Source organism: Erythrolamprus reginae, chromosome 3, assembly GCF_031021105.1.
Source record: "Erythrolamprus reginae isolate rEryReg1 chromosome 3, rEryReg1.hap1, whole genome shotgun sequence".
Taxonomy (NCBI): Eukaryota; Metazoa; Chordata; class Lepidosauria; order Squamata; family Dipsadidae; genus Erythrolamprus; species Erythrolamprus reginae.
The window spans coordinates 181,617,205-181,689,293 of NC_091952.1; positions in this window are offsets into that span (position 1 = coordinate 181,617,205).

Sequence of the window (72,089 nt, forward strand, 5' to 3'; positions counted from 1 at the left end):
CAATAAAATCCAGTGTGCAAAGGAATCCCAAAACAGAGGCATTTAGCATGCTCATAAATACTCTGATTCTTAAAGGGAGGGGAGTGTTAAGAGATGAAGGAAAACAAATTGATGTGCAGTACAAAATAGGTGCAAATAGAATATTGATATATGATTGATTGCATAAAATGTATAAATATGTATGTTATTGATATATTGTAAGGTATTGTAGATGTATTGATATATGTGAAATGGTGGAGGAAAAAAAAACCATTACCAACACACAAACCCCAAAACAAAAAACCCTCTGATTCTTGATAATTGCAATTTCTTCTTCTAGAACAGAGGCCTGCAAACTTGGCCAGAACAGACCAGAACAACAGAGTTGGAAGGAAGAACCGTCTTCTGCCGCACAAATCCCAGCAACCGATAAGGTTCCACAGAGTTGGCCTTCTCCAGGTCCCGTCAACTAAACTATGTCATCAGGCGGGCCCCAAGGGAAGAGCCTTCTCTGTGGTGGCCCCGGCCCTCTGGAATTAACTCCCCCCAGAGATCAGAACGGCCCCCACCCTCTTTGCCTTTCGTATGCTATTGAAGACCCACCTATGCCGTCAGACATGGGGAAATTAAAATACCCCTGGGCTTATATTGTTTATGTATGGTATGATTGTGTTGCATGGTTTTAATAATGGGTTTTTAGATGTCTTTTAATATATTGGATTTGTCACATTGTTGTTTTTGCTGTGAGCCGCTCCAGGTCTCCGGAGAGGGGTGGCATACAAATCTAAATAATAATAATAATAATAATAATAATAATAATAATAATAATAATAATAACAACAATAACAACAACAACAACAACAACAACAACAACAACAACTACTGTGGGACTTCCGACTTCAGATTGACCGAATTCTGAAGCATAACACACCAGACATTGTGATTGTGGAGAAAAAGAAAGTATGGATCATCAACATCGCAATCCCAGGAGACAGCAGAATTGAGGAGAAGCAGCTAGAGAAATTAGTGAAATACGAAGATCTAAAAATCGAGCTGCAACGACTGGCATAAGCCAGTGAAAGTGGTCCCAGTGGTACTTGGCACGCTGGGCGCAGTGCCAAAGGATCTCAGCGGACATTTGAAAACCATCGGAATTGACAAAATCTCCATCTGTCAATTGCAAAAGGCCACTTTACTGGGATTGGCAAACATAATTCACCGCTACATCACGCAGTTCTAGGTGCTGGAGAAGCGCCTGACTGGTGATGAAATACGAAATCCAGCATAGTGATCTCGTTTGCTGTGTTGTACTGACATAATAATAATAATAATAATAATAATAATAATAATAATAATAATAATAATAATAATCTAATCCAACCTCACTACTAGCCCAAGCAGGAGACCCTACACCATTTCTGACAGATAGCAGCCCAGTCTCTTCTTAAAAGCTCCCAGTTGATGAAGCTCCCACAACTTCTGGGCCACTTTAAGACTTGTGGACTTCAACTCTAATCTAATAAATTAAACTCTAATCTAATAAATTAAATTAAATTAAACTCCTAGAATTCTCCAGCCAGTCCACAAATCTTAAAAATGGCCAAGTTTGGAGATTTCTGTTCTAGAGGAGCAGATTGGAAGGTTCAGATGAAAAAACAAAACAAAACAAAAGCCCACTCAACCTTTGGTTGGGGACGACATGTACAATGAGACAAATAAAGTTATATTTGGAAAGCGCTTCTGCAAATTTCTCCCAGTGGTTAAGACTGGATGCAAAGTCTCCACCTGTTAATCCTGACAGGTCAAAAGGCATCAGATTTGGGGGTGCGCAAACCCCCAAAACTTTAACCTTAGATTGTCTACAATTGACCTCTCCCCGTTTCTAAGAGGTCTGTAAGGGGTGTGCATAAGCGCACCACTGTGCCTACCATCCCTGTCCTACTGTCCTCTTTTATCATTACTTTATATTTATGTTTTTTATTTATTTATTTGTTTTGTCAAGTACATATTGGTGGTATACAAACATATAATAATATTAATATACATGATAGTAGTAAAAGAGAAACATTAGGACAGGGGACGGAAGGCACGCTGGTGCACTTATGCACGCCCCTTATTGACCTCTTAGGAATTGGGAGAGGTCAACAGCGGAGAGTCTAAGGGTAACGTTTTTTTTTTGGGGGGGGGGGGTTAGGTGATGATACTACAGAGTCTGGTAGTGAATTCCATGCATCAACTACTCGCAGTGATGGGCTCCTATGGGAATGGTCAAGAACGCAGTTCCAGTAGCAAAATTTGGAGCTCCACCCCAGAGCATCCAATTTGCACTGAAAGATATTGAAACAAAATGCATAAGTCATGCCCACAGTGTGGTAGTAAAAATTTTGGTAGCCCATCACTGACTACTCGGTTACTAAAGTAGTATTTCCTGCTGTCGAGTTTGGAGCGGTTTACTTTAAGTTTGTATCTGTTGTGTGCTCCTGTGTTGTTGTGGTTGAAACTGAAGTAGTCATTGACAGGAAGAAAGTTGTAGCAGATGATTTTATGGGCTATGCTTAGGTCGTGCTTAAGGCGACTTAGATAGATGTAGACCAGTGTTTCCCAACCTTGGCAACTTGAAGATATCTGGACTTCAACTCCCAGAATTCCCCAGCCAGCATTTGGTGGCTGGGGAATTCTGGGAGTTGAAGTCCAAATATCTTCAAGTTGCCAAGGTTGGGAAACACTGATGTAGACTAACCTATATACATGTTTGACAAATACGACAATGTGTCCTGGGCTTAGAATTGCTGGTCCCCCTCCACACACAATCTATAACCTGGTGTAAATGGCAGCTCCACTCCTCTAAGCTTCTCATGAACACTCCATTTAAGCATCTCTGGGTTTTTCTAAAAACAGCCGTGGAATCTGATTTCGACAAATGAGGAGCAAAGTAATGAGAAACAGCTTCCGAGAGGTTGCTGGGCAGTGTGAGAACTTGGCCCCGCTGTGCGGAGCTTTCCAGGGAGAAAAGTGCCGATACAAAAAAAACCCAACAACAACAACAAGCCCAACAAAACATCTTTTAAAGGATCCGGGATACACTGAACTGGCGAGGAACTTCAACCGCACAACAAAAGAAACACAACCCCCCACCCCCTTTCCCTCACTCCTTTGCTATTTGCTTGGATTTGCCTGCCAGAAAAGGCGCCGGGGGGACGGACGGACGGACGGACGGGACGACTCGTTACCTAGCAACGGGCCCCAGCGCCGGTCTTCTCTCGGCGGAGAGCCGCTTAACCCCTAGGGGGAGCCCTTCAGCTGTCGGCTTCCAGCAGGGAGCGGGGTTTAACTAGTTCTTTCTGGGTCTGTTGCAAGCTTTCGGCGGCCGCTGTTTTGGCGTATCTGTGCCGACAAGACTGGGAAAAGCGGCCGGCAAGAGGGAAAGGTAACGTTTCCCGCTTGGAGGACGACAGATTTGCAGCAAAATAAATAAATTAATAAATCATTGAGAAGTGGTTTTTTCCCCATTGCTTTTTATGTTGTTTTTTAAATTAATTTAATAGAATTTTTTTTTTTTTTTTAAAGAGAAGTGCAAAGAGGCTGGTTTAGAAGACGCGCCCTTCCCACTTCTTCAACGGAGCTGTGTATATGTAAACACGCGCGCACTAAATATAGTAATAACAACAGAGTTGGAAGGGACCTTGGAGGTCTTCTAGTCCAAACCTCTGCTTGGGCAGAAAACTCTGTATTACTTCAGACAGATGGTTATCTAACATCATCTTAAAATCTTCCAGTGTTGGAGAGCATTCAGAACTTCCGGAGGCGAGCTGTTCCATTGATCAATTGTTCTAACTGCCAGGAATTTTCTCCTTAGTTCTAAGTTTGTTTGTTTCTTGGGTACAGGTATGAAGGTCTTGGCATATTCGTGTTTCTTCCCGTGTAGGTTTCAGAGATTTCTGGCAATGTTTCGATGAGGTCCCACTCGTTCAGGCTGGTGCTTCTGTCCTTGTTCGTCCTAGAACAAGGACAGTGTTCGCCCTAGAACAAGGATAGAAGTACCAGCTGGAAGATAAAGAGTGGGATCTCATTGAAGCATAGCCAGAAATCCGAATATGCCAAGACCTATATATATATATTTATATGTATGTATGTATGTATGTATGTATGTATGTATGTATGTATGTATGTATTTTTGTTTATTTATTTATTTGACTTATATGCCGCTCTTCTGTGGACTCAGGCGGCTTACATTTCAATTAAAAATGCAATATATATAAAATACTTCTAAATCCATTAATACAAATCATTTATTTATTTATTTTAAAAAGCTAAACGTTTAAAAATCAAACATTCACGTACATGTTACCACATCCTACACATTCACTGGGCAGAGGCTGGGGTCTAATGACCCCAAGCCTGATGGCATAAATACGTTTTCAAATTCTTACGAAAGGCAAGGAGTTGCTTCTCTCCTTGATTAGTTTCCGCCCATTGCTTCTTGTTCTACCCTCAGGTGCTTTGGAGAGTAGCTTCACTCCCTCTTCTTTGTGGCAACCCCTGAGATCTTGGAACACTGCTATCATGTCTCCCTTGATCCTTATTTTCATTAAACTAGACATACCCAGTTCCTGCAACCGTTCTTCATATGTTTTAGCCTCCGGTTCCCTGATCATCTTTGTTGCTCTTCTCTGCACTCTTTCCAGAGTCTCAACATCCTTTTCACACCATGGTGACCAAAACTGAATGCAGTATTCCAAGTGTAGCCTTATTAAGGCATTATATAGGCATTAAATCTTTCTGGCGTTTTAAAAGATTTCGTGTTAGGGAATTCCCAAGATAAGTTATGCTAACACCTGTGATTTTTAATTGATGATCTTTCACAGCAGGCCTTATTTGCCTGTTCAATTAAAGTTGGTGTATGTGTGTCCTTGGTACATTTTCTTCCAGATGTTTCATTACCCAAACTAAGCAGCAGCATCAGAGTTGATGATGTTACCTAGTAAGATAATGAAACATCTGCAAGAAAACAGTCAAGGCTGGATTGTCATTTTTATTTATCAAGGACCTGAAATAGGTTGATGTTGTTGTTGATGGTATTAAAGGTATTATTGCAGGATGTCTGCTAAGTGCTATTGCTATGTAAGCTCTTTTAAGTAAAACTTGATTGTGACTGGTGATTTTGTCAAGGCATCTATTAATTATTGATATTATCTTTGCTTTCTTTTGCCATAGTTGTACTACTTTTATTTGCAAATGCACATGCATTTAATAACTGTATCAAGGAAGAGTAGAGATGGGAGGTTGCAAGTGTGGCAGTCATGTTGGTGCTTGACTTAATGGCCATCATAACTTCCCAGCATAATGGGCAGGTGATTGTGTGTCAAGGACAATCTGGAAACCACTGCCTCCATTTCTGTGGTGCAGATATACTCTGTCAATATTGCTATGAGAATAAAATGCCTAGTGAAAGTCATTATCTTTCTTGTTTTTCAGTCCAAACTATCAGCTGGTGTCCAGTTAATAATTCCAGCAGTGCATCACAGCCATATTCATTCTCACATTGGCATTGTGACCCATGCCTCCGATTTCATTGTTCTACTTATTGTTAATTTATTCAGAGTAGATAAATCTCAAAATTTCACACCTTATTAGAAATTTTATTTCTGCTCCAGGTATTCGCTAAAAATAAACAAGGCTACCCTTTAAGCAGGAATTGTAGTTCCAAACACATGAAATCAGACAGAAATAAAACTAAATGCTGGAAATCACCAGCACGTAAGGCCAGAAAACACTATTTTATTATTTTTATTACTTTTAGCTCTGCTCCTTTTTTATTATACACACACTAAGTATTAATTTAGTTGTAACGTGTTACTTTTAGTAAATAGTAAATTGTTGCCTTTATAGTAAATTAGTTAATACTATACAACAATACAGTATTTTCCTTGAAAGCTGATTATAACAGTGTCTGGTTCGGCAATGTTTTATTATTCATATGTTTTTATATGATTTAAGAGGAATAGTTTATTCCATAATGTAGGGAAATTAACTGATGTTTTATAGTATGGGTTGAATTTATGCTTTTGAACATTAGCCAAAATGGTGATAGGGACAGTGAAAAAAACACAATCAATAAAGAAGTCTGATCGAAATAGTATGACAATTATTATTAATGACAGACAATTTTGATAGAATAATAAGATTATTTCCAATAATGAGCATGCACTTATGTATATTTGTGTACATATTTCTGTATCTTTAATCGGAGAAGGGCGGCATACAAATCTAATAAATAATAATAATAATAATAATAATAATAATAATAATAATAATAACATCTATATCTCTATTCATAGAGAACTATCATCCTAGGATGAAAATCTAGTCTCTAATAGTTTAAGTTGTTAGGAAGTCATATGATCAAAACTCATTAGCATCTGAAACAGCTTCCAAATTCTGAAAGGCTTCTGTACAATTCTTAAGAATTAGATCATCCTTGTAACAAGATGGGTCCTTTTCTCCAAATATTTATTTGTATTCCCACGCTTACAGCTTCATTGAAACTTCTTTTTAAAGAGTAAGAATACAGTTGCCAAGATAACGGCTAGATTCTTCTTGCTGTACGCGCTTAAATTTCTAGGCAGGCACCAATGCAGACTCACACACTGGTCTTTCTCTCGCTGTGTAAAAAAAAACTAGTAACAATATTCTTTCTGAGAGAAATGTTTTGCTCTGGGGTGACTGAATAGAGCATTGCTATAGTCTTTCTGAAGCATATAAAATAGGAAGATGTAGCCTAACAGAGAGAAAGGGAAGTTCCCACATGCACAAAGCAATAGGACATTAATTGCATTTGCTGAAATGCTCCAAAGGTTGAATGTAGTTGAGCATAAGTTCCAAGTTATTTGAATTAATGCAGTTTCCCCCTCTGCAGAACCTAAAAGTTACCTTTTTAAAAAGAGCATCAAGTTGACACTTTATAAATAGAAGTCATGGACTAAAAAGTGCATATCTAATATAGGCGGCTTGAAAATCCTTCACTTCGAGGAGCAAGTGAAGAAGGTGAGTATGACAGTATAAAGAAAAGCCTTCAAAAACATCAAAGGCCATGCTCAAATGTATGGCATTGGCAAGGATGGAAAAAAACCCCTCCCAATTGCTATAATATGTCACAGTCTGTCAATTTATTAATAGATGCTTCTAAAATAGACTTGGGAGGGGGCACAACAACTTTGACGGTGCCAACATCAAATTCTACGCAAAAAAATGAAAGATTAACTACAGAATATTCACTGGTGTGAAATGGAAGCTGAAACAAGGCAGATCGCAAACATCTGGTGTTGCTTTGTAATAAAACAATTCATTAATGACACTTGGGAAAAGAGAAATGAAGTGATTCTCAGACAATATTTTGTCATGGAATAGCTAACTTTGTGGGAGAAGGCAGAGTTGTTTGGACCCTGTGTAGGATTTAGACCTCCATAGCCCACATGTTCATTTGTGAATCTGGCTTTAGATATTTGTAGGGAAATCAGTACTAGTTTGATCATTGTGGTTGAAATGAAACTTGCAACTGTTCTGGTTTCTAGTAGAACTTTAGCTGTTACAAATAACTCTTACTAAATGCAGTATTTCATAAACAAAGAAACTTCATCTTTATTTCCATTCCCTTCCATATTCAAAATACAGTTCATACTAGCACATCCCTCTTCCTCCCATTATCTTTCTTAATTGCATTCCTCATGCATTCCTCCCAGCCTTCTCCATTTAACAAGATTTATGTTCTCACACCATGATTCAAAAACAGCAGAAATGACTGTAAAATAACACAGAATGCATTTGCTTGCTTGGGAGCTGAATGAAATACCTTTCATTTTAGCCCTACAACATTGAAACTCCACCCTTCTTCCCCCCTGACCCCCTGACGTACCAAATACATCACTCCAGTATTTAACCCATTCCTCCTCTTAATATCTTCTTCCAAACACCTGTTCCTTACGTTTTTGGACACTTCTGAATTTAGGATTGACCCAGCGAATGTCTGATTCTTCCTCGCTAGATTCCGGACTCATAGCCATATCCTGTGGCTGGCCTCCCACCTGTTCTACTAGCTGTAACCCCATGCCCACCACTAATTCATAAACACTATCTGTATCAGAGTCCTCAATTTCTTCTTCATCCTCCAACTGACCAGGAGTATGTACAACAGCAACCAAATGAAATTAGTGAAGTTGCAAGTTCCAAATTTGTATTTTAGTCAACTGAAACATATTTTAAACCTGTTAATGTAACTGAAGTTCTCAGGACATGGTATTACACAGAATGCAGGTATATTTTTAGGATGTGGAAACTGCCAACATCTAAATGAAATTTTTAGCAAAATTATCTCCATTGGATTGTCAGTAAATATTTGTGTCTTTGATTTAATCTTGTGTTCTAATATACCATCAAATATTTAAAAAGCACATTATATATGGAATTAACAAACTTAAACTTGAACAACATTGCTTTATATGATTGTTACAGTTTGCAAACATTTTCCCTCTTCTTTCCTTAGGTGGCCTGAGTGTGTCGCTCACAAACAATTTGGCAATAAACTCTAGCAAAGAACTGCACACTAAATTAGTTTATCCTTAAGCATAATGTTCTTTTCCATTTTAACTGAGCATAAAATTTTATCTTTTAAGAATCTTTGGGAAGGGAGGCTTGATGCTTTTTCAGTAACTTAGTGTGACATATGGTCTGTCTTTCCAAGCATCAGTTTGATTTGCCACATATAGTATCTGCAAATTTGAGTTAGCATTGCTGAGAAAATAAGTAATGATTTATGCCCCCCCTTCACTCTAAAGAAGAGAATAAAAATTATGTTTCCTTAGAATTTTAAGCAACATAACCTATGTTTCTACATGCATTTTGTGGGTGATTATGTACTAAAGTTTCCAGTTATTCAAGTCATGCATGGAATTCTGGATGGGAAAGCTGTCCAAGTATCTTCATAATCAGGGAATATTTCCAATCAACATTCAACAAGCCTAGTAACCTACAGTTTTCCATACACAGATTCTTCAATCCCCTCCTCTTTTCCAGCATCATTATCAATAGCGGTTAGGTGATTTTATCCAGTTACTCAATAACTAGAAAATAGCAACTCTCTCTGAACTTGTTCATAATATCATACATCATAATGTACTCCCTGTCAGGGACGACTTCACATTTAACAACAACAACACAAGAGCACGTAATAGATACAAACTGAATGTAAATTGCTCCAAATTTGACTGCAGAAAATACGATTTCAGCAATAGAATGGTCACCGCCTGGAACTCATTACCTGACTCTGTTGTTGCTTCCCTCAACCCCAAAATCTTCAACCTTACATTATCTACAATTGACCTCTCCCCTTTTCTAAGAAGTCTGTAAGGGGCGTGCAAAAGTGCACTTAGGTGCCTAATGTCCCTGTCTTACTGTCTGATTATCCTTTCTATTACTACGTTCTACTTATGTTATGTTATGTTAATATGTACTTTAATACTATACTTGTTTGACAAATAAATAAATAAATAAATAAATAAATAAATAAATAAATAAATAAAAGAAATAAAGAAATAAAAAACTTTTAATAAGAGATCAGTGGGTGATAAAAGAAACTAAAGGCCAGTTCATCTCACATATTTTTCTGGGAGAAATTGTTGAAAACATTATGAAAAAGAAAATGACCATACATTAAAAAAAATGAGCCTTGTTGAAAAGGCACAAAACTTGACTCCCATAGAAGTATATTGTGTCTCACTAACCTTCCACCATACTTTTTTCTCAGCGAACAGATATGGATGGCCCACAGGTCTTATATACTTCACAAAATAGAATGACAAGTGTAATGGATTGGTAACAGAAAGGAGTATCATAGGGTTGATCAAAAATAGTCAAATGATGGTTACAACTATGTCAGTGAAGCGCCACCTCTTTTAGAGGAATGCATAAAATGGGTGGAGCTTTAGTTGCAAATTTGTGACTACCATTTTGTGTTTTTTGAGCCCTACAGCTATTCCCGGTAACTAAATACAAGACAACAACACCCCCCCCCCCCCCCGGTATGACTAGATGCACCATTTTCATACCCGCAAAGTCTTTCAGTGATCGATTCTGGGATGTATTTTTTCACTTGGATACAAAAGATCTGGATTTACAGCTGAGACTGAGAGAGTGACCTGAGCCATTTGATGTAATTTGTTTCCAACATTTTGTTGAGTTGGAAAGAATTAAAAAGGAGATGCCATGCTTCAGTTAATTAGGCAGGGAATTGAAAAACAGAATTGCCAATATTACAGCCTCAGTATATAAATCTATGGTGAGACCAATCATGGAATATTACGTACTGCAGTTGTTATTGTGTATAGTATCAAGGAGACAACCGTGAGGGTCAAGAACCATTATATAAGCCAATGATGGCAAACCTTTTTTTCCTCAGGTGCCGAAAGAGCATGCGTATTGCACTTTCACATGTGCAATACCATGTGAAAGTGCCCACACCCATATTTCAATGCCTGGAGAAAGAGAAAACAGCTTCCCCCACCTCCCAGAGGCCCTCTGGAGGATGGAAATTGCCAGTTTCCCAACTTCTGGTGGGCCCAGTAGGCTCAGGTTTTTCCCTCCCCAGGCTCCAAAGGCTTCCCTGGAGCCAGGGTGTGAGTGTCTAAAAATGCCCTCCCTCATCCCATCCAGAGGCTCTCTGGAAGCCACCTTCCCAGAGCCTCTGTGCAAGCCAAGAATCAGCTGGCTGGCACACACTTTCATGTTGAAACTAAGCTAGGGCAACGGCTCGTGTGCCAGCAGATATGGCTCCGCGTGCCACCTGTGGCACTCGAGCCATAGGTTCGCCATCACTGATATAAGCCAACAGGACTGGAACCCTGGGTATTGAAGGAGTAAAACAATTACATGATTCAAAACCTTCAAACTAGAAAAGACCCTGAACTTATCTAAGCCTCCCTAACACCTTGCTAAGCAGTTTCATATGCTGACTCATGGGTTAACTTGAAGCAACACTTGTAAATTTAAATGGGAACTACCCACAAAAACTATCTAGTGCCAGCCTCCACTTTATTATTCTGCTGATCTTATTATAAATAGGAAATCCAAGCCAAGTTGCGATTGGTGTTTGGCACCTTACTGCAGATTCAAGGACATTGTTGGGTCTCAATTTGTGTTAAGTCCTTATGACACCGCCAAAATACCCAAGCCAACAAGTTCTGAGACCAATAGGTTCTGAGACCAGCTGAGCAAACCAATAGTTACAGTTGTGAGGACCTTAGATTATGCAAAATGAAAAAAACCCACATCAAAATAAGCCAGCAATAAAAAATGTATAAAGGACTGACAACAAATTGATTTGTGAATTTTGGTGTGAGTGAAGAGGATGTGAATATGGGTTTCATAAACTGAATAAGGGATAACATGCTTCGTTATTATTCTTTATTATAAATAATTCAATTTTAGTTTAATACTATTAAGAAAGTGGACTTCAAAGGTATTTGGTTGATTACTTTGGGAAGATAATGTGGGATAGGTCTAGGCTGTTATGTTTTCTGTCTGTGGTTTGTTCTATGATGAGTTCTTCAGACATACCAGCTATTACCGAAACTACAATAATCATATGCTAAATAATAATCAATTGTGGATTGCAAATTTCGAATCATGGTATCTGGAAGAGTTCTTGTGGCCCAAATGTTGATATCTCAAACACAAATATAGCTTGCCCTTAAAACTATACTTGGTATTTTTTTAACCACCTTCTGCTTTAAGCAATAATGTATTGAGATATAAAGGGTAGAAGTATATTTCCCTTTACTTTTTCAGTCAGTTCTTTGTTCACAGACTATTAAATGAAATGCTAAAGCAAATTTTGTTTTAACTACCACTTTTAAAAACGTCAGCAAGCTTTCACAGGAGAGAAATTTCAGGAAAAAATGAAGTGTATTTTTTAAAAACGATTTTGAAAAATGCGATAAGTGAATCCTCTTCTGTCAGGTTATATTATTCAGTCACCTACATGATGGGCCTGAAATGAAAGATGGAGCTGGTGGGGTTTTTTTTAAAGACTTCACCAGGCAACACAGAGAATCACTGTTTATTTTCCCAACATTTTTTCTCTCACCACAATGCATCATTATATTGTCCAGATACTTTTATAGCACCTCTGAAATGAACTTACAAATGAATATTCTCTCTTGAATACAGAGAAACCTGTTTCCGAACATCCTGGATAAAAATGTGTTGCAATTTATAAAAAACAAAAATGTGTTTTCTGCTAAAGCATTATTTTCAGTACGTGGCTTTTCTACTTGGTCATCTATTTAATGAACAAAATGCTGTCAGACTTTCTATTATAGACTATGCCTGCTATTGCTTATTGGTCTTTCCCATCAAAACAAGTGACTGGCTTACTATTGAATACAGTGTGGAGTGATTGTATATCTTTTCGTGAAATCAACTTAATTACATAATGTTTTCTACAACGGAATTGTAATTTTTCTTGTCCAAAAATTAAAATCATTTTTTTCACTTGGCATGGTCATAAGGAGGACACATTCCCTTCACCTTTGTTATTAATTTTTAACAAGATTTTATTATTCTTGCCTCCATTTAAAATTTTAATTCTAAAATTTTACTTTTAAATACTGTTTTTATATTTTGATGTTTTATTGTATATCACCCAGAGTCCCTCTTTGAGGGAGATGGTTGATTCAGAAATATGGAATATAAATAAGTAAGCAAGTACATAAGTTTAGGACCTTTTTGAATGATAAGATATCAAAATTTATTTCTGTTTCTTAGCATGGCCTTCATATAATGCCAATAACTGCAATTGCTGAAAGGAAAAATAATAATATCAAAGAATAGACAATTCCTCTGGTTTTTTTGGTTGTAAACGGCTCAGTTGTTTTAAAATAAGTGGCTATACAAATCTAATTAATAATAATAATAATAATAATAATAATAATAATAATAATAATAATAATAATTGTATAAATGTTTTAAACAAACAAACAAACTGCTCAGTTGTTTTAAAATAAGTGGCTATGCAAATCTAATAAATTATTATTATTATTATTATTATCATTATTATTATTTATTTGACTTTTATGCCGCCCTTCTCCTTAGACTTAGGGCAGCTTACAACATGTTAGCAATAGCACTTTTTAGCAGAGCCAGCATATTGCCCCCATAATCCTGGTCCATATTATTATTATTATTATTATTATTATTATTATTATTATATAAATTTTTTAAACAAACAAACAGCAAACAAACAAACAACTGAACTTCTTGAATTTTCTAGGCTTTTTGCACACTTTGCAGTCATGTCTTGGAATGTCCAATTTGTGCACTTTAATCCCTACCACAAACTCTCAGAAAATTCTTTATATACTGAGTTATTTGGCAGTTCGAATCTCACCAGGCTTAAGGTTGACTCAGCTTTCCATTCTTCCAAAGTCAGTATGAGTACCCGGATTGTTGAAGGCAATGTACTGACTCTGTAAACTGCTTAGAGAGGGCTGTAAAGCACTTTGAAATGGTATATAAGTCTAAGTGCTGTTGCTATTATTACCACTATGCAGCTAGGATTTGGTCATTGTGGCTCCCATGACTTAGACAAGGTTTGAAACATATCATGCAAAAAAGCTGCCCTTTCCAGTGTTCCCTCTAATTTTTTTGGGGGGTGAGCGGAAAAGTATAGTGTCTGAGCGGCAGTCCCTTCGGGACTGGGCAGCACAGAAATAATAAATAAATAATTAAACAAACAAACAAACAAACAAATAAAAAACCCACCCTGTTTTGCCTTAGAGAATTTCAAAATAAAATACTGCACTGTGTGTCTATAACAGTGAGCTCATAATAGGGCAACTCTATCAATATCAAAATGACACTTAAATAGTTGAGCTAGTTTCAAATTAGATTTTGATTTTCTTTCTCTCTTCCTTACTCCCATTCTTTTTCTTTCTCTTTTCCTTCCTCTCTTTTTTCTATCTGTTTCTCTCTCTTCCTCTCTTCCTCTCTCTCTCCTTCCCTCTCACTCTTTCCCTCTCGGCTTCTGGGCAGGTTTGGAAAACTCTGAGTTGATGATGATTTTTAAGTGAGCGATTGCTCACTGCTCAGCTTAGAGGGAACTATGGCCCTTTCTACTATTTCTTACTCACTGGAGAAGAAGACATCTCTTGATACTCAAACTAATCCAGAGTAATGAACACACGCAGAGTGAACCATAGCAATTTTAAACGTTTCCCAGCAAGAGACTTCTTACCATAATGCCTTCATTTCCCTTTGTGATATGTTTAGGAAATACAGTAGTAATAATAGTAATAATAATAATAATAATAATAATAATAATAATAATAATAATAATAATAATAATAATAGAACTGGTGGGATCATAAGCCCGAAAAAGTGGTCGAAAATGAGCAAGCAAAACTACTGTGGGACTTCCGACATCAGACTGACCGAATTCTGAAGTACAACACACCAGACATTGTGATCGTGGAGAAAAAGAAAATATGGATCATCGACATCGCAATCCCAGGAGACAGCAGAATTGAGGAGAAGCAGCTAGAGAAATTAGTGAAATACGAAGATCTAAAAATCGAGCTGCAATGGCATAAGCCAGTGAAAGTGGTCCCAGTGGTACTTGGCACGCTGGGCGCAGTGCCAAAGGATCTCAGCGGACATTTGAAAACCATTGGAATTGACAAAATCTCCATCTGTCAATTGCAAAAGGCCACTTTACTGGGATTGGCAAACATAATTCGCCGCTACATCACACAGTCCTAAGTGCTTGGGAAGCGCCCGACTGGTGATGAAATACGAAATCCAGCATAGTGATCTCGTTTTCTGTGTTGTATTGACATAATAATAATAATAATAATAATAATAATAATAATAATAATAATAATAATAATAATAATAATAATAATACAACAACAACAGAGGACCCAACATTACTTCAGACAAATGGTTATCCAACATCCTCTTAAAAACTTTCAGAAGTAGACCTCTACAGGTGGGAATTACTGGCAGGTAGATCATAAAAGGTAGCGATTGGGGCTGAAGAATAAAGTAAAATATTCTGTCTAATGTACTGTTCTATCTGTATTCTACTTCATATCTATAGACAACTCTAATAGGAAAAGCTCAAGAAGCACAAATATACCATCAAACTTTATAAGCCACTCAACTCTTCTGGAATAGCATCTTCTTGAAGCAAATTAAATTGGGATTATCAAAGATCAGCCAACAAATCTATGGAGCAAACGAAGCAGAAAAGTGGGGTGTTTAGGTCAGCAAAATAGCTGAAGCTATGACTTAGAGGCTTAGTTTATAACTTTGGTGATAGCAAGAACATATTCGCCATTGGTGCCAGCTTTCTCTCATAGGCTTGGATGATACAGTATATTAGTCCATCTTTGACCGCCACAGAATCACCACTTGAACAATGCATTAAGAGGTACTGGTAGATCATTTAGTTTGTTCTTTTTCCTAGTTTTGAACCAACATTCTTCTTCCATCATAAAAACATTTTTTGGCATGATATGATCCAGCATTCTGAATGAAAAAGACACAAATGCTTTTCATCACAAAGATTATCCAGTACACATGTTGTTGTATCAAATAAATCGATGCCATTGATGTATACGGTTGTTGCATGTCATTTCTTCTTGTCTTGTACATTTTAATACATGATAGTGCTTTGCAGAGGTACAATTTTTTTAAAAAAAGGAAAATATGACTCAGAGGTTATGTGGGTGCATATTGTGGGCTGCACCTGGAATCTTTTAAAGCATATATATGTTTCCTTTTCCCGGGCTTGGACAAATCTACAGATGATGCACAATTCAGGAAAAGGTTGTACAGGTAGTCCTCCACTTATGACTATAATTAAGCCCAACATGTCTGTTTTGTGAAGTGAAACATTTGTTAAGTGAGTTTCGCCCCCATTTTATGGCCTCTTCTGCCAAGGTTGTTAAGTGAATAACTTCAATAGATAAGTTAGTAATTAGCTGTGAAATTGGCTTTTCCTCGTTGACTTTGCTTGTCAAAATGTTGCAAAGTGTGATCACATGACCAGTAATGGACAGCCGAATTTTTTACTGTGGGTGTGGCTTATTTTATAGGTGTGGCTTGATGGTCTTGTAATTGGGTAGGAGTCGCTTGCCAGCCATGTGACCAGGGGGGAGTGGCTTGAACGATAATCATCGTTTAAGTGAACTGTTAAGTCCTCGACTTACAACCTCACCAGTGTCGCTCTTTGGGGTAACAATTTGCTTCTCATTTCCCGCGCTCTCCTTCCTGGGTCGCCCCGTGCCTCAGGCTGGGTAGCTAGGCGAATGGGTGCTGATCAGCTGTTGAGAAAAGAGGGGGGAGGAAATGGGCCCCCTGCAACTCCTGCCTGTGCTGGTCTCCCTGCCGCTTTCCGAGGAGGAGGATGGGAGGGTGGGATGGTCAGCTGGAGCTGGGCACACAGCTTCATTTATGTTGTGAGCTGCCCCGAGTCCTCAGAGAGGGGCGGCATACAAGTCCAATAAATAAATAAATAAATAAATTTCCACTGCTGGAACTGCCTGCTGCTTACCCCCGCCCATGACCTTGAGACACTGCAATGGCCTTTTGTGCGAACCAAGTGCCAAGCATCTGAATTTTGATCATACGATCACGAGGATGCTACAAAGGTTGTAATCAGGCGGGGGTTGCTACTCTGGCTGGTACTGGTGCGCTGTGCATGCAGCTCCACATCTCTGCAGTGCGTGTGCATTATTTGTATTTGTATTTATTAGATTTGTATGCCGCCCCTCTCCGAAGACTCGGGACGGCTAACAACAATATAAAAAGACAGTGTAAACAAATCTAATATTAAAATAATCTTAAAAACCCCAATTTAAATAACCACTCATACATACAAGCATACCATGTATAAATTCTATAAGCCTAGGGGGAAGGGAAATTTCAATTCCCCCATGCCTGACGACAGAGGTGGGTTTTAAGGAGCTTGCGAAAGGCAGGAAGGTGGGGGTAACTCTGATATCTGGGGGGAGCTGGTTCCAGAGGGCCGGGGCCACCACAGAGAAGGCTCTTCTCCTGGGTCCTGCCAAACAACATTGCTTAGTTGACAGGACCTGGAGAAGGCCAACTCTGTGGGACCTAACCGGTCGCTGGGATTCGTGTGGCAGAAGGCGGTCCCGGCAATATTCTGGTCCGATGCCATGAAGGGCTTTATAGGTCATAACCAACACTTTGAATTGTGACCGGAAATTGGTCAGCAACCAATGCAGACTGCGGAGTGTTGGTATAACATGGGCATACCTTGGGAAGTATTAGATAAAAAGTTCATAAGATGAAGCAATTTTCCCCCTAGGAATCAATGTCAAAGCAAAGAATGCATGCAACCCCATCCCAAAGTCACTCCTTTTGTCTTTTGCCACTGGGAATCACCGCCTCCAGACTTCTGTTGCCAACTGAAGTGCTGGGAATCACTTGGTGCTCCCCTCACTGAAAAACCCCACCCCGGACTTCTGTTGCCAACTGAAGTGCTGGGATTTCCCTGAGGCTTCCCTCACTGGGATTCCCTTCATTTTTGCCAGCGTTGCTTTGAATCCCAGCGAGGGGAGGCTCAGGGGAATCCCAACGCTTCGGCTGGCAACGGAAGTCCAGAGGTGGGCCATCCCAGTGGCGGCGACTCAGGTTCATAAGGTAAAAATAGTTCGAAAGAAGAGGCAAAAAAATCTTAAGTACCAGGTTCCTGTCATGAAAAATTCGTATGAAGAGGGGTTCATAAGATGAGGTATCACTGTACTTGATTTAAAGCTGTTTCCAACAGTTACTACCGTACGTGCCGGCCTGTATTCTTTCTGAGTGACATTTTTGTCTTTCAGCTGTTCGTACAACCCTAATGAACAATGTACTTTTATTACATTTTTGTTTCTGCGTTTATTCCCCGATGCAGTTTTTAGCCTGGTTTTTGTAATGTTGTGAATTTATCACTTTTGTTACAAATTCTTATGCTTTAAGCTGTTCTCTTGCAATGCCCTGGATATTTAAGCAGCAACATTTTAAAGGATTTTATTTTTTCTGTTTAGTTTATTCCATATGCTATTGATTATGCTTGGTTCTGTGCTCTCCTGTGTCGATTTTCCTTCAAATCATTTCTCTTTTTCCTCTTTTGGTCTCATAGGTAATGCATGTCGCTTTAGTTAGTACTACTAAGCACACCTACATTTCTTTCTTTGGTTCAGAAAATGAGCAGGATGTCCAGCGGTTTGGTAAATAATCATGAAAACTCATGGCTGGGCTAGCCAGAATCAGTCCTTGAGCTTTTAGGCATTGTGGAAATACAGGTAGACCTCAACTTATGACCGCAATTGAGCCCAAAATGTATGTTAAGTGAGACATTTGTCAAGTGAGTTTTGCCCCATTTTATGACATTTCTTGTTAAATCCTTGCTTGAATGAAGGACTGTATTCATATGGTTAATAACAGTTCTTTATTAACGAGGAGTAACGGTTACAAAACTAAACAAAAGACAACATGGCCGTGCCTGGCAGCTATATATATGCCGGGCTGCCAACCAATCACATTATAGTATTTTCCCGCCCAAGGAATATGGGGCGGGTACAAGGCTTAACTGTCCTCTGGACACAACATTTCTTACCACAGTTGTTAAGTGAATCTGGCTTCCCCATTGACTTTGCTAGTCAGAAGGTCACAAAAGGTGATCACATGGCCCCAGGACACTGCAACCATCACAAACAACTATGACCAATAGTTGCCAGTCATCCAAATTTTGATCGCGTGACCCTGGGGTTGCTGCAATGCGAAAAATGGTAATAAGACGCTTTTTTCAGGGCCATTGTAACTTTGAATGGATCACTCAATGAACTGTTGTAAGTGGAGGATTACCTGCAATGAATGATACCTTATTGCACAATTCACAACTCTTAATAAGTAGCTGAGTGCTGACTGAGAAATAAAGAACAGCCTTTCAAACTAGAACTTATGCTGTTCTGTCCCAGTTACAAACATAGCAAACACATAGGATGGACGAACTTAATTTAATCAATAAGCCACTGGCTTAGTAGTGGGGATACACACACTCACACACGCACACACACAGAAATCTAAAAGCAATCTTTTTTTTAACAAAAAACCCTCAGCTGCTAATTAATTTTCATTAGCAGTTGGGATAAGTTCAGCAAAGTCTTAAATCAGAGCAATGCAATTATTTCTTGTTATTTCACAAAGTTTCACAAGGCTTGGCAAAATGCCTAGAAGTCTTTCTCAATAAACAAGCTGAAGCAGGAAAGTAGAGTAGAGAGTTTTTTAGACAGACAAGATACATGATTCTAAAATGTTGTTTCCTGCAACCTTTCAGCCGCTTCTGCTGTCCTTTAGTAGACTAGGGGAGTGGCCAATTAGCCCCAAGTCTTACTCCCGAGGAGACCTCCTCTGGAGTAACCACTCCTGCCTCTTGGCAACTCTGCGTGCTCTTGCGCTAAGAAGAGAAGCATCTTCTTCCCCATCACTGCCAAGAGGTGCTTGAGGTTGCGAAGGGCCAGGCTGAACCTCTGCCTCTGGCGCCAAGCCCTTGCCAGTCCCCTCACTGTCTGATTCAGATGCCAGCTGCACAGGCTGCTGGCACATCACCAAGTTGGTCTCCTCTGGAACAGGATCTGCTATCAGCTGCACAGGCCACTGGTGGGCCAAGTTTTTCTAGTGATAGAAAATCTTGGATTTGGTGGTGCAGTTGAACTGTATTTATTCTCATATGCTCTGAAAGAATGCCAGTTTTTAACTTACTTATTCTATTGATATAATGACCCACAGAATCATTTGCAACCCAAATGCAGTTTTCCCACTAATGCAGTGCCTCTTCTAGGGGGCAGCTCTGTTCCTTAGAAGCTTAGGGAACCTTCCAAGGCTAGTATGGGGCAGGGAGAAAAATAGGGAGAAAGAAAATGTCCTATGCAAGAAAAGTGCTTAAAAATACAAAGGAAGAAGGATCAGAAAGGGAAATGGAAAAGGAAAACAACAACAACCTCAGGCAACCTCAAAATAGAATATCTTACGAGACTAGATTTTCAATCCTTGGCCTAGAAAGCCTAGAACTAAGACATCTTAACCAAGATCTAAGTATTGCCCACAAGATCATATGCTGCAATGTCCTGCCTGTCGGTGACTACTTCAGCTTCAACCACAACAACGCAAGAGCACACAACAGATTTAAACTTAATATTAACCGCTCCAAACTTGACTGTAAAAAATATGACTTCAGTAACCGAGTTGTCGAAGCGTGGAACTCATTACCGGACTCCATAGTGTCATCCCCAAACCCCAACACTTTACCCTTAGATTATCCACGGTTGACCTATCCAGATTCCTAAGAGGTCAGTAAGGGGCGAGTACAAGTGCACTAGAGCGCCTTCCGTCCCCTGTCCTATATCTCCTATACTTTTCTTCTATTCCTATATCTCTTCTTGTATTCTTTCATTGATATGTTCTATTACTATATCTTCTTTTCTATTCTTTCATAGATATATTTTACTATGAGTATCTCCTCTATAACCTTCATCATGTATTTTACTATCCACTAAAACTCTCATTGTATATTGGACAAAATAAATGAATTAATGAATGAATGAATGAATAAATAAATAAATAAATAAATGAATAATAAATAAATGAATGAATAAATGAATAAATAAATGAATGAATAAATAAATAAATAAATAAATAAATAAATAAAAATGTGGGACTTCATCCCTTGCTCTACGAATTGCTCTACAAAATATAGGGATAAAATTATAATACTAAGGTCACTTGGGAACGGCCAGACCACGTTCAAGGAAGCACCAGCAAAAAACGCCTCTATGCTTTGAGCTTCTGAAATCACACAGGGTTTTTCAAAGCTGAAGAAAGAAGAGGTTCCTCTGCCACTTCATACTTGTTAGAAAATAATTGCAATTCCCATCTGCTCCAAAACACACAATTGTCCAGGGAAGGACGCACAGTGTCTGCCTTTTGTTCTGACAGTCATTCATCTGACATGGATCACCCTGCAAGAAAGCATCGCGCTTGTTCCCGAAAGAATCAACCAAAAGTAATTCTTCTTCTTCTTTTTGATTCCTAAGGGAGAATTTGCCAAGTTTTTACCTCTCCCTCAAAACTGGGAGCATCTTATCAGGTGAGGAGAGCGGCACGAAAGCCCAGCCAGTTTCCTGCCATTTCCCCTGGGTTTCTCTCTCTGGCGCAGTGTATGGGAGGCAGCCGCACGCCAGGTGTATGGGAGGCGCGTGCTCCTCCTCACTGCCTCAGAGTCCTTTAAAAAAAAAAAGGCTTAAAGTTTTGGATTTTTTTGATTCCTCTCACCTCACCTTCTTCCTTCGGCAGCGACTATCCTCCTCCTCCTCCTCCCACCCAAATTTTGAGCTTTTATTTCTTTCCAATAGGTTTGCACGCATTATTTGCTTTTACATTGATTACTATGGGAAAAATTGCTTCTGCTTACAAACTTTTCTACTTAAGAACCTGGTCACGGAACGAATTAAGTAGAGGTACCACTGTATTTTGAAAAATCAAAATGCTTTTAGAAAACTAGGCTTGGATGGCTTACATTCCACTAGACATCCATTTTGCATAATTAGACGGATGGGATTCCCCCCTCCCTCCACCCCTCCATTCCCCCTCCAGCTGTATGTTGGCTCCAGACCATATCCTGGGCCTGGCAGTGAGGAACAAGAGAAGGATTCAGCATTCAGAATCGAAGCACTGTTTTACCCAGGTTTCAGCTGTGTTGTCCTCAAGTGCAAGGGGTTCTGGAAATGTTAACTGTAAGTAAATCTCCTTCTAAATGGCCTGGAGGAGAGAGGGAGGGAGAGCATTTGTGTGTGCCCTCTTTCTTCTCTGGCTTTTGCTCCAGGAACTGGCGAGCATCTTGTGCTCTTGTGTTTTTGTCTCCAACCTTCCCACGCATGCCTCTCATTGTCAGGTGCTGGTTACTCAGAGGAAGAAGACGGTCACTTGAGCTCATTACCGCAAGAAGATCCCCGACTTCGCTCTCGCATCCCTGTGGAATTCTGGGCAACAAAAGGTATCAGTTGAAAGTTCTTTTAGTGCAAAATTTGGACGAGATTAAAAAGAGGGCGAGAGTTCGCATGAGAACGAACCTCTGCCAAGCCTGCAAAACATCTTGGCCCAAAAGGCAGAGGCTAGCGGTGTGGAGGGGAAAGCCGTTGGTTTGAAAGGCGAGTAACCATGGCAAGCCAGGAACTCCATCCTAGAATCTGGCTAACAAGGATGGCGTTTCACAGAGCTTGCAATTGTTTATTCAAGGCATGACGATACCGTTGTCTCCCATGAGTATTCTCACAGCTCTGATCCAAAATCCTGAGTGCGGTTTCTTGAGACCAGCCAACATTTCTTCACAGTCAATTTGGAGATGGACAAAAGAGAAAGAAAGTACAAAGTTTATTCTTGGCAGTTCTTGGTCTTGGGAGAAAGTTTCACAGAAGGTGGGGCTGTGGGGAAAAATTCATGCCAGAGTACCCCCTCTTTTTCTGTATGGATGGGGCTCATTTTCTTCTTAGAGAAAAGGAAGCAATGGCTGTGTGTGTGTGTGTGTGTCATGATAGCAGCTTTCAGGAACCCTTGTGACTGTTGAAAGAGAAGATGCTGCTGTTCCTGCAACTAATTTCTCATCTTTGACTTTGAGAAATATCCTACCCCATCATTTAGCCATCATATCAACTGGCTTTTGCAAGAGAAAAGGACTGTTGGGAGAATTTTGTGCATGAAGAAGGTAACCCACCAACTAGCCACAGTTAACCACTATACCTAATTGAAGTCTTCAATGAAAAACACTGTAGCAGGCTTTCTTGTACACAAGAACATAAGAAGAACCATGCTGAATCAGGCCAAAGCCCATCGAGTCCAGCATTCTGTGTCACACAGTGGCCCACCAATTGTCCTTGGAGATCTTGAGCAGAAAGAGAAGGCAAGACCTCCTTTTCCCCTGACCCCCAACAAATGGTACTCAAGGGAATCCTGTCTGTCTCAACCAACATAGTGACGGCACTTGGACATCCATTTCGATAACCACCAATATACTTGGTATCCATGAGTCTGTCTAATCCTGCCTTGAAGCTATCAAGGCTGACAGCTGTCATGACCTTCTAGAAGTGAATTCCATAAACCAACAATCCTCTGGGTGAAGAAATATTTCCCTTCATTTGTCTTCACTTTCTTACCTATGAGCTTTAGGGAGTGCCCCCTCGTCCTAGCATTGTGTGATAAGAGAAAAGAATTTTTCTCTCTGCACCTTTTCTATCCCATGCATGATTTTATACACTTCGATCAAGTCACCCCTTAAACGCCGTCTTTCAAAGCTGAAGAGACCATTTCCTTGATCATACTTGTTGCCCTTTTTTGTACCTTTTTCCAGTTCCATTATATCCTTCTTGAGGTGCGGTGACCAGAACTGTACACAGTACTCCAAGTGTGGTCTCACCATTGATTTGTACAGAGGCAATACAACACTTGCTGACTTATTTTTGACTCCCTTCCTAATCATGCCAAGCATGAAATGTGCTTTTTTTTTTTTTACTGCTGCTGTGCACTGGGTTGACATCCTCATTGAGCTGTCCACCAAAACCCCAAGATCCCTTTCTTGGGTTGTCTCAGAAAGGTTGTAAAAATATATTTTACTTTTCTATTATCAAAATGCTTCTCTAAATAAACTATCACCTTTACATTTAACCACTATAACAAACTACCTACAATACTATTATATAACTACCATTACATCAACCACTAAGCACTAAGCACTAACTACAAATCACCCAGCACAAAACCACTCTCTAACAAACCACTCTCTAACAAACCATACTACACAAACCACACCTGTACAAGGGTGTTACTCCTATTATATAGGTTACAGCCAATCAGGTTGCCGCACATTTAGCAAACCCATGATTACATGCTGATTATGGCTTAGATCAGCCTTTCCTTTGGTTACAAACCATTCACTTGCATTGTAATATTACCTCCAGAAATAAACTTATTTCTGACAGGGACGTGATTTTGTTCTTTACCCCAGGCTGCAAAATATCCTGCAATAGTCGGTCTGTACATGGATATGTTCCTGGTGCCAATCAGTCCAAGTCTTCTTCCATGGGAGCAGGAAGTGGAGAGCGAAAGTTGGAGAGTTGTCTCTTTTTTGGAAAGGGTATTTCTGCAACAGTCGCTTTTTTAGAAAACAAAACCAACCAGTGTCTTGCAGCCACTTATTGTTGTGGGAATTTGGAGGTCAGGCATGGCATGAAAACAAGGACAAATCTCATGCAAAATAGTAACTCACCAAAGCCGATCTTCAATAACAGAAGCACTAACTCACCCGAATAGACTTCATTGGGGGAATATTGCATGGTATAAAGATATTCTAACAGATAAGGTGAATTGAAATCTACTCAAGAATTGGAGAAACAAGGAATAAAGATGGACTGGTATATGAGAATGCAATTGCAGTCAAGATATGACAGAGATACCAAAATGGAGGGTTTCAGTTTAGAAAAGACAGAATTAGGTGAAATACTCACCAGAATGGATGAAAGACTAATGAAAAAATTGTATAATTACTTATTTTATATTGCTTTAAAGCAAGAATGTTGTGGTTAGCTCTGGCCCAGCTCCTGCCCCAAGGACTGTGGATGTGGGGGAGACATCCACATGCTGCAGGCCTGTTTTGCCCCCAGTGGAATCTGCTGATGAAGGCTCCTCTGACCAAGAAGACATGAGTGACAGGGAGGAGAGTGTGGCAGACAGCTCAGAAGGAGATAAATTATCTAGCTCCTCCTTGGATTCGGAACAAGAGTTAATGATACAGCCACGCATGCGGAGAGCGATGCATAGGCAACAACAACTGAGAGATTATTATCAAAGAAAATGAGGCCACCTGTGGTTGGGTGGGGCTGTGGTAATTAGTGAGGCTGCTATAAATAGAAGCCTGTGGGTTTGGCCATTGTGCAGGATTATCTGATCGTTGTGTTTCGTGACTGCTTTACTGACTTTGACTTTTTGTGTGCTGATTTTTCCCTGCTTTGAAACTAAACCAGGGCAAAGTGTGTTTCACTTTGTGAAAGAAGAAGGACTGTGAATTATCTCACAGCTGCAAGCTAAGTATCACAGAACTGATAAGGGACTTGTACAAATTACCAGTTTGTTTGGAGATGAGTGCTCTTTGATATACCAAAAGAGGGCTTGGTTTAAGTGAATTTTCATTATAAAGAACATTGAATTTTCAAACGTGTGTGTATCTGAAATTTATACCTGTGAATTTTTTGGAGGAGTCTACCAGAGAGCCCGACAGAACAAAGAACAAGTAAAAGAAACAGTGATTAAATGGGCAAGAAATTTTGGACATACTATAGAACTAGAGAAATGACAGCTTTGGGAAAGAAACTATAAATTGACAACAGCAACAGCATATAAAGAAAATATGTATCAAATATTCTATAGATGGCACATGTCACTGGAAAGGATAGCTAAAATGTTTAAAGATAAATCTGTGAAATATTGGAAATGTCAGCAAATATTGGATTCATTTTACTATATGTGGTGGACATGTGCCAAAGCCAAAGAGTATTGGAGTTTAATACAATTATGGATAGAACAAAATATTGAAACAACGTATTGAGTTGAAACCAGAGATATTCGTGTTGGATATATATACTACCAGAGAAATTTAATAAAGAAAATACATATTTAATTGTTCATACAATCACTGCAGCTAGAATCGGTATTAGGTATTAATACCACTCTATAACATCATCTGGAGTACTGCATTCAGTTCTGGTCACCACACTTCAAAAGAGACATAGAAACTCTGGAGAAGGTGCAGAAAAGAGCAACCAAAATGATTAGGGGACTAGAAACCAAGACCTATGAAGAGGGATTGCTGGACCAACTGGGCATGGATAGCCTAGAGAAAAGAAGGGCCAGGGGGAACATGATAGCGGTGTACAGGTACTTGAGGGGTTGTCACAGAGAGAAGGGGGTCACACTGTTTTCCAGGGCACCAGAGGGCCAGACAAGGAACAACGGTTGGAAGCTGACCAAGGAGAGATTCAACCTAGAAATAAGGAAGAACTTCCTGATGGTGAGAGCGATCAACCAGTGGAACGGCCTGCCAGCGGAGGTTGTGAACTCCCCAACTTTGGACATTTTCAAGAGGAGATTTGGCTGGGGTGCTGCAGGATTTCCTGCTTAAGCAGGGGGTTGGACTTGATGACCTGCAAGGTCCCTTTCAACTCTAATAAATAAATAAATAAAAAATAAAAAAGAGTATGAAGAGTGTTGGTCCAAGTATGCTGCCTTGGAGTAGTAGACTTACAATCCTGCTCTCCAAAAAGACCTTGTCTTTGTGTCTGAATGGTCAAACATCTGGCAACTCCGAATCTCAACCAAAAAATGCTCTTTCCTATACATTGGCAAAAAGAATCAGAACAACAAATACAAGCTGAATAAACAAGACCTTGCAGACCACCCTCACTCTGTCAAAGACCTTGGAATACTCATATCAAATGACCTAAGTGCCAAAGCCCACTGCAACAACATTGCCAAAAAGGCTTCAAGAGTTGTTAATCTAATCCTACGTAGCTTCTGCTCCAGTAATGTCACACTACTAACTAGACTAGAGCATACAAAACTTTTGCCAGACCAATACTTGGATATAGCTCATCTGTCTGGAACCCACACCGCATTTCGGACATAAACACTTGAGAAATAGTCCAGAGATACTTTACTAGAAAAGCCCTCCGCTCCTCCACTCGCAACATAATTAGATTTACGCGATTAGATTTACAATCCTAGGTTTAGAAAGCTTAGAACTATGTCGCCTTATTCATGACCTAAGCCTAGCCCCATAAAGTCAACTGCTACAGTGTCCTTCCTATCAATACCTACTTTAGCTTCAACCACAACAACACACGAGTACACAACAGATATAAATTTAAATAAGCTGCTCTAACCTCGACTGCAGGAAATACAACTTTAGTAACCAAGTAGTTGATGCATGGAACCCACTTCCTGACTCTGTAGTATCATCACCTAACCCCCAAAACTTTACCCTTAGCCTATTCACTGTTGACCTCTCTCAATTCCTAAAGGTCAGTAAGGAGCGTGCATAAGTGCACCAGAGTGCCTTCCATCCCCTGTCCTAAAGTTTCTCTCTTGCTAGTATCATGTATATAAACATTGTTATATTTTTGTTTACCACCATACATACTTGACAACCCCCCCAAAAATAATAAAATGAAATGGCCATGCTAGCTTTTCATTTTCTAAAGATTATTCTCTAAACAAAAGCACAAAGATGCTTCAAAATGAAGGATTCTGGGTAGGAAAACTTAAACTTAAACTTCATATAAGTTGGACAGACCACTAGAACAGTGTTGCGTAGGTTTTTAAAAAAGTTTTATTATCGTAAAACTTTAAAGATTAAGGGGATCTATGTAAAAATCATATTCTAGAATTTTTTTTCTTCTTTCCTTCTAATCTTTGCTGAACAAGTCAAGATGTGAAAGCCAAAAGATCTGTATGCAACATGCTAAAAAGAATTCAATTCACTACTGATCTTTCTTTTAGTGAAAGATCCCTAGTGGCTTGACAACATCAAATGGGAATTTTTGACTCTTCATCTGTTTTTTATTTTATTCATGCCTTGTTCTCATGGTAGCTTTGCATCTTGAATTGTCCTCTGTGTTTTAGTGAAGTCTTTCTTAGCTCTAGTTATTGCACAAGTCTTTGGGAGAGGCAACACAGTAAGACCACAGTTGATTACATGGTGTATTTGTAAGCATATTTTTAATGTATGGAAATGAGAAAATTAGCTGTAGTGAAATGAGATAAATGTTATTTTAAATGTATCATAGTAAAATCATCATTCATCTGGAAATTAAAATTTGTTAAAAAAAAAGAGCAAAATGAGCATAGGAAATATATACTATTTATGAAAAAATTGTGTAGGAGTTTCTTAACTGTTTGCTGAGTTTTCCCCTGACGCATAGCAATTGTTGGAATGCTCAACTCTTGACTTTTTTTAAAGAAACGATGGCATAAGTGATATATGACTAAGTCACAAAATCCATAACAAGAAATAGACCTATTCCGATGATACACGTGTACAAAATAGAATGCAACCATCAACTAAGGTAGTTCTACTTTCAGAAAATGTGTTGTGGTTAGCTCTGGTCCAGCTCCTGCCCCAAGGACTGTGGATGTGGGGGAGACATCCACATGCTGCAGGCCTGTTTTGCTCCCGGTGGAATCTGATGATGAAGGCTCCTCTGACCAAGAAGACATGAGTGACAGGGAGGAGGAGAGTGGGGCAGACAGCTTAGAAGGAAATCAATTATCTAGCTCCTCCTTGGATTCGGAACAAGAGTTAATATACAGCCACGCATGCGGAGAGCGATGCATAGGCAGCAACAACTGAGAGATTATTATCAAAGAAAATGGGGCCACCTGTGGTTGGGTGGGGCTGTGGTAATTAGTGAGGCTGCTATAAATAGCAGCCTGTGGGTTTGGCCATTGTGGAGGATTATCTGATCGTTGTGTTTCGTGCCTGCTTTGCTGACTTTGACCCCTGTGTGCTGATTTTTCCCCGCTTTGAAACTAAACCCCAGAGCAAAGTGTGATTCACTTTGTGAAAGAAGGACTGTGAATTGCCTCACAGCTGCAAGCTAAGTATCACAGAACTGATAAGGGACTTGTACAAATTACCAGTTTGTTTGGAGACGAGTGCTCTTTGCCCTACAAAAAGAGTGCTTCGTTTATTTGCATTTTCGGTATAAAGAACATTGTTTGGAATTTTCAAACGTGTGTGTGTCTGAAATTGTATCTCTGCATTTTCGGGAGGATTCTACCAGAGAGCTTGACAGAACAAAATGGAGGAAATAAAAGTGAGTTTTACAAAACAATAATATAGAATGAGTGTCTTGCATTCTTCTTGGGGCATTTTATTAATAAATTCCAAAGTACCAATCTCATAATAAAAATATATTTCAAATTAGATGCAGAGTTGTCTAAAATGTGTATGCATGTACAGTGGGCCTTGTTCACTGATGGCCCCTTTATTATTCTTTTTAAAAATATTGAATCACAGAGTCCAACAAGTGCTCATTTTTCAATCAATTTCCCACACTTTTATATGTTAATGAACTAAAGAAGATTGTACTACAGTGCTCTACATTTTTGTAATAGAAACACTCAGTAAGTTATGCTTCCTTTTCACCAATGTTGAAATGTTGGCTTGGATGGAAATAAATGAGCAGAGGGAAAATCTGAGAGGTCTTCTCTTTCAAGGAATGGGATTTTTGACTTCTTCAATTTTGTTTCTTGAGTAGAAATCTATTCAGTTTTGGGCAGTTCCTCTTTTCCCAATGACATCTCCATCCCAGGGTTGTCTGACCATGGCAACTTTAAGAGCTATGGCAAGGGTGTCAAACTTGCAGTGTCATATCATCACTAGTGATGGGCAAACTGAACTTGCACAATTTGGGTCAGTACAGAATTTTGCGGTGTTCGGTATGCTGAACACGAACCTGACATTTTTTGAAACTTTGGGCAAACTTCGGGGTTGTGTTCAGCATTCGGAGCTTTGACGTCACCAGCAGGTTGCTAAGGACGCCAAGGTGATCACTTCCTGGATTCCATGATCACTTTGGCGTCCTTAGCAACCTGACGGTGACATCAAAGCTCTTCATGGGAGGGATTCCCCAGCTCCTTCAAAGGGAGATCTTCACGTAAAAATAAGCATTGTTATTTTTACGAAAAAAAGACACTGCAGTGGCGCTGCAAGCAAAGGGTGGTCCTTTCACGTAAAAATAAACATTTTTATGTGAAAGGACCGCCCTTTGCTTGCAGTGTCGCTGCGCGTCCTTTATCATAAAAATAACAATGTTTATTTTTATGTGAAAGGACCGCCCTTTGCTTGCAGCGCCGCTGTGGTGTCCTTTTTCGTATAAATAACAGTGTTTATTTTTACGTGAAGACCTCCCTTTGAAGGAGCTGGGGAATCCCTCCCATGAAGAGATTCCGAGGGCGGAGTTTTGACATCACTGGCAGGTTGCTAAAGACGCCAAGATGATCACTTCCTGGATTCCATGGAATCCAGGAAGTGATCACTTTGGTGTCCTTAGCAACCTGCCGGTGACGTCAAAGTTCCGCCCCTGGAATCTCTTCGTGGGAGGGATTCCCTGTTCGGGTTCGAGCTCGGGTTCGGTTCGGGTTTGGCCGAATTTTGCGTAAAGTTTGTCTGAACTTGCCGAACCCGAACACTGTTGGATTCGCCCATCACTAATCATCACGTGATATATTGTGACTTCCCCCTCTTCGCTAAACTGAGGATGGGCGTGGCCAGTGCGTAACACATCTGGCCTATGGGCCGCGAATTTGACAGGCCTGACGTATGAACTTCAATTCCCAGAATTCCCCAGCCAGCTATGCTAACTGGGGAATTCTGGGAATTGAAGTCCACTGGCTTTAAAGTTGTCAAGGTCAGACAACTCTGTTCTACTCTATCCCATGTTATTTGGAAAAGCCATTTGGTGACATACATGGTTTATAATAGAAGAGCTAGGAATACCTTCCATAAATACCCTTTATTTTCCCTTACTTTAAGTTTGAACCAGTAACTTACTAGAATGCACAAATGTCACTAACATTACATTACATTAACAACTAATTGAATAAAAATCATATAATAAACTATCAGAACAATCCATTGACTTCATCAGAGTGCTTCAATAAACTCTCAAGCCCTGCTTAGAAGGAGCAAAATACAGAAACTATTGGTTGTTGGTATCTTTGAAGGAATGTAACCTCTCAACTATAAGCAAAGAGAGGAAAATTGACTGGTTTAGCTAAACATGGTGCTTAAAAGGGCTTTGGGTGGAGAATTTTTCAAAGTTTGAATTCATACAACCTGGTCTACTACAGCTCAATCTGCTAAAGGTAATCAATAAGAGTGGCAGGATGGGAGGATCGAAGAGAGAACAGTGGACTCAGAGTCTATTGTATTATGCATTGATATTTATTTTCCTGGGTTAAAACCCTAACAACTTCACATCTTTACTTGAATCTTGATGTCACAGCATGATAAATGAACAGAAGAAGCTCTGCAGGAATAGAATAATTTAGCAGAGTCTCTGCAGAATGTCTGAACAAATGTTGATTTCAAAGACAAACTAGTAAATATTTTGGGGAGCTGGCAAAAATTGTGAATATATTCATAAGTCTGGAAATGGAATGAAAGATTATTTTTGGAGAAATTCATTTTATAAGATCATTAGATGACATCCATATCAAAACCCTTGTGAATAAATATTAGAACCATGTAAAAAAAGATGTCGAGACTCTAGAAAGAATGCAGAGAAGAGCAAAAAAGATGATTAGGAGACCGGAGGCTAAACCAGTGGTGAAATCCTACTAGTACGCCACAGTTTGGGCGTAGCGGTAGTGGCCAGTGCTGGTGGTTCAGAGAACCAGTAGTGGTGATAGAGTGAGGCTCCTCCCACCCATCTGGACACTGCCATTTTGTTTTTAGCCATCTGCATATGTGCAAATTGCACACAATGGTGGCATGTGTGCTTCCAAACTGGTAGGGGAGGTAAGTAGATTTCAAAGCTGGGCTAAACATATGAAGAACAGTTATTGGAAGTGGGCATGTCTAGTGTGATAAAAAGAAGGACTAGCAGAAACATGATAGCAGTATTCCAAAATCTCAGGGGTTGTCCCAAAGAAAAGGAAGTTAAGCAATTCTCCAAAGCACCTGAACAAGAAGCAATGGGTGGAAACTAATCAAGGAGAGAAGCAACTTAAAACTAAGGAGAAATTTCCTTACAGTTAGAATTATTCACCAGTGGAACAACTTGCCTCCAGAAGTTGTAAATGCTTCAATATTGGAAGTTTTAAAGAAGAGATTGGATAACCATTTGTCTTAAATTATATAGGGTTTCCTGCTTAAATAGGGGTTGGACTAGAAGACCTCCAAGGTCCCTTCCAACTCTGTTATTCTATTCTAAATATATTCTTTTATGATATTTATTTTTTTAAAAAAAATAAAACTCAATTTCAGTTACATTTTATATGCATAAAAATTATTTGTAGTCTCTCTCCCTCCCTCTCTCCCTCCAAAAAGTGTTACTGACTGGCAAATATATATCCATGCCAAAAATAATAGATTTTTACAGAATCTTTACTGAAATCTCTTATTAATGTTTTACTAATTGAACTTCCATGGGTACACAGGAATATGTGCCAGATTGTAATCCTGAATATTAGCTTGTATTAATTTGTACTTGATCCCATATCCCACAAGAAAATACAAGGCAGATGTCAAACTGTGTTGAATCCTTCTAAGAATTATAAAGCTATTTCCTAAAATGTAACATTTTATTTTATTTATTTATTTATTTTGTCCAATACACAATAATACACAATGAGGGTTATAGAGGATATAATCAGGTAGAATGTATTAAAGGGGGAATAGAGGAGAAAATAAAGGAGTGAAATATAACTATGAGAGAATAGCAGAAAAAGATATAGGTATAGAAGAGAAGATATAGGAGATATAGGAGAGACAATAGGACAGGGGACGGTAGGCACTCCGGTGCACTTATGTACGCCCCTTTCTGACCTCTTAGGAACTTGGTGAGGTCAACCATAGATAGTCTAAGGGTAAAGTGTTGGGGGATTAGGGGATGATACTACACAGTCCGATAGTGAATTCCACGCTTCGACAACTTGATTACTAAATTCGTAGTTTTTACAGTCAAGTTTGGAGCGGTTAATATTGCTTGTATCTGTTGTGGGCTCTTGTGTTGTTGTGGTTGAAGCTGAAGTAGTCTTTGACAGGCAGGACGTTGCAGCATATGATTTTGTGGACAATACTTAGATCATGTTTGAGGCATCTTAGTTCTAAGTTTTCTAGACCCAGGGTTGTAAGCATAGTTCCCTCTAAGCTGAGCAGTGAGCAATCGCTCACTTAAAAATCATCATCAACTCAGAGTTTTTCAAACCTGCCCAGAAGCCGAGAGGGAAAGAGTGAGAGGGACGGAGAGAGAGAGGAAGAGAGAGAAACAGATAGAAAAAAGAGAGGAAGGAAAAGAAAAAGAAAAAGAATGGGAGTAAGGAAGAGAGAAAGAAAACCAAAATCTAGTTTGAAACTAGCACAACTATTTAAGTGGCATTTTGATATTGATAGAGTTGCCCTATTATGAGCTCACTGTTATAGACACACAGTACAGTATTTTATTTTGAAATTCTCTGAGGCAAAACAGGGTGGGGTTTTTATTTATTTATTTATTTGTTTGTTTGTTTGTTTATTTATTTAATATTTTTGTGCCGCCCAGTCCCGAAGGGACTGCCGCTCAGACACTATACTTTTCCGCCCCCCCCCCCCCAAAAAAAAAATTAGAGGGAACACTGGTTGTAAGTCTAGTTTCGTAGGGTGTTCTGTTACAGGTAGAGGAGTGAAGAGCTCTTCTGGTGAAGTATACAGAAAGTAAGTTTGTCTGGTTGTTTGAGTTGGGTTCAAGAACCACCTTTCCTATTGCGATAGATATGATTGAATTATTGCTGCAATAACTGATGAATATAATATACAATTTTATACTATTGTACTGTGTTTCCTTGAAAACAAGACCCTGTCTTATATTTTTTGAACCCTGAAATAAGTGCTTGCCTTGGTTGCTATACACTTAAAAGCCCAATTGAGCTTATTATCAGGGGATGTCTTATTTTGGGAAAAACAAATAGAACAAATAGAAGCATTTTCTAATAGATTAGAAAGCAGGCACATTTTTAATATTTGGTTAGACTTTGTGAATTGTCTCTTCTTGTTGTTGTTGTACATACTCCTGATCAGTTGGAGGGTGCTGAAGATATTGAGGACTCGGATTCAGATAGTGTTTATGAATTATTGGGGGCCCCGGGGTTACAGGTAGTAGAACAGTGGGAGGCCAGCCATGGGATAGGGCTATGAGTTCAGGATCTAGTGAGGGAGAATCAGACGCTCGCTGGGTTAACCCTAAATTCAGAAGGGCCCAAAAACGTAGAGAGCAGAGGTCTGGAAGAAGATATTAAGGAGAGGAATGGGTTAAATATTGTAGTGATGTATTTGGCACGTCAGGGGGTCAGTGGAGAAGAAGGGTGGAGTTTCAACATTGCCGAAAGGAAAAATTGATGTGTTTTTGCCACGCTAAAGTAAGCCAAAGTATTTTGTATTGTTATCAGTCAGTGCTACTGTTTTTCAAAGTTATGCTGTTAGGAAAATAAATCTTGTTTAAGTGAAGCAGAAGGAGGAATGTGAGAAATGCAGCTAAGAGAGATAACGGACCGAGTGCTGTATGGAATGTGTTTGAATTACAGGAGAGCAGAGAAATAAATGGAGTTTCTTTATTCATGAAATAATGCATTTAATAAGAATTATTTGTAATTGCTAATTTGTTAGCTGCAAAGTTATGTTCAACCCATCGTGATACCATGGACAACTCTCCTCCAGGCCTTTCTGTCCTCTACCAACCCCTGGAGCCCATTTAAGCTCATGCCGACTGCTTCAGTGACTCCATCCAGCCACCTCATTCTCCGCTGTCCAGGGGTGGGTTCCTTGCAGTTCAGACAAGTTCAGCCAAACTGGTAGCAACATTCTGATGATGTCACAATGATGTCACCAAACCAGATTTGTTGGTGCTGGTCCGGGGGAGTGGCATCTGTTTTGATTTCTTTCTTTTTTTTTGGCATTGTGCGTGCGCACACTCATGAGTAGTGTTGTGCGAACCAAACGAAGTTCAGGTTCGGCGGGTTTGGATGAACTTGGCAGCAAACCTGAACCCCAACACTTCTGGCCCCGCCCTCCTGTCTTCCGCCAAAGCAGCCCGCGGCCACCTGTCTCCTTTTATTTCTTACGGAAAAGGCTCGGACTCCACAGCTGCGCCTTTTCTGTAAGAAATAAAAGGAGACAGGAGGTCATGGGCTGCCCTGGGCAATGGGCACAACGGGGTGGATAGGTGGATAGATGGATAGATAGATAGATAGATAGATAGATAGATATAGATAGGTGGATGGATGGGTGGATGGGTGGATAAGTGGATGGGTGGATAAGTGGATAGGTGGATAGATAGATAGATAGATAGATAGATAGATAGATAGATAGATCAGTGATTTTCAACGTTTTTTGAGTCGCGGCACATTTTTTACATTTACGAAACCCTGGGGCACATTGAGCGGGGGGGGGGAGCTAAAAAAAGTTTGGACAAAAAAAATCTCTCTCTCTCTCTTCCTCCCCTTCGCTCTATTTCTTTCTTTCTCCCTCCCTCTTTCTCTCCCTTCCTTCCTCTTTCTTTCTCTCTCTCTCCATCCCTCTTTCTTTCTCTTCCTTCCTTCCTCTCTTTTTTGCTCTTTCTCTCTCCCTCCCTACCTCCCTCTATGTCTTTCTCTCTCTCTCCTTCCCTCCCTCTCTTTCTCTCTCTCTCTTGCTTTCTTTCTCTCTCTTGCTCTCTCTCTTGCTCTGTCTTGTTCTCTTTCTCTCTCTCTTGCTTTCTTTCTCTCTCTCTTGCTTTCTTTCTCTCTGAGCTTCGCGGCACACCTGACCATGTCTCGCGGCACACTAGTGTGCCCCGGCACACTGGTTGAAAAACACTGAGATAGATAGATAGATAGATAGATAGATATAGATAGGTAGGTGGATGGATGGATGGGTGGATGGGTGGATAAGTGGATGGGTGGATAGGTGGATAGATAGATAGATAGATAGATAGGTAGGTAGGTAGGTAGGTAGGTAGGTAGGTCGATCGATCGATCGATCGATCGATAGATAGATAGCAAGTTCTGTTCGCCCAACACTACTCATGAGGTGTGGCCACGCAGCATGTGAGGAAGCGAATCGGCAGCAAGGTAAATTAGAACTCACTCCTGCTGCCACCCCCTCCTTCTTTTGCCCTCAATTGTCCCTAGACTTGTTGAATCACTATTCGGCTTTCTGATAGCTGTTGTATGTTCACCGATGGTTTATATAGTGACTGAAATGTTTACAAACATCTCTGCAAAGATAATAATTAAATAGTTAGCCTAATGAATGATTTTCATAGAGACTAAAAATATTCTTTTCCTGAGGTTTGGTTAAACAATTCCAAATGTTTCATATTTGCTGTTCTAAGGCTGGACCGCAGAGAAAATAAATTTGAAAGGATGAAGAAGTCTGGTAATTTTCATGGACATTTTCATGTCATATTTCTAGAACAATAAGAAGTGGCATTGGTTTCTCCTGTGGCCCCCCCCCCCCAACTTCCAGTTTAGTCTAAATTTCCTTTAAAACTGGTCTTTTCTACACAGGCACCTCTCAGAGATGCTGAATAGCCATTCCTATTGTCTGAAGCAAAAAAGACCAAAAAGTCATTTTGCTTAGGATAATGATTGTTGTAGTTTGATATACAGTATATATTATTGGCTTGTGCTGGGGAGATGCCTTAAATCATTAGCAAATGCATTGAATGCCTGTGTGTTCTTTAGAGTTCTCCTGCTGGCAAGCTTATGAGCTTCTGTTGAACTAACCCTTAAAGAAATATTTTAGATTTCTTTTTCTTACTCCCCCTCCTACTTGTTTTCAAAGTAGTAATATCAGTGGGGGATCCTCATTAATATTCATTGTAATGCATTCACATTTGTCCTCTCATCCAATCCATATATTACAAAACACACCACAATAGTTTAGAGGGGAAAAAGCTAGAAAAAGTGTTAATATTTTGTTTGTAATTTTTCAGACATAGCATTCGAAAGTGCTCTTAATCATGAATTATGATAAAATAGGAACATTTTTATTTTTAGTTAATACACCTCTTAGATTCTATCTTGTGCTCTGTCAAAATACTTCACATTCATTTACAGAAGCATCTAGCTAAACAATCGATTCGACATTTGATTCAAACAAATTGTTTACATCAATAGATAATATAATGCACTATCAAAAAAAAATAGTAGTAAATTATTAGCCTAATGTAAAATAGTTTTCAGCCCAAACTTCATTTGGAGAATGGGGAAACTACCTTCATTTTTGAAGTAGAAATGATGCCATCTTTTCTTAATAATGTATTTAGGATTTGGGGCTATGAAACAATTATTTGCTAAAGCCATTCATTTTCTCTTTAAAAATCCTTTTAAATATGGAATGTCAGTCCTTTACTAAAAAGAGAGAAAGAGAGAGAGAATCAGCTCAGATGCAGCTGCAGTGATACAAAAGAAGAGATTATACAAAAGAGAACAGGTTGGAAATGTGCAATATAAGGTGTATGGATCCTTTATTCGTCCTTATAATTGTGATTGAAATGAAAAGATTAATAAAAAAAATTCCCTGTAAAGATTGGGGAGAGCACTTCTGAAATATGCTTTGGATGTTTCCTTTCTCTTATTAATTTAAAGAAGGACCTTTTCAGATTAAGGCGAAATAAAGAATTTTAAAAATTGACTCATTCCACTCCCCCCCCCTTTAAAATATTTATGATGTTTGGATTTGGGGGTTCTCCCCCCCCAAATAAAAAAGTAACAAATGTAATAGAGGAGTTTGTAGGATCACATGCTTGCATGCTTGTGTATGCATCACACACACAGCATATTCTGGTATAATTAATGTTCTGTCTGGGTCCCCCCAGACGCCAACACCAACCAAAAAGAGTATCCAGACACACTGGTAAAAAGCAAAGGCAGTTCATATAATTCAAAGCAAACACTGGTAACAAAAACTGTTCTTACAGACAGGAACACTATGAAGCTTCACAGAGGTTTCACGAAGGCCAGGCAATAAAACAGGATTCTTGCTGGCAAAAACAACGCTGGAGATAATAAAACCCACGCCTCCCCCAAGTCTTCCAAACTTCTAGGCCACAAGCCAAGATCAGAGACGCCGAGGATCGAAGCAAGGTCACAGGACTTCCAATTGACAACTCTCCACAAGACTGTAAGGGCGGGCCTGCCTTTTCAACCCTGCTGAGGAGAACCACACCCAAACCCAGCTGTTGCCAATTCAGGGATGGAAATACCTTTCTAATTGGCCCCGTCTTTGAGCTGCTCGTCGCTGCCTCATGTCTATTATAGCCTGTGCGTCGTCATCCAATGAATCCAGGCTACTAGCTGGGGAGAGCCCCCCCCGGGGGTCTCAGGCTGCTCTCCCTCCTCCTCTTCCTGACGTTCCTCTCCCCCATCTGCCTGGTCCTCCCCCTCCTGTTCACTGTCCTCCTCCTCTGGGCATGGATCCGACAGAGATCCAGCCAGTCCCTGAGGAGCCTCAGGCTGAATCACAACAATTAATGAAAAACAAGTCCTGGAATATGTCTTTTTTATATGCTGTTTCTGATAGAATTCTATGTTTAAGTCAAACTGAAAAATGAAGTCTGGAATTAAAGTACTATTTTGGAATCCGTTATTGAATTGAATTCAATTAAATTGAGAACTGAATTATGTCTAAATCCTTTGATCTTTTATCTTCAATTCAGAGAAAAGGAACGTTTCCTTATTGAGAACATGGGGAATTTCTCAAATTTTCAGTAATGATTGGATAAAGATCATTGCTGGTCTTTCAGGGGGAAAATGGATTTAAGTAAGCGAGCATTTTTACAACCATCTGTAATTATTGTGCTATTTCTATAAAGTTCTCAGAGAAATTTTGCAGTATTTTAAAAGTCAGAGATCAGTGGGAATAAGAAATAAACCTATTCATATTCCTCTTTTGGCATAATTCAGTACTGTATTACAAAACTTCTTTTCATCTTTTTTTCTTAGATATGAACTTTTATAGGATGTATTTCAATTCCCTTCTTGATATATTATTAGCATTCCTATACAAATCACCAAATATTCTTTCTAGTACTCTCTTCAGTTTCATATTATGTCAACGCTTTTATTTTTAATTCTATTTCCTCTCCTGGAGGTTCTTTGTTTAGACCTTTTCACCCACTTCAAAATTATTTTATTTCATTCAAAATTACTCCATCTATTCATGCCATCTGACTGAATAGTATTTTCCTTGATCTTATTCAGCATGTCATACACAATTTTTCCTGAACTCTTGTCTGGAATGTAAAATATAAAGTATGATCAACCGATGAATTCTTATTTTCCTATACATCAGTGCTTCTTAAAGTATGAACCTCAGGGGATTACCCCAAAAGCCTCACAGCGATTCACAAAATGAAAATTATTTATCAAGCTATAATGAAAAATAACACAATGTTAAAATACTGTACCACTAAATGAGGATGAGACAAGGTAGAAGCAGATCTGTCCATTTTGATTTCTGATATAGTAACTGTTGTGAGTGGTCCTCGACCAACTCTGGTAATGATTGCATTGGCAGTTCTGTGTTAGCAAAAACTTCAGAAGAGAAGGATTTAGGGGTAGTGATTTCTGACAGTCTCAAAATGGGTGAGCAGTGTGGTCGGGCAGTTGGAAAAGCAAGCAGGATGCTTGGCTGCATAGCTACAGGTATAACAAGTAGGAAGAGGGAGATTGTGATCCCCTTATATAGAGCGCTGGTGAGACCACATTTGGAATACTGTGTTCAGTTCTGGAGACCTCACCTACAAAAAGATATTGACAAAATTGAACGGGTCCAAAGACGGGCTACAAGAATGGAGGCTACAAGAATGGTGGAAGCATAAAACGTATCAGGAAAGACTTAATGAACTCAATCTGTATAGTCTGGAGGACAGAAGGAAAAGGGGGGACATGATCGAAACATTTAAATATGTTAAAGGGTTAAATAAGGTTCAGGAGGGAAGTGTTTTTAATAGGAAAGTGAACACAGTAACAAGCGGACACAATCTGAAGTTAGTTGGGGGAAAGATCAAAAGCAACGTGAGAAAATATTATTTCACTGAAAGAGTAGTAGATCCTTGGAACAAACTTCCAGCAGACGTGGTTGGTAAATCCACAGTAACTGAATTTAAACATGCCTAGGATAAACATATATCCATTGTAAGATAAAATACAGGAACTAGTATAAGGGCAGATTAGATGGACCATGAGGTCTTTTTCTGCCGTCAGTCTTCTATGTTTCTATGTTTCTATGATAGATTCTGAGGAGGATGAACTAGGCCCATCTTGGTACACTGGGCCTGTGGTTTTGCCAGCTGATTAAGAGAGTGACAGTGAGGGAGAAATAGACCTGGATGAATCTGAAGGACCACCAGAGGTGGCAGATATGCCAATGACAGTAGGCTCTGACTTAGAGGAGGAGGAAGAGGAGGAGGAAGACTATGAGCTTTTGTTAGATGATGATGATGATGATGATGATGATGATAATAATAATAATAATAATAATAGTAATAATAATAATAATAGATTTGTATGCCACCCCTCTCTGAAGATGCACAAAGACTAAGAAAAAAACAAGAATACTTATATGGGAAAAGGAAGTAGTTTGTAGTTCATTAACTCTAGGGAATTGTTGACCACTCCCCATAGGTATTTAAGGGTAGCTAATGGGAAATTCGGGGTGGAGTTTCAATGTTTTGTAATGGAGTTGGTTGATGTTTGAGGTTTCAGCCAGGTTACACCAGCCAACTGTTATTTCCCTGCTAAAATCTTTGGAATATAGTGCCCTGTCTGTGGAGATGCTGGGAAGCTGTCAATGTAAGTCAGTGAAACTGGAGACTCTTTGTCTCATAAAGGAATGTGCAAATTAGCTTTGATCTTTGGCAGCAGCCTAAATGCTGAACTGTTATCTTTTAACTCCTCTCACTGAGAAGGTGCCAAAATGAACTCACATGCATGAATTTGGCTTGTATAAATGATTCTTTCTATATAAAAAGATTGATTTAAAATATCAGTGCATGGATTCCTCCTTTGATTTCAATCTGCATAGGCCCAGGATAGAACAGTAACAATCAATAAAATAGCTTGTATAAACAAAAAGTATTTTGGGGTCATCCATAATTTTTAAAAGTGAGAGTAGATCCTGAGATAAAATTTTTAAGAAACACTGCTATGTATATATAGTACAGAGAAAAATAGTGAAAATGGAAGGAATCAAGGTCCCTATGAAAATAACATCAAGAGTCTGGATGAAGAAGATCACTACAGATACCTGAGCATTTTTCAAGCTGACAATATTAAGCACACTGAAATGAAAAAGAAGGTTAGAAGTGAATGTATCATGAGAGTAAAGATCTTAAAGTCTAAACTCAAGAGGAAATACCCTCAAGTCAATAACACCTAGGCAATTCCAGTCATTAGATACACAGCTGGAATAGTGGAGTGGACTGAAGCAGAACTAAAGGCTCTGGCTAGGAATATCAGAATTATAATTATGATGAATCCTGCCCCTCATCCATTCATCGATGTTGACAGAGTCTACTTACCGAGGAGCATAGGTGGGCATGAAATGTTGAAAGTACACCAGACGGTTGGTGTGTGTGTGTGAATGACACTAAAGACTATCTAAAGCATAGTGAATAAGATGCACTGAAGCTAATACAACATGGAGACTTATTGAGTACCAAAGAGCCCCCCTGGCCTTTAAGAAAGACTAAATGAAGAACTGAAAAGGAGACATGGCAAGGCAAAGTAGTACATAGCTACTACATTAAAAAACAAAACAAAACTAGCCGCCAAGCAGATAACAAGAATTCGGCAATAGCTAATTTGAAGAATGAGATAGATGGGCCAATTATATCATATCAGGTGTTCTGGTTTCAGAAAAGTGTCCCACTCGGCCATCATAGAACTCTTACATGGCATATCAAAACAAATATGATGCTGAAATTGGTTTCTCAAATTCTGTGAACTCAGACCAAAAGTGATGTGTCACTTTGACTTTAGAACCATATAAGATACCCACTTTAAGCTTGGGAACTTAGGATAAGCGGACCAATTTTCGGTTTGGGAATCGTACAGATACCCACACAAGGCTTTGGAACCTCGAGGAAGAAACCAGATCCTGGGATCCTGAACCAAGAAACCCGCCCATGGCTGGTATTGCATGGCTCATAAACTCCTTAAAACCCACCTCTGCCATCAGGCATAGGGGAACTGAGACATCTCCCCCAGGCCTGTATAATTTATATATGGTATGTTGTGTGTATGTCTTTTTAAATTATGGGTTTTTAGATATTTTTAAATATTAGATTTGTTATTGTACATTGTTTTAATTATTGCTGTGAGCTGCCCCGAGTCTATGGAGAGAGGCGGCATACAAATCTAATTAATAATAATAATAATAATAATAATAATAATAATAATAATAATAATTCTGAATCCACCAGAACAAGCCTTTAGAGCAAATGCATAGAAGGCTAGAATTGAGAAGACAGCAACTGACAACAAAGGCTGCCTCTGCAAAGAAGTGGAAGACAGTGGACCACCTAGCTATTGCTGTAGGAGGATCGTGCAGATTAACAAATAGAAGCAGGACAAAGTAGCAGCAATGGTGCTTTGGGATATCTGCAAGAAGTACCATATGCCTGCAAACCACAAAATAGAATAAATAATAGAAAATGAAAAAACTAAAGTTCCTCTTGATTTTAGAATTAAAACAGAGAGGTTCCTGCCATATAACATCCCAGACTGAACAATTGTCCATAAAAGCCCCACCGCATCCCCAAAAAGAGTCTGGATAGTGGACATTGCAGTACAGTACCTGGAAAATAAAAGAGAAAAAGATGGACAAAATAATAAAATACAAAGAACTGCAAATAGAACAACTGGGTCAAAATAAAGTAGTATTGATAGTGATAAACACCATGGGTAGATTTCTAAAAATCTGGAGTATCACTTGAACACTATTGACAAAATCACCATTAGCCAAGTGCAAAAGTAGCTTTATACATCCTGCAAAGATACCTTTAACACAAACCAACAATAATATCTGCCTATCCTGGGTCCTTGATATGTGGATAAAATGCAAAATCCAGACTGAAAATCAGATTGACTGCACGACCAACCATAATAACAATTCACATGTTTTAACATATTTGCAGCTCTTCCATGCACCTTCACCTTTCTGCATGTATTCAGCTCCATAAGATCAGTCCAACATCATTGAGATTGTCCCTTTTATCTTTATTGTATAAATATACTACATGTTCTGTCGAGCTCTCTGGTAGAATCCTCCCGAAAATGCACAGATACAATTTCAGACACACACACGTTTGAAAATTCAAAACAATGTTCTTTATACCGAAAATGCAAATAAACGAAGCACTCTTTTTGTATAGCAAAGAGCACTCGTCTCCAAACAAACTGATAATTTGTACAAGTCCCTTATCAGTTCTGTGATACTTAGCTTGCAGCTGTGAGGTAATTCACAGTCCTTCTTCTTTCACAGTGAAACACACTTTGCTCTGGTTTAGTTTCAAAGCGGAGAAAAAGCAGCACACAAAGGTCAAAGTCAGCAAAGCAGGCACGAAACACAATGATCAGATAATCCTCCACAATGGCCAAACCCACAGGCTGCTATTTATAGCAGCCTCACTAATCACCACAGCCCCACCCAACCACAGGTGGCCTCATTTTCTTTGATAATAATCTCTCAGTTGTTGCTGCCTATGCATCGCTCTCTGCATGCGTGGCTGTATCATTAACTCTTGTTCTGAATCCAAGGAGGAGCTAGATAATTGATCTCCTTCTGAGCTGTCTGCCGCACTCTCCTCCTCCCTGTCACTCATGTCTTCTTGGTCACAGGAGCCTTCATCAGCAGATTCCACCGGGAGCAAAACAGGCCTGCAGCATGTGGATGTCTCCCCCACATCCACAGTCCTTGGGGCAGGAGCTAACCACAACACCACATATCTAGTGTTCTGTCCTTTTTTAATTTAATTCATGCTCTTTAATTCATGCTCTTCATCATTTACTCCTCATGATTTCCAGAACTCAGTCCTTCACAGGCAGTGGCTTTCCTCAGATGGGCCCAGATATATTGATCTCTCCCTTTCTCCAGTCAAAGTTTCCATAATACTTTTTGATAATATGAAAAGTTGTAGACTAGACCAGGGGTGTCAGACTCAATTTCACTGAGAGTCGCATCAGGTTGTGTTTGACCTGAGGGGCTGTGGTGGCTATGGAGATGGTGGGCATGTTTAACTTGACATCACTTGTGTCAGGCGTGTCTGTGGCGGTCCAATCGCTCTGCCAGCGAAAATGAGCTCCAGAGCTCCATTTTTAGCTGTGGTGGCCTCCTGCCATTCTGTTCCAGTGAAAATGTAACTTGAGGGGGCTGTATACAACCCCCCTGAGCTCTGTTTTCACTGGCAGAGTGCAGCAGAAGGCCACCACAGCCAAAAATGGAGCCTGGAACGGCCACATGCAGCCCTTCTAAGCTCCATTTTCACTGGCAGAAGCACCACAGGCTGGTCCTTTGCTGTTTCTAAGGTGGCTTCACGGGACAGATCTAAGCATTCCACAAGTCGTAAGTTTGACACCCCTGGACTAGACTAACTGCCCTTAGTTGCATCCATGCTAATATAGCATTCTCCATTAATGATAAGGACAACGCCAGCCAGTTTGAGTACTTTTTGGTTTATTTGTGACTAAAAGGAATGGCCAAAGCCAATTTTACCTGACCCATTCTCTCTGGAATCACTATTGTAGAACCAACATACTGTAACTTTGTCTGTATCCAGACAATATAAATTTGTCTGCATTCTGTAGGATGCACCTACAGAATCTAAAACCTCTACTATCATACTTTATTATTCTAGAACTTCAAATGAGCTTGTTGTTTTTCAGAGCTCAGTATTCCTAAAGAAGAATGGCTTATCCTCCATCCTTCTGCTGTTGCTTCTGTGGCTTTCTGTTACTGGCAATTTCTACCTCCCATTCTCCGCTGCCTAGTATCGTCCTTACTGAAACTATTCCTAACTGACCGAAGTTGTATTTAATGACTGCAGCGCATGGGAACACAAATAGATTTCAGGGAAGTTAATCTTCAATCCATGCACGGTTGGCTTGCTGGGTTTTTCAGCAATGCTAAGATTAGATGAATTGGTTCTCTTGCTTTCAAAACAGGCAGTGCAAACCATGAATCCCAACCTGTTGGACTACAACTTCCTTAATCCCCAGCCAGGTAACAACACATTTGATGGGCAGTTATAAGGGAGGGATAAAACGAAATCTTTACTACTGCATTTGTTATTTAAAAAAAAACAAGCCAAAATGTTAGAAAGACTGTAAAATAAATATAAAATGTAAACTAGTGAGTGTTAGGAACCCATAGGCAGCCCTCAACAATATCATCTGAGAAGATTGGGGAGAAGAAGAGCATTTTAATAATAATAATAATAATAATAATAATAATAATAATAATAATAATAATAGTAATAGTAATCCCGCACGAATCCCAGTGACCAATTAGGTTCCACAAAGTGGGCCTCCTCCGGGTCCCGTCAACTAAACAATGTCGTTTGACGGGACCCAGGGGAAGAGCCTTCTCTGTGGCGGCCCCGGCCCTCTGGAACCAACTCCCCCCAGAGATTAGAATAGCCCCCACCCTTCTTGCCTTTCGTAAGCTTCTTAAAACCCACCTCTGTTGTCAGGCAAGGGGGAACTAAGATATTCTTTCCCCCTAGGCTTCTACAATTTATGTATGGTATGTTTGTATGTATGATTGGTTTTAAAATAAGGGTTTTTAGCTGTTTTAGTATTGGATTGTCTCATGTTGTTTTTACCATTGTTGTTAGCCGCCCCGAGTCTACGGAGAGAAGCGACATACAAATCCAATAAATACTACTACTACTACTACTACTACTATTAATAATAATAATAATAATAATAATAATAATAATAATAATAATTTATTAGATTTGTATGCCGCCCCTCTCTGAAGACTCGGAGCGTCTCACAACAGTAGTACAAAATACAATCCCAATGTTAAAAGTAAAAACAGTTTTAAAACCCTTAATTAAAAAAGCGTTAAGCGTTTTCCATGGTCACAATCCTGTGTGTTGGAGGTGGTAAGGTGGGACTTCAGTTTCAGATGGCCTCCAAGCCAACCTCTGTGAGCGCGCATGTTTGTGTGGGTCTTTGAATGTGTGGTGCGTGTGTGTTAAGATGTCTACAAAAGCTTCACAATATCTGGGGGGGGGGGAGAAGAGAGACAAAACAAGAAGGTGCTTAAATTAAAGCTGCCTCGAGGCCGTAGCAAGTTCTGGGTTGGTGGGTTTTACACGACTACTTACTATGCTATTTAATTAAAAAAAAGAGAGAGGGAGAGAGAGCAGTTACCATAGCAACCCTCCCATCTAGTGGCTCTTGTGTTAACTCAGAGATACAAAGCACTTTCTTACAGAGATGCAGTGACCAATGCAGAATGTTGTGGGAAGTTTTATGCTCCCAGCATCTTCCAATAACAAGGCACATTTATGTCTCTGGGCTGTAATCTGCTTTTAGAACTACTTGTTTGCCTTCCCCTGTTATCTATGTATTTGTTTGCAATTCTCTCTCTCTCTCTTTCTGCCTTTAGATATACGGTGAGATATATAGCTTCAGTAGAAAAAAAAGAAGAAAAGGAAAATAATTCCCATTTGTGAGATTTATAGTACATTTTCTCTGAAGTGAAGTATTGAGCCTGCCAAGTCAACGTAGCTTATTCCCAACACATTTAGTTTTCAAGTTTCAGGTTGCCACCGGAAGCATCATTATCTGGACAAAAACTCCTCAAAACATAATGGGCTGTAAACATTATTTGAAAATACCACTATGGTTCTCCACTATGGAAACATTAATATATTTAAGTACTATTAATATTAGTAACGTTCTTAAATATAAGGATATCTTAACAAACAAGGGGAGTTTGAAAGGAAAATAAGAAATAAAAGAACAGGTGATTAATTAAACAGGTGTACTTATATGCAAACATGAACAAAATATTACAAAAGGCGTTAAATGATATAGTTTTTATTTATAAATGATAACTGGATAAGATACTCACAGAAACAAATGAATATATTATATGGATGGATATCTATCTATCTATCTATCTATCTATCTATCTATCTATCTATCTATCTATCATCTATCTATCTATCATCTATCATCTATCTATCTATCTATCATCTACCTACCTACCTACCTACCTACCTACCTATCATCTATCTATCTATCTATCATCTATCATCTATCTATCTATCTATCTATCTATCTATCTATCTATCTATCTATCTATCTATCTATCTATCTATCATCTACCTACCTACCTACCTACCTACCTACCTACCTATCTATCATCTATCTATCTATCATCTATCTATCTATCTATCTATCTATCTATCTATCTATCTATCTATCATCTACCTACCTACCTACCTACCTACCTACCTACCTATCTATCTATCTATCTATCATCTATCTATCTATCATCTATCATCTATCTATCTATCATCTACCTACCTACCTACCTACCTACCTACCTACCTACCTACCTATCATCTATCTATCTATCATCTATCTATCTATCTATCTATCTATCTATCTATCTATCTATCTATCTATCATCTACCTACCTACCTACCTACCTATCTATCTATCTATCTATCTATCTATCTATCTATCTATCTATCTATCTATCTAGATCTGTGTTTCTCAACCTTGGCAGTTTGAAGATATGTGGACTTCAACTCCCAGAATTCCCTAGCCAGCGTTGCGTAGATAGATGTACACAGACAGACAGACAGACACACACACACAAACACACACATACATACATTTAAATACTATATATACTTTAAAAATATTTACTTGATTTAACTGAATTTAAACATGCCTGGGATAAACATATATCCATCCTAAGATAAAATACAGGAAATAGCACAAGGGCAGACTAGATGGTCCATGAGGTCTTTTTCTCCATCAATCTTCTATGTTTGTATGTTTCTATAATGATGCAAGGATAATGTTTGCGCCAAGATGGAAAGCAGAGACAATTCCTATGGATGAAGAAATAATTAAGAAAATATTGGACTGTACAGAAATGATTAGATTTACCTTGATACTTAAAGAGAGGAATCAGAATATTTTCAAATATGGGGTCAATTTTATGATTTGTTGGAGAAGAGCGATATATAGAATAATATTGTAAAGAAAGAGGGGTGAAATGTTATAACAAATGAAATGATAAATATTAGGATATGAGAAATAATGGGGGAATATGGATAAGACACAGAAGAGGCACAATGCACTGATGGATTAATTATGTATTGTAGGTTTGTTTGTCTATAAAAATAAAAAAACTTTATTAAAAAAACATAATGGGTCTTTCTGTTATTTTAATACAATTACAGTAATGTTCTCTTAGTCTATAGGTAAACCTTCCTTCCTTCCTTCCTTCCATCCTTCCCCCTCCCTCCCTTCCTCTATTTCATTAAACCTGCAAAATAGAAGTCAGAGTTGGTACACTAATAATGGTATTCAGCAAATGCTTTGAGTTTATCAGTAAAGCACACTTGTTTTTCTGAAAAGGGTTTTTATCAGAAACTGGCAAAAGTGGAAGAATATGATTTTCAGAAAATATTCAAAACTTAGCTCTTTCTCTCTCTTCCAACAGAAGCATTTCTTTAATGCGGGGTGGGGCAGGGGAAATGTCCTTTTATGTATCTGAAGCTATTTGGGGAGAGGAGAGACAGGCAAGAAATATCGTGCGTGATGCAGTGATAAAACAATATCACTGAAATGGTTGGGCGTCAGTTTCTGGGGAGGTTTGGGGAGAGTATTTTTCTTCTATTGTGTTAAGCCTAAGAGAAGTCACGTTCTGTCTTATAAAAAGGCAAAATTGGCAGAAAAACATGTCCCGGTTTTTCTATAACCCTTTCCTGAAAATCCATGGTTCGATTATCAGGATTGCAAAAAAAAGATTTGGGGTCACCTGTGTAAAAGCATGAGTTGCCCATGTCTGCTTTAATGGGAATGAAAGGATATAGAAGGGTAAATGCACACTTAATGATGCGTAAATCCATATGTTCCAGTGGCTGGTTCATTCCCTCCAGTCAATTATGCGCCAACTTATAATGTTATCTTATTCTGGAGAATTTATGAAAAGCAGAAATCTGTAATTCTCCAGACATTGCCTTTGGAGACCAGACCAATAGAAGGTGGAATTCAAAAGGTCTGGAGAACTACAGCTTCCCATTCTAGAAACATAGAAACATAGAAGACTGACGGCAGAAAAAGACCTCCTGGTCCATCTAGTCTGCCCTTATACTATTTCCTGTATTTTATCTTAGGATGGATATATGTTTATCCCAGGCATGTTTAAATTCAGTTACTGTGGATTTACCAACCACGTCTGCTGGAAGTTTGTTCCAAGGATCTACTACTCTTTCAGTAAAATAATATTTTTTCATGTTGCTTTTGATCTTTCCCCCGACTAACTTCATATTGTGTCCCCCTGTTCTTGTGTTCACTTTCCTATTAAAAACACTTCCCTCCTGGACCTTATTGAACCCTTTAACATATTTAAATGTTTCAATCATGTCCCCCCTTTTCCTTCTGTCCTCCAGACTATACAGATTGAGTTCATTAAGTCTTTCCTGATATGTTTTATACTTAAGACCTTCCACCATTCTTGTAGCCCGTCTTTGGACCCCTTCAATTTTGTCAATATCTTTTTGTAGGTGAGGTCTCCAGAACTGAACACAGTATTCCAACTGTGGTCTCACCAGCACTCTATATAGCGGGATCACAATCTCCCTCTTCCTGCTCGTTATACCTCTAGCTATGCAGCCAAGCATCCTACTTGCTTTCCCTACCGCCTGACTGCACTGTTCACCCATTTTGAGACTGTCAGATATCACTACCCCTCTGAGCCGTGTCAATGATTCTGATCCCGGGTTGGCTTCAAAATTTTTCTATATTATTCATAAAACCAATAAGGAAACCTTTGGAGGAGTTGTGGATGATGCTGTCAATGAAGCCTCCCCATTTTTAAACAATCAAACAGTTGAACCTGAAAAGTCAAAAGAAATGCAAAGTGATTGCAGAATGTATTTAAAATTCAAGTGTTAGGTTTTTTAAAAAAATGCATTAATATATTCTGGAAAAAAAAATGAATTATTAAGAGATTTGCATTGGCATAACAAAAGCCGATTTAGACAAGCAAGTTTACCCTGAAGGGTTTTGCCACCTTTCCTTCCCAATCTTTTCCAAATACTACTAAAGACTTTTTCCCCTTCAAATTTGAAAAACTAAAAATACATTACTCTTACTGAAATTGTTTCTTTAAAAATGCTTTTCAAATGATTGGGAACCAAGTATTTTTTCTCCCTTCATGGTTTATATTTTCATCACTTTTATAATGTGATGACATTCGATTTTTTTCTCACTTTGCTTTTCATCTCAGCAATTACTTCTGTCATCTAGCTTTTAAAATACACATTTATTATTTAGAGGTCAAGGAGAGGGAAGAAAAGAATTGCTTCGGCTTTTCTCTTTCTAACAGATACCAAGAGAGAACAAGAATTGGTGCTATTTAATTCTTCAGAACTTCACTCTCCATGGTGTGTTACATTTCAATGACCAATGACAGAATAGCAACAGAATAAAGAAAGTTTATTTATGAATTGCAAGCCAGCTTGATTCTCAAAGGTATTATACACAGCTATTAAGATAAGTATATGGCAAGGCTTCTATGATTTGCACATACTTTTTAAAACTGGCTTTTTATTAAGACACTGAAAGTAAAACCCAAACATATTTTTTAAAAAACTTTTGTACCCCATATGAAGAATGTACTGTATTTTTCCTGAGAGCATATATCCAAAAATATATTTTCTTTTCAGGGATGCCTACAAGATGTCATTAAAAGAAACCTACTGATTCATGTAATGCTGAAGGTTTTCAGATATGGGATGACAAATAGCAATTGGCAAATAAATGTGGATTAAGATAGAGGTGAGTTGGTATGGGAAAAAATGTCAGACCGGTGAAAACTGGTTTTGCTTTCCTGGAGTTCCTGTTCAGAACTAAGGACAACAAGTTGAAAGTGCTTCCTGTAACTGATCACTGTGTTGAAATCACACTTAGGAGCTAAAGACAATGGGGACAAAGAAGAGTAGGGAAAACTGTATGTTGCTATCTTTGTAAAGTTTTCAAACAAAATGTGTGATGGTGATTGGAGCATTTCAGTTTTCATGTGTCAATGGCTTATTCTAGATCAGTGATTGTGAACCTTGTTTTCTTCAGGTGCCTAAAGAGCATGTGCACATGCTATCATTTATTTATTTATTAGATTTGTATGCTGCCCCTCTCCGAAGACTCGGGGCAGCTAACAACAATAAAAAAGACAATATAAACAAATCTAATATTAAAAATAATCTTAAAAACCCAATTTAAAGAACCAATCATACATACAAACATACCATGTATAAATTCTATAAACCTATTGGGGAAGGAAAAATTTCAATTCCTCTATGCCTGACGACAGAGGTGGGTTTTAAGGAGCTTGCGAAAGGCAAGGAGGGTGGGGGCAACTCTGATATCTGGGGGGAGTTGGTTCCAGAGAGTCGGGACTTTATAGGTCAAAGGGCTTTATCATGCATGTATGAGTGCCCACACCCATAATTCAATGCCTGGGGAGGGTGAAAACAGCTTCGCCTGCCTCCTGAAGGCTCTCGGGAGACCGGAAATGGCCTGTTTCCCAACTTCCAGTGGGCCCAGTAGGCTTGTATTTCATTCTCCCCAGGCTCCAAAGACTTCCCTGGAGCCAGGGGATGGTAAAAATGCCCTCTCCCATCTCCCCAGAGGCTCTCTGGAAGCCAAAAATTAGCTGGTGGGTACACACATGCACGTTGGAGCTGAGCTAGGGCAACAACTTGTGTGCCAGCAGATATGGCTCTGCGTGCCACCTGTGGCACCCATAACATAGGTCTGTCATCACTGTTCTAATAATGATGATGATGATGATGATGATGATGATGATGATAATGATAATGATAATAATGATGATGATAATAATAATAATAGTAATAATAATAATAATAATAATAATAATAATAATAATAATAATAATAATTTACTAGATTTGTATGCCACCCCTCTCCAAGGACTGTGGGAACCACATCCCACAGGGGTTTCTTAATTATTTTTCATCGGGATGGATCCACTCTGCTTCAATGCAGCCAATGGCAAGGGAACAAATATTCTGTAGCCCAAAACCAAAGGGCATTTGATTGTTTCTTAATCCACTGTTCATAGGATGATTTATTCATTTTAGACCCAGCAATGAAGTCTTATCTGGTGTCCCTGTGTTGGACTCTGTGATCCTTTGGGCCCAGAAGCCATGATTTGCTTCTAATTCACTACACAAGGGTATATTTGGGATTTCTCAGATGTGTTGAAGAAGATACGAAGGAAACATGTTTCCTTTAATTCTCTTGGGCGGCATTGTATGCAGACTGTAAAAGCAGTTGGAGTAAACACAAGTGTAAAACAGACAAATGGGAAGGAGCAATTTTGGTAAACAAGAAAGAGCCAGTTTGTTCTACAAAGCATGATAAACTTAGCTAAATCTGATTCATGAAATCCAAATTAGTAAATAATGCTAAATAGTGGTTTTGGATTATCCTCGGAAGCCATGCCTTTCGTTACGCCTGTCATCCCTTGATATTGGCCTGGTCTGATTGCTTTTATGCTCTCCCATAGTAATCCTCCCGGTGGCACGATATTATTACACCACCTCCCCTGATCATTCTTATTGCAGCTTGCAAATATCGCAGCATGTGGAATAACCTCTGTGCCAGGCATCAAACAGTATTTGCCAGAACTCCTTGAGGTAGCAATTCTAGAGAATTGCTTTCATGAGCAACCATGAAAATTGCTAGAGATGAAATCATCTGGATTTGTTATTTGTTCCTCATCTTATATCCAGCAAGTGAAATTTCACACTGATTTCCTGCTTTTTCTGGTCAACAACAGGTAGCAACCTAGTAACACACACACACACACACACACACACACATTCTGTTTTTGATCGTTCCGTAGATGCCGCTAAAGGCGCTCTTTTAAAAATACTACTGGAGAAAAAAGTGTCATTTCTTTTTTGAAATATGTATATGGATTCACGATTAACACTGTCATTATCCAGGCAAAAAGCTATTTACTTTCAGTTTCTAAAGAACAGCTTTCCCTGATGTTGCACCCAACAGACATGTTTCTCTACAATTCCACGGGTTCGCTGTCTGAGAATACTGGAATAGGAATTCTAAGGTGACATAAACTGGGATATCTACAAAGTACAAAATCTGGGAAGGCTGCAATAGGAATTTTGTTTTCCTATTGGTGATAACTAATTTTGATAGTATGCAGCTTGTCCTGAGGGTAAGAGAATTATTATTATTATTATTATTATTATTATTATTATTATTTATTAGATTTGTATGCTGCCCCTCTCCGTAGACTCAGGGCAGCTCACAACAATAACAAAGACAATATAACAACAAATCTAATAATTTTAAAAATACTAAAAACCCCATTATTAAAAGCAAACATACACACAAACATACCATGTATAAACTGTATAGGCCTGGGGGAGATGTCTCAGTTCCCCTATGCCTGATGGCAGAGATGGGTCTTAAGAACTTTACGAAAGGTGAGGAGGGTGGGGGCAGTTCTAATCTCCGGGGGGAGCTGGTTCCAGAGGGTCGGGGCCGCCACAGAGAAGGCTCTTCTCCTGGGTCACGCCAAATGACATTGTTTAGTCGACGGGACCCGGAGAAGGCCAACTCTGTGGGACCTAACCGGTCGCTGGGATTCGTGCGGCAGAAGGCAGTCCCGGAGATATTCTGGTCCGATGCCATGAAGGGCTTTATAGGTCATAATAAATAAATAAATAAATAACCAACACTTTGAATTGTGACCGGAAATTGATCAGCAACCAATGCAGACTGCGGAGTGTTGGTGTAACATGGGCATACCTGGGGAAGCCCATGATTGCTCTCGCAGCTGCATTCTGCATGATCTGAAGTTTCTGAACACTTTTCAAAGGTAGCCCCATGTAGAGAGCATTACAGTAGTCCAACCTCGAGGTGATGAGGGCATGAGTGACTGTGATGCTTTTTATGATCTACAAAAGACAAAATGCTTTGGACCTAGGACAGTGATGGTGAATCTATGGCACGGGTGCCACAGGTGGCACGCGGAGCCATATCTGCTGGCATGCGAGCTGTTGCCCTAGCTCAGCTCCAACATGCATGTATGTCCAATCAGTGATTTTTGGCTCACCCAGAAGCTCCGGGAGGGTGTTTTTTGCTTCCAGAGAGCCTCCTGGGGGGGGAGGGTGCTTTTACTCTCCCCCGGCTTCAGGGAAGCCTTTGGAGCCTGAGGAGGGCAAAACACGAGCCTAGTGGGCCTACCAGAGGTTGGGAAACAGGCCATTTCCGGCCTCCAGAGGGCCACTGGGGGGAGGGAGAAGCTGTTTTCAGCCTCCCCAGGCATTAAGTTATGGGCGTGGGCACTTGCACATGCACAAAATCATGTGTGCATGCTCTTTTGGCATCCGAGGAAAAGAAGGTTCGCCATCACTGGCCTAGGATGTCCTTATTCCCAGATACACCCACTTTGGAGTTGTATTTTCAATTGTAGCAGCCATTTGAGGAACTTTTTGATAAAGGGAGAAAAGTTGGCTTCTGTTCAGTGTGCGGCTATTATAATTCTGGCCAGTGTCCCCCAGAATGACTGCTTGATAAGGGAGATGTGTGTGAAGCAGGTTTTTCCTCAAATGTCTCAATCACAGATCACGAGAAAATTTTGGTGGTCCATGGAGAAATCCTGGCCCTTGGGCCAGATATGGCTCAGAGCAATTAATCAAGTTTAGGATCTTTCTAATATCTTATCTGACAGTTTACAATGACCAAGATGCTCTTTTACAAAAATATGATGCTTGACTGTTTTACTACTGTCACACAAGGAAAGAATGATAGATAATTTTTTGACAGTTTCCTACAATATATATAGGAAACACACCAATGAGTAACTTTAATTATCCAGGGAATAACTGAGAAATAAATTCTGTATCATGGGAGATTGAACATATTCCTGACCAACCTATCTGAAAACTTTATCATCCAAAAGGTAGAGGAGGCAACTCGAGGTACAGCTATACTGCACCCAATTCTTACTACCAGAGAAGAAGTGATAGAGGGGCTTGAATTTGCCAGAATTTTGGGTGAGAGTCATTCTTCTCCCTCTGTCTTCCAATGAACCCCTTCCTCTCTTCCTCTCTCCTCTTTATGTTTCCCCTCCCCTCCCCTCCCCTCTCCTCCCCTCCCCACCACTTGCTCCTGATATTTGTTCGAAAAAGAGGGAAGGTTCCCCAGAGTCCAGGAGCCTTTCTGAAGACCAACTGACCTCTTAGCCATCTTTACTCTGACAATTGATATAATTGATAGTTTACCTGTCAGTTAGGGAAGGATGAAGTCATAAAGCCATCAGAATTTCCTTTGGCATCCTATCAGATCTTACTACATCAAGATATGTCACAATCAAAACAAGCTAGCTGTGGCTTCATTTCTTTCTGTACAACTGAGTGGTGATTGCATGATTTTTTGCCTTCAAACCTAAGCATTTCAGGTTTGGTGGAAAGCTGATTTAAAAAAAAAACTTGTTCCCTGAATTTGAGAGAGATCCATATATGTGGTATGTCAGTAGGCAAATGATCAAACAATTAAAAACACCAATTACATGTGAGTAGAAAACAGAAAACATGGATTCTAGATAAAATTCCACAAATGGTAAATGGCTGGGTTTGTATCTTTCTTAAAACGTGCAAGTATATTCAGTGACTTCCAGATTAGGCTCTCTGTTTAAGGTTTGAAAAGGGGTTCTCGCATACCAAAAGAAATGGTTTTGATAACAAGAAAAAGGTTTTCCAGAAATTAAAAACATAATTAACTGCCATGTTAAAAGTGCCAATATAATTTTTAAAAATGCTAATAATGTAGCCTAAAATTTGAGGCACAAATTCATTCATCATTTTGAAGATAAACAACACTATAACTACTTCTTGATAAATTAGAAAAATGTGGGATAGACAGGATCATCATCAGATGGATTCGTAATTGGCTGACAAACCACACTTAATATGTAGTCCTTAATGTAATTACATGGAGGGAAGTAAGCAGTATGGTACCACAAAGTTCTGTTTTAGACTCAATATTCAAAGTCTTCAAAAACAATTTAGTTGAGGGAATCAAAGGAGAATTAATCAAATTTGCAAAGATGCTAAACTGGCAGGAATAGCCAACACCCCAGATGATAGGCTCAAGATGATGGATCTTGAACATTGTGTTCCCTCTAGCAAAAGAAGAGAAGGATTTAGGGATAGTGATATCTGACAGTCTCAAAATGGGTGAGCAGTGTGGTCAGGCAGTAGGAAAAGCAAGTAGGATGCTTGGCTGTATAATTAGAGGTATAACAAGCAGGAAGAGGGAGATTGTGATCCCGCTATATAGAGCACTGGTGAGACCACATTTGGAATACTGTGTTCAGTTCTGGAGACCTCACCTACAAAAAGATATTGACAAAATTGAACGGGTCCAAAGACGGGCTACAAGAATGGTGGAAGGTCTTAAGCATAAAACATATCAGGAAAGACTTAATGAACTCAATCTGTGTAGTCTGGAGGACAGAAGGGAAAGGGGGAACATGATCGAAACATTTAAATATGTCAAAGGGTTAAATAAGGTTCAGGAGGGAAGTGTTTTTAATAGGAAAGTGAACACAAGAACAAGGGGACACAATCTGAAGTCAAAAGCAACATGAGAAAATATTATTTTACTGAAAGAGTAGTAGATCCTTGGAACAAACTTCCAGCAGACGTGGTTGGTTAATCCACAGTAACTGAATTTAAACATGCCTGGGATAAACATATATCCATTCTAAGATAAAATACAAAAAATAGTATAAGGGCAGACTAGATGGATCATGAGATCTTTTTCTGCCACTAGTCTTCTATGTTTCTATGTTTCTAAAATGAAATTCAGTGTAGAGAAAAATAAGATTTTACGCTTAGGCACAGGTACAGATTAGGTGAAACCTGACTCAATAGCAATAACTGTGAGAAGGATCTTGGAATCCTAGTGGACAATCAAATATGAGCCAGCAGTGTGTGGCAGTAGCCAAAAAAGCCATTGGACTCCTAGGTTAATAGAGAGATAGAATCAAAGTCATATGAAGTATTAGGGCCACTTTCTGAGCACAACATTCTGAAATGAATCTAATATTTTCTAAGTTAAGGGTATTCATGCTATCCCAGCTGAAGTATTTTAAAGATTTTATAATACTGTTGCTGTCAATGAACAGAAACCCAAACAAATCAAAAGAGTTTTTCATTGATCATGATCTCCTAGGCAGCTACCTATCCATCTGACAGTTTATTTATACAGAGGCATGCCAATGTAACAGGTGTACAGTTTCTCCCACAACATAAGAATTCTCACTCTCACTGCATAATTGGATTAAAAGATAGCATAAAACTCCCAGGTGTCTGTTTTTCTAAAATATTGCTAGTATCTTCCTTCTGAGCACCTTTTTTGATGTAAAATGTTTTCATACAAATTTATCCAAAACCCTCAAAAAGACGATAATAAGTTAAAAGAGTGGCTTTTCAAATAGGATATTTTATGAGTGACCAAATTGGCATTCATATTGTGATTGGAGTGCTTTATGCAGCTCTTAAAAATGGTCTTTTTGACTAACAATTTCTCATTACACTTGAACGGTAAAATTTGATATCCTGTGTCAGACCATAGGGGTTATGTTGATTAAAGTTGTGTGATGCTGTCACATTGTCAGACGTAATATATCATGTTAGTGTGTAAACGTTGATTGGGTATTCACTAATCCTAGCACTAATTTGTGGAAGAGAGAAGAAGCAACAAAGTAGCAGCTAATGGAAAAATAGTGGTACAAACAGTATACAAGAAGATGTGTATCTGAGAATAATTTCTGGCTGTCAAAATATTTTTAAAAGGTTTTTATCCATTTGCTCCGGAAGCGGAGTAAAGACGCTGAGACATATTGTGGATTAAATAAGGGTCATTTTATTAAATTAACATAAATTTGAATAAATTTGAATGCATAAATTTAAATATTTAAATTCAAACTTAACTAAGGACCTGCAGAGGCCAAAACTAACGGGGCGGAAATTCCTACCAGAAACTTCCTTTGCAACATTGGGCAAAAACTCCTTGCTGAACCAGGTGAAGGTTGCCACCTTCACCTGGATCCAAGCCACGCCCCATCGACATGTGGGAGGAGTTCACCCTGCAATCCCCGTGGGAGATTGGATCCGGTGATTCCCATGGACATCCTCTCTCCAATCCCCGAAGTTGTTCCAACCTCTAGTTCCTGGAGAGAGGCGGTCCATCACCCTTTAAAGGATGCCCAAAGGAGCATGCGCAGTTGCTTCTAATTGCCCATTTCCGCCCCTAACCTGCCAAACTCCAGTGACTAAAGGGAGGCCTATCCTGACATCTAAGTGCGCCGCACCCCCTAACTAATCCAATCCATACCGTCAGTGTGGAATAGGCGAAAAAATGGCCACCGCTAAAGGGGAGGCCGCAAAAAATTCCTATTCGGCCCCGAGGCGACCTCCTTAGGACACACTGTTAATAGCGGAGGGTGGGCGGGTGTTCGCTTTCGGGAGCCCAGGAACCAAGGAGGAGGTCCCGTTTGGATCGCCCTTAAATAGGGCAATCTGGGACCTCCCCCTATGACCACCAGGTGGCGCTCCACTCTGGCACGCTGCCAAAAGCCGAATTTCCGGGTTCCAATGAACCCGGAAATTCGGAGCTCAAGCAGAGTTGTTGGCAGCATCCCCTTGCTCCGGGGGCAATTTTGGCCGGCGGTTTAAGCCGCCGGTCGTGCATTTTTCCCCATTTACAACTGATGGTGGTAAACATTGATAATCCTTCCTTGTTCTATTTTCTCCATAATAACAAGCCTGTGAGGTGCGTTGGACTGAGAGAGTAATTTGCTTAAAGTCACCCAATGGATTTTTCTACCCAAGGCAGAACTAGAATTCACAGTCTCCTGGTTTCTAGGGCAGCATTTAAACCTAGTGGTTCAAACTGGCCCTCAAACTGGCTGCTCTTTTCTAGCTTCCAAAGAATTGTCCTGCATTTTACCCTATGATTTTAGAAACTGCATAACTTCAGTTTGATGGCTACACTTTGTTACCCCCGTTTGCAAAGAATTATATCTTTATGGGGAATTATATCTCTATTTAAATTTGGAAGGAATTGAGTTTTCCAGAATTACCTTTAAGTTGTGACTGATGTAGTGCATGACATAGAAAACATCTAACATAGTCATTCCCCCCCCCCTAATTTTCTTGTTACAATAGGAAATCTCAGGAAATGGATAATTTGATTCTACAAATGACATTGAACTTGCAATAAATAAACAGCCACGTTCTGACAAAGTGATTCACTTTATTCTCAAGGACACATGCACTGTCACAAGCTTCTCTCTTTTCTGTGTTCATTCTGAAAGTCAAACTACTTTATGTGCCCTACTTTAAAAAGAACCTCCTTTATCTAATATATTTATATTTAAATATCCTAGATTCATTAACTCTTTGGAAGCCTTTTTGTATCTCTCCTAGGAAGCAAAACTCCCCAGAAAAGAAAATTCTCGGGAAGGAAAAGCAAAACACATTTACAATTGAATCAACTGTACTATTTTAGAAACTTAATATGTGCAGGTGGTTATAGACGTAATGAGCCAATCTGTCAGGCCCAAGCCCAGAGACAGAACAAAATCCAATCAAGTTCAATCCTTTATTAGCTTACACCTAGTGGACAGAATCTTGCCACACTAAAGCTATAACTTTCTACCTATTAGATATATCCTGAGAGACTGGTGTGTAATTACCCTGAACTATTACTTCCTTCCCTTATCCAACTCAGGACTGCGCAGTCTATTAACATATGTAACATTACCAGTCTTCCAGTACTTGATGGGTTGTCACAGAAGGGGGGGGGGTTGGCCTTCTCTCCAAAGCACCTGAGGGCAGGACAAGAAGTGATTGGTGGAAGATCAAGAGATCCACCCTAGAACTAAGAAATTTCCTGAGACTGAGAATAATTAATCATTGGAATGGCTTGCTTCCAGAAGTTGTGAGTTCTCTCTGAGAAAGTTCCATGTTGCTAAAAGTCCTCCCCTATGCTCCGGGTACAATGCCATCACCTCACCTCTGCTCCTGAGCAATTTTCCTTTAATAAAAGCACAATTTAGGAGACAAAATACTGGCGTTATATGCTTTCTATTTGAATGCAGTACTAAATCTATCATGCAAATACTAGAGGACAAGGAAAGCCCTTCACCATTTGCCTAAATCATAGGATGCTGCTATTTAAAAGGCCTTTCACTTCATCATAGCCAATTAGAATATAATAGAATATAATTTTATTGGCCAAGTGTGATTGGACACACAAGGAATTTGTCTTGGTGCATATGCTCTCAGCGTACATAAAATAAAATATACATTTGTCAAGAATCATGTGGTACGACACTTAATGATTGTCATAGGGGTCAAATAAGCAATGAAGAAGCAATATTAATAAAAATCCTAGGATATAAGCAACAAGTTACAGTCATACAGTCAACATGGAAGGAAATGGGTGATAGGAATGATGAGAAATTAAACACTGGAAGGAACAGGTTAATACAGATTAAGATTACATATAAAACATAAATAAGTAGGCTGTTGAGAAAGAACCTCAAACTCACATTTCCTTCTCCACCTTCCTCACACTTTACTACACCTTGGGAATAAAAAGGAATAATTGTAGTAACGTTTCTAGGAAGGTAGGAGAGGTCTTGAAATGACTTCCAGGGAGGAATTTGAGAATATGAACAGCTGATAAGTTAATGATTTGAGTACCAAATAATTTGTCCTGCCTTTAGTGATTAGCTATTCTTTAGTCATTCTGGAATATCAATATTGCGCCTTGCTCAGAGCATTTCTTTTAACAGAATCAGGGACATAGGCACAATGCTGTGTTCAAATAAAAGTTATGTTTGAACATTTGGAAGCATTGAATTTTTTTTCTTTTTTAAACAAAATAAATATCCACCTGATAAAGAGGAACCATTATTTTTTTCCCCACCACTAGATATTTCGCCCTTTTCTAACCATCCTTTTATTTTCTCCTTGTTTTACTGAAAAATCATAGGCTAATTAGCTTTAGCTTTTCTAGAGTGGGGGTTGTAACAGTTGATTCATAAACACCCATAATTAAAGATGGCTAAATAATCAAATGGAAACAGAGTTTTATAAAACTTGGGAGAAAGTACATAATTGTTAGAATATTAAATTGAGTAAATGAAATATTGAAATTTTATAGATAAGTTTTTAATCCAAGTAATTGATTTTATATATTTAACCACAATGTAATAATATAAATGTTGAAGTAGATATTATATTATAGTAGTATATTAAGAAATATTATGAATAAGCTTTTAGATTTATTAGTTGATTTTAATTATTTTAATTACAATGTTAAAATGGAAATGTTGAAATAGACATTATATTATAGTAGTAAATTAAGAATTATTTTTCTGTATTGATCTGAATTACAATTAGGGCTTTTTTTTTGTATTAGTAAGACTTCTATACTTAGTGGAGCAATGGTAGCTCCTCTAAATGTTAAATGTTGTTTGTCTTGTTTGTCTTTAAAAAAAATCAATAAAAATATTTTTTTTAAAAATAAAAAATAAAGTCATAGTACATCCAATTTATTTATAATGATCCTTATCACATTTGCATATTTCAACAAAATTTGATCTTATAGCATCCCAATTCCACTTGTCTTTTGTCTACATTTATATGAAAAGAAAGAACAAGCATTAAGGGCCCTGAAATTCCCAAGAATCAAAAGGGAGAACCAATAAAATAGAAACTACAAGCTGCAGATGATTTCTGCTTTTGGGATCACATTTGTCATTTCGATTTATTGGTGAGTTCAATGCTTAAATAGCAGATGCTTTCCCATTATTTATCTCCCTGACTAAAGCACAAGATTCTTTTTAAGTAGCTAGGTTAAGTACCACTTCAGATCTGTCTTCCACCTACAAAAGTGTAAAGCAAGAACTTTTCCTACTACTAAAAGGAAAAGTAACCTTTGTTTAACCATTCCAGAGAAAATGTTTGCATTGATGCGGAATAAGGAAGGAGCATTAATACAGGAAAGTGTTCAATTTTAGAAGCCTACAAAAATAAAAATATCCAAACAATATTGCCTATCTGGACTTCAGCAAAGCCTTTGATACGGTTCCACATAAAGAGCTGATAGATAAATTAGTGAAGATTTCAAGCTGGCTGAAGCGTAGACATCAGAGAGTTATTGTTAATGGCGAGTATTCTGAGCAGAGACAGGTTACAAGCGGTGTGCCACAAGGGTCTGTTCTGGGACCTATTCTTTTTAATATGTTTGTGAGTGACATAGGGGAAGGTTTGGTAGGGAAGGTTTGCCTATTTGCCGATGACTCTAAAGTGTGCAATAGGGTTGATATTCCTGGAGGCGTCTGTAATATGGTAAATGATTTAGCTTTAATAGATAAATGGTCAAAGCAATAGAAACTGCAGTTTAATGTTTCCAAATGTAAAATAATGCACTTGGGGAAAAGGAATCCTCAATCTGAGTATTGCATTGGCAGTTCTGTGTTAGCAAAAACTTCAGAAGAGAAGGATTTAGGGGTAGTGATTTCTGACAGTCTCAAAATGGGTGAGCAGTGTGGTCAGGCAGTAGGAAAAGCAAGTAGGATGCTTGGCTGCATAGCTAGAGGTATAACAAGCAGGAAGAGGGAGATTGTGATCCCCCTATATAGAGCGCTGGTGAGACCACATTTGGAATACTGTGTTCAGTTCTGGAGACCTCACCTACAAAAAGATATTGACAAAATTGAATGGGTCCAAAGACGGGCTACAAGAATGGTGGAAGGTCTTAAGCATAAAACGTATCAGTAAAGACTTAATGAACTTAATGAAAGACTTAAGGAAAAGGGGGAACGTGATCGAAACATTTAAATATGTTAAACATTTAAATATGTTAAAGGGTTAAATAAGGTTCAGGAGGGAAGTGTTTTTAATAGGAAAGTGAACACAAGAACAAGGGGACACAATCTGAAGTTAGTTGGGGGAAACATCAAAAGCAACGTGAGAAAATATTATTTCACTGAAAGAGTAGTAGATCCTTGGAACAAACTTCCAGCAGATGTGGTTGGTAAATCCACAGTAACTGAATTTAAACATGCCTGGGATAAACATATATCCATTGTAAGATAAAATACAGGAAATAGTATAAGGGCAGACTAGATGGACCATTAGGTCTTTTTCTCCCGGCAGTCTTCTATGTTTCTATGTTTCTATAAACAAGCATTGGATTATTTAATTTTAATCAAAGTTGCATAATATTTGTTGTGAGGAATTGAAATGTGGAAATAAGAGTATGATTATAAAATAAATGCTTTCCAAATAATCTGAATCTTAATTGAGTAGGGCTATTCTGCCTCCGTCCAGACTAACATAGGTAGTCCTTGACTTACAACTGGGTATTTAATGACCTTTCAAAGTTATGACAGTTTTAGAAAACTATTTATAACCCATTTTTAAAGTTATGGCTGTCAGCTAGGGTTACATGATTGTATTTCAGGCACTTGATAACAGTTTCATATTTACGACCAGCTGCAGCATCCCACAGTCATGTGACCACGATTTCTGCCCCTCAAAAAGTCCTTTCAGAAGAATGGATTTGCTTAATGACCACGTGATTTGCTTTGCAATCGTAGTATCTAGCTTTATGACTCTTCTATGTAAATACAGTCATAAAATCAAGACTGGTCATTTGGTGCCTTGTGACTGAAATTCTGGACTCCATTGTTAGGTGAGAACTAATAGTATCTTCTCTTTTATGAAATAAAAGTTGAGAACAATGTGTGATATCCATATCCATTGTAGGGTATAACAACAGTAACTACTACCACCACCACAACCTTACAACTGCCTACATACTCAAGCGCTATCTCAATAGCTCTTAGGTTCTTGGTTAGGACTTGAACTATTAATTTATTTTCAGTCCCAGACTGTGAATCAAATTGAAGATTAAATCTTAATAAAATAAATAAAATAAAATAAAATAAATAAAATAAAATAAAATAAAATAAAATAAAATAAAATAAAATAAAATAAAATAAAATAAAATAAAATAAAATAAAATAAAATAAAATAAAATAAAATAAAATAAAATAAAATAAAATAAAATAAAATAAAATAAAATAAAATAAAATAAAATAAAATAAAATAAAATAAAATAAAATAAAATAAAATAAAATAAAATAAAATAAAATAAAATAAAAGGAATAATGAACATCTGTGTATGAGAAAAAGCCAATCAGAAAGTAATTTGAGTCTTGATTCTGGATCTTGTCTTGCACAATCAGTCAAATATAGGCTTTTATAAGTTTTTAAAAGGCAAAGGTCAAATTTAGACCACCATGCTTTATCCTCTGCAAATATATACTAATCAGAAAATTCTCTGTTGTAATTGAGATCCAAAATAATTAGAAGACTATATGTATGCTTAGGATTCAAAAGTGAGGAATGGCGGGTTTGGGCTATAGATATCCACTGATTTTACTCCTAATACTTCCTCATCCCTCTCCAGTGAAGGGCTACCAAAATTTTTACTACCACACTGTGGGCGTGGCTTATGCAGGACACCCTGCATTTTCTTTCAATATCTTTCAGTGCAAATTGCTCTGGGGTGGAGATCAGTTTTCACTACCCTGCTGTGTTCCCCCGTATCTGGGCAGTAGCCCACACCTGCCCCTCTCCTAACATTACACATCTTTCTAATTTAGTCCAATGTCTTTAAACAATGTGTAGACATTTGGAGAGTAAGCAACACCTCTTAGATTTAAAACAGGATTCTACTCCTGTAATAATATACAATACTTCATCTTCTGTGTAGCAGTCAGAATTGATGTAATAATTCCCTTTATATTTATGAATATTTGAGTTAATACTGAATGTCCATATGTATTTTGTGAATTAAAACATTTCAAAAATAATCCATAGTTTTTTTTCTGCCTCCTCCTCAGAAATACAGCATTTGTTGAAATGTATTCCTGAAATAAATTCTCTAAAGGTCTCTATCAAATTTAAATAGCCTCTAGGGCATTTTTAACAGTTCAAAAGATTTTCATATATCTCAAGAATTACATTTTATTTTTAATTTGTTTTTCTAAAAAAAATTTTTTTGTCAAGTGTGTATATGATTACAAAGTATAAACGAAGTATAAATGTTGTGAATATGTAAGAAGTACAAGCATGGTTATGAATATTTGATATTTTACGAATACATGGGTACATTAGGACAGGGATGATAGATACACTGGTGGGCTTATGAACACCCCTGATTACATCATTAGTCAAGTCTACTTCTAGCCAGCCTGTTTTCCCTGCATTGTTTGCCACAAGGCTGCTTATATTCTCAGACTTTCTCCAGATCAGAGGTGAGATTCAGCAGGTTCTTTTTTTAAAAAAAAAAGTTTTATTTTAAATTTTCAGTTACTTTAAAAAGAAAACTTTTCAATAGTCGTATACAGATCATTGCCCGTTTCAGATTCATATTTTATATTTCTTACTTTCCTATTAATAACAATCAAGTTACTATATATGTGATAGAGAAAAAAGAGATAAGGAAAAAAGGTTGTAAAAATATGAAAAAGGTATATATATATATAACATATATTCTTATTTGAACAAATTTTCATAAAGGTTTTGACCAGTTCTGGACAACCGGTAGGGGAAATTTTGAATAGTTCAGAGAACTGGTAAATATCTCCTCTGACTGGCTCTGCCCCCATCTATTCTCTGCCTCCCGAGTACCAGCTGATTGGGAGGAAATGGGGATTTTATTTATTTATTTATTAGATTTGTATGCCACCCCTCTCCGTAAACTCGGGGCGGCTCACAACAATAAAACAATTCAAGACAAATCTAATAATTTAAAAACATAAAAAAACCCCGTTATTAAAGCAGACATACACACAAACATACCATGGTGGCGCAGCAGGTAGAGTGCTGTACTGCATGTCACTGAAGCTGACTGTAGATCTGAAGGTCAGCGGTTCAAATCTCATCACCGGCTCAAGGTTGACTCAGCCTTCCATCTTTCCAAGGTGGGTAAAATGAGGATCCGGATTGTGGGGGCAATAGGCTGGCTCTGTTAAAAAGTGCTATTGTTAACATGTTGTAAGCCGCCTTGAGTCTAAGGAGAAGGGCGACATAAAAATCAAATAAATAAATACCATACATGAATTGTATAGGCCCGGGGGAGATGTCTCAATTCCCCCATGCCTGATGGCAGAGGTGGGTTTTAAGGAGTTTATGGAAGGCAAGGAGGGTGGGGGCAGTTCTAATCTCAGGGGGGGAGCTGGTTCCAGAGGGCCACAGGGAAGGCTCTTCCCCTGGGACCCGCCAAACCACATTGTTTAGTTGACGGGACCCGGAGAAGGCCAATTCTGTGGGACCTAACTGGTCACTGGGATTCGTGCCGCAGAAGGCGGTCCTGTGCTGTAGCCGGGCCTGAATCCTGACTGTTGAGGGCTAGTTGTTAAGAATGGCTGGGTCCAGGGAAGGCTTCTTGAGGAGGGGGTGCACAAGTGCCTCCTTGTAGGGATCCGGAAAGGACCCCCTCCACAAAGAAGCATTGACAATCTCCTGGACCCAGCTCCGTGTCACCTCCCTGCTGGGGGAGACCAGCCAGGAGGGACATGGATCCAGTAAGCAGGTGGCAGAACTCACAGCTCCAATGGCCTTGCCCACTTCATCAGGGGTCACCAGATCAAACTCTTCCCAGACAGGTGGACAAGTATGGGCCCCAGTCACCTCGACTGACTCGTTGTCAGTTGACTCTGTTTTTGCAGTAACCTTCCCCTGGAATGGGGTGGGAATGGAGATTTTACAGTATCCTTCCCCTGCCATGCCACCAAGCCATTCTCATAGAACCAGTAATATTTTTTTTTGAATCCCACCACTGTCAGATCTTCATTCCCGTGCTGAAAATGAGACATTTGACTTAACTGTCATTTGTTGATGGAAATATCTCTCCCCCCCAAACTAATTAATGCAAAAGGCTGTTTGGCGATGCATGAACTGTATATACTGCTTCAGAAAGTGCTTCCTCCCTCTTCTTTGGGTTTTCTACTGAGAATAAAACATTGAAAGTAATCTGAGCTAGAATCCTGTTTGCCAAGTCCCATCTGTATAAGAACGAAATAGTGGCCAAGGCCGAGATTAATGGGGTCAAAAATAATCAAGTTATATAAATGATCATACTGGGTCTGAAGAATTTCCAGCATTATTTATGCATGCAGTACAACAGCTATTTTTCAAACTGAGGATCAAATAGGAGCCAGGTCATTCGAAAGGGCTTGGAGACTTTATATAAAGAATTTTGCATGCTATCAACGCAATCCGAAAGAAGCACCCGATCATAATTAGGATGTTTGATTTAGCATGAGTCTTTAAACAGACCAGAATGCAAAGCAACGCATCAGAACAAAATGACAGACAAGAATTAAGAATGAAAATACTTTTCACTTTAAAGTTAAGTAGCTCAAGGCAGGGTTGAAATCCAGCAGGTTCTGACAGGTTCTGGAGAGCCGGTAGTGGAATTTTTGAATAGTTTGGAGAATTGGCAAATACCACCTCTGGCTGGTCCCAGAGTGGGGAGCACATGGAGATTTTGCAGTATCCTTCCCCTAGGAGTGGGGAGGCAATGGAGCAGTGATGGGCTTCTGTGGGTATGGTCAGGTACGCATTACTGGTAGAAAGGTTTTGGTCAGGTATGCAGAACCGGTAGGAAAATGTTCATTTTTCATCTTTTTTCCTCTTCTGGGCTCTGGATATGTTTTTCCTATTGCAGTAAATGAGGTTGAATGTGTATAATTCTAGAAGAGTTGTGCATATGTGTATATAAACATATAGTTTATATAGTAGACAATGTATATTTTTGTGTTCCTGTGTGTAATATATGGCATATATATATATATAGAATTAAATAGTATATTTTGGATGTTCAGTAATAGTAAATAGATTGGGAAATTGTATCTCTTTGAGGAGAGGCCAGGCACCTTAACCCTAACCCAAACCTTTGATGTGAGTGACATCATGTTGGCCACCTTCAAGCCAGTTACATGATCTTTAGGCCACCCCCTGATCACATGATTGCCAAGCCACTCCCACCTGGTCACATGGCTGGCAAGCCACACCCACAAAATAAGCCACGCCCACAGTGTGGTAGTAAATTTTTTTACAGCCCTTCACTGGAATGGAGATTTTGCAGTATCCTTCCCTTGCTATTCCCACCAAGCCATACCCACAGAACCAGTAGGGAAAATTTTTGAATTTCACCCTGGCTTGGGGTATGCAATCCAGAGAAAAGACCACTGAATGAATAAATGGTTCAATTTGTATTATTGCTCCTCTCAATATCCTGTCCGTAGGCTTGTTGAGTTTGGCCTGGCCGGTAGCAGCAATTTCATCTGCAGTAAATATCGGATAATAATGCTTCTCTCAGGGCTCTTAAAGCTAATTACAGCTTATTCTCCCAACGTTTCTGCAAAATAGGTTGGATCCTGGGAGACCGCCCTGTAAGGACAGTACCGATCAGGGATTTGATCTCAGGTATGAACTGTCTTATTCTATTCATTGTTGCTGTCTTGGTTCAGGCTCTCTCTTGTGTGCCTATATTAGGGTTCTTGTGCCTTTAACAGCTGAATAATAGGGAGAGGCACAGCAGGTGAAAGTTTTAGTGGAATGATGTGGTTTACAGAGATAAGAAAAGATCCATCTGTTCCATTTCTCTGTGCTATTTTGTGGCTAAAGGCAACGGTGTCTAACTGGGTCTCTCCTGCAGGGCTTTGTTTGATACTTCCAGGTGGGAATGTTAAGAGAGGATAAATGCTAATGACCTGGGGCAGGGGGTAAGGGTGGGAGAACCAGAGGCTATCTAATCACTTCCCACTAGAAGTGATTGCATTTCTAATTCCCAGTCCTGAGTTCCATTCACCCACTAAATCAGTTTAGAATTTGATAACTTTAGCGAAGTTCCCAAAGTGTTCGTTTCTAAGACATGTTTATTGTCAAAAGAAACAATAATGCTGCCCAAAAGCCAAGGCTTAGTTTTATGCTATGTACTTCTTCATGACGTGGGTCTTCAAGATAGCCCTAATAAGTAGGAAACAAATGTGTAAAAAAACACCCCAAATTTCTAGAGGGTAACTCCTACTTTTAGAGCTGCACGATCTTTGCTTTTCTGTTCTATAGGAAGCAATGCTCAGATAGTGGATAAAAACTTTCTCAAGCACATCTGTAAAGGGTTTTTTGTGTGTGCAATGCCAGTTTGAAGAAAAGCTATAATTTTTTTTACCTTGTCCATGTCAGACTGTGGAGTTTTAACATTTAATTTAGGGCACAGAAGACGGCTACCCATATTCCATTATCAAAACAGAGTTGACTCCAAGAGAATATTAACTGTACTTGTTTTCACTCTTGCTTCAGGAAGCCAACAAATTGTAAATTAAATAATTTCCATACAACATTAATTTATAAAGACGTTGTCTTCGTATTAATCAGAAGGAGTCTGGCATTTAGAAATCATAGTTCCTGCCCAGAGGTGGATTCCTCCCGGTTTGCACTGGTTCTATGGAACCAGTAGCAAACCGCTGGTGATGTCTTGGTGATGTCATGGAACTGGTTCTGTCAGTACCAGTCTGTGAACACCACCATATTTTGGGAGTGAATTTTTTTTAATTTTTTTTTAAAAAATTGGGGAAATTATTTTTCTGATTTTTTTTCTTCGGCACATGCACAGAAGTCACATTTCTGGCACTGCACATGCATCACCATCTTGGGTTTTTTTGGGGGGGGGTTTGGAATTTTTGGCACTGTGCATGCACGCGCCTGCACAAAGCTCAACCCCCCCCCACAAAGGGTGCCCACGCAGCACAGGAGGAAGTGAACCAGCAGCGAGGTAAGTTGGAAAGCGCCCCTGTTCCCGACTGATCTACCCTGACATTAATTCCTATTATTCTAAACAGGTTCTTACTGTTTGTGGAGGCAGTAACAGAACAGGTTCACAATCCATCCACTGACATTTTCATCATAGCTATTGTATATACAGTATTCCTATTTTTTAAAAATAAAAATGCAGTGGTTCCTTGACTTTCGCAGGTCCGACTTACGTGGAAAGGCTATACCATGGGTTTTAAAAAAATAAATTAAAAAATACTCCGTGATTTTTTTGAACATTTGAATATTTTCCCGCGGCTGCCCGATGTACAATACTGTGCGTTTTAACTCTCCTCCTCTGCCCCCCCAGCCGTCCTGCTTCTTTAAATTAAAGCTCCACTTCTGCCCCAGCCTCCCAATCCCTCCCCTTTAATTCTCGGAACGTTGGTACACTCCACTTGAAACCGAGATTTACTGCCACCCACCGCCACTGCCTCTTCTTCCCCCACCCACCTAAGCCATCATCCGACCTCCCAGCTGACCGGCCTGGAATCCTGGCTTCGAGTCCTGGCCTGGATCCCTCTTGCCTTGAGCTTCCTCTGACCCTGAGCACCGATGCTGCTGCTGCTGCCATGGGAGACGCTGGCAGAGAGTACAGCAAAGCCCCCACCTTGCCGCCCCATTGCCCCTGCGGGTTCTGGGGATAAGTAAAACCAGGAATGGAGGAGGGAGGGGGAGGAAGGAAGGGAGCATCTCTACTTCACGGAAATTTGATGTTTGCAGGCAGTCATGAGAGTGAAAAGAAGAAACAACAAAGAAAGGAAAGAGAGAAAAGTAACAAAGAGAAATAAATTTGTATCTATAAGTTTATCAAGTTGTCAACTTACCTGTTGTCAACTTACCTGTTGACCAGATTACTCTACAGCTTCTAGGTTCTTTACTATCAGCATATATAACAATTGTGGGATTCTGATCTTGGATTTGGGTTTACATTTTTATCGTTTTCTTCTATATATCTTTTTCCATTGATTTTTGTGATTGTTTTGTGGATTTGTGGAGTGGGGACTCTGAATAGACGTTCTGAGCTTCATGTTGAGTTTGTGTATTCTCTTTTACCCAGCCAGATATACCACTTGTTCCATGCTTTGTAGAGTTCTGATTCTTCTTTGTCCTGTATCTATTGTATGTATTTCTGACTAATACCTATTTATGTAATTTGCAGTGCTGTAAATAATTCCTACCACTACAAGAACCGGGGTGGCGCAGCAGGTAGAGTGCTGTACTGCAAGCCACTGAAGCTGACTGTAGATCTATAGGTCAGTGGTTCAAATCTCATCACCGGCTCAAGGTTGACTCATCCTTCCATCCTTCTAAGGTGGGTAAAATGAGGACCTGGATTGTGTGGGCAGTATGCTGGCTCTGTTAAAAAGTGCTATTGCTATTGGCCTGAGTCTAAGGAGAAGGGTGGCATAAAAATAGAATAAATAAAAAGTTGAATAAATAAATAAACTGAGCAGGCATAATAAAAATAAAAATAGCAATAGCAGTAGCAGTAGCAATAGCAATAACAACAATAATTTATTAGATTTGTATGCTGCCCCTCTCCGAAGACTTGGGGCGGCTCACAACCATAATAAAGACAATATAACAGTGAAACAAGCTGAACAAGTCCACCATCCATCCGCCATCACTTCCTACACCTGCATAAATAAGGAGCCATTCTTTAGAGCAGCTTGATAGCTTTCTCTTTTGCTGTTCCCATCGTGAGTGCGGTAGCATGAATTGATCGGCTGCAGAAATGAAAATGATGTTAGGCAGAGCATCCCACATCAAGCTTCATTAACATTTGACGGTGAATCTGGAACGTACAAATGAACTGCCACATGATTCAAGCACACGGTGGATGGTTTCTTGTCATCTGAACTCTGCTTTCCCCGGTGACAGAAAGCTTTTATGTTCTCATGCCAAAGCAAATGGTTTCCTCTTTTCCTTTCCCCATTCATACATTATAAATGGGCAGATTCCTCCGAAATGAATG